The sequence below is a fragment of the Sceloporus occidentalis genome, unplaced genomic scaffold (assembly GCF_023333645.1).
Source record: "Sceloporus occidentalis isolate IW3139 unplaced genomic scaffold, rSceOcc1.0.p SCAF_24, whole genome shotgun sequence".
NCBI lineage: Eukaryota > Metazoa > Chordata > Lepidosauria > Squamata > Phrynosomatidae > Sceloporus > Sceloporus occidentalis.
This window is the reverse complement of record NW_028317004.1, coordinates 571,407-643,495: the sequence shown is the minus strand read 5'-3', so window position 1 is coordinate 643,495 and position 72,089 is coordinate 571,407. Positions and strand designations below refer to the sequence as shown.

Genomic DNA, 72,089 nt, shown 5'->3' with positions numbered 1-72,089 from the left:
TCACCCGAATCCTGACAAACACCATCGCCACCATCAAACATGGAGGTGGAAACATTATGATTTGGGGTTGTTTTTCTGCTAAGGGGACAGGACAACTTTACCGAAGCAGAGGGACCATGGATGGGGGCCATCTACCGTCAAATCTTGGGTGAGAACCTCCTTCCCTCAGCCAGGGCATTGAAAATGGGTCGTGGATAGGTATTCCAGCATGACAATGACTCAAAACACACTGCCAAGGCAACAAATGAGTGCCTCAAGAAGAAGCACATTTAGGTCTTGGAGTGGCCTAGCCAGTCTCCAGACCTTAATCCCATAGAAAATTCTTGGAGGGAGCTGAAGGTTCGAGTTGCCATACGTCAGCCTCAAAACCTTAATGACTTGGAGAGGATCTGCAAAGAGGAGTGGGACAAAATCCCTTCTGAGATGTGTGCCAAACCTGGTGGCCAACTACAAGAAACATCTGACCTCTTTTATTGCTAACAAGGTTTTTGTCACCAAGTACTTAATCATGTTTTTCAAAGGGGTAAAATGGAAAGCAATTTATAATTTATGTGAAATGCGTTATTCTGGATTTTTTTGTTACTCTGTCTCTCACTGTTCAAAAAAACAGTTCAATAAATTCAATAAAATTAAAGACTGATCATGTCTTTGTCAGTGGACAAACATACAAAATAAGCAGGGGATCTAATCATTTCACTGTATATGAGAAACATGTATTTAAAGTATATTCCAATTGATATTTTTTAGTACACCTGAATGACTAGGAACAACTACCACTTCCTGTTTCACAGGGGTGTAAATATTAGGTAACACATAAGCCAAATTATCTTTGTCATTCATGATGTGTGGCAAAAGGTTGTTGAGCTTCACTAAATGGAAAATGGCAAAAGCATTGAAGTGCCCATTGCCATCACCAGGGCAATAATTAAGAAGTCCCAGTCAACTGGAAATGTTATGAATCAACCTGGAGGAGGACATGTGTCTATATTGTCTCAATGCACTGTGAAGAGAATGGTTAGAGTGGCTAAAAAATCTCCAAAGATAAGGATTACAGATGGAGAATTGCATTAGTTAGGTGTGTCTTGGGGTCAGAAAGTCTCCAAAACAACAATCTGACATCACCTACAAAACCACAAGTTGTAAGGGTTTCAAGAAAAACACTCTACTTCTACTCTCATCCAAAAACAAACTCAACTGTCTTCAGTTTTCCAGACACTACTGGAACTTCAAATGGGATTGGGTTTTATGGGCAGATAAAACCAAAATAGAGATCCTCATCCTCAGTAATGGTGTCCAAACAAGGCTTTAAATTGCTTGAGATACTTTGTACTTTGACATAGTGGCAGCTAAGTAATATATCTCCATAAAGTGTGACAGAATCCCCAATATTTATGTATTTTCAATGGTTTAGGTGATTTTTGAATGATATTCACTGGGTATGCATTACATTCTTGCTCTGTAAATATATAACTGACAAAACATTAGTGACATCACACACCAAGTGATTCACAAAGTGCTAATACCCTTTCCTTATCAGGTAGATGCAGCTCCCTCTTAAGTATTCTTCCAATATTTTTATCAGAATCAAGTCTTCATAAATCAGGGCGCAATTTCATGCAAGTAAAATATGAACACATGATTATAATGTAATACTGTAATAAAAGTTTTTAGCGAATGGAATGTTTATCTATGCACTCACAAATTATCAAGTTCACAGCAGCTCATCAAAACCAATCTTTTTATTCCTCAGTTCTAAAAACAAATAAAAAAATCCTAATGGCCCATTATCATAATGTATGCATTATGCTGTTTGCATGAGCAAACTGCGTAAAACTAGCAGCAAACAGAAAAACTGGAGTAGATGGCAACCATCTGAAATTCCTCAATGCGTTTCCCTGGGTTGCACCCAGCTTCTTCAGGAGGTAAGTATTCAAATAATTCCAAAGATCAAAAGTGACTGCTTGAAGTCAGGAACACGTGGACAACACCAAATGCTTGGTTTCCTCCTTTGTGATGCTTTGCCATGTTTTCTGTGACATCATTGCCATCACATTGCCTCCACTGTGTTTTACAGATGATGTGGTATGCTTCGGACGGATCATAAGCCGTTCCATCATTCTGGTACAGGTTGATCATAATTTCATCTGTCCAATGAATGCTGTTCCTGGAACTGGGCTGGCTTTTTTAGATAGTCTAATCACCTTGTGGTGAACCCTCTGTATTTGCTCTTGTGAAGTCCTCTCTTCATAGTAGACTTGGATAATGATATGCTTACCTTCTGGAGAGTGTTCTTCACTTGGCTAGTTGTGAAGTGTTTTTTCTTTACCATGGAAGGGATCATACGATCATCATTTTACAGCCTAAAAATGGCCTGTTTCCCTTGCATTGAGAGCTCCTTTGACCCCATGTTGTGGGTTCACAGGTTCCAAATGTGAATGCCACACCTCAAATCAGCTCCAGACCTATTACTTGCTTAATTGATGAAGAAGCAAAGAAGGAACACTCTTAAACTGTGTCGCTGAAATGTCTCGGTAGCAAGGCTATCGAACTAAAAATAGTTTTAATAAAATAATAACATTTGGTAACATGTAAAATTAATTCCCCACTGTCAGGGGAACCTTCCAGTTCCAAAAAAGTGCAAACATATATATAAAAAAGTATATTTTTATGAGCAAGTCCTAAAATTGGTGCTATATCTTCACAAAAATTCTCGAATGGATGCCTATGAGGTGTCAGGTTTAAAAAAAAAAAAAATTATGATTTAATAGGGTAAGTCGAATTGGCCAGGTTCAAAGATGTACCAAAAAATAGGACATGGGCACAGACTGACCAGATGTCCAAATTCCAAAAAAATGCACACCTTGCAAAGGCACACCTCACAAATAACTCCAAAAATCACTCTTACTTAGGAGATGTTGCTGAACATATATTGGGGTGTTGATTGACAGTGACATATTCCAAGAGCAGAAAATTCATACCTGAAGTAAAATGTGTGTGTGGGGGGGGGATGCACCAAAATAACTACCACAAAGTTTGTCAAAGACTGGTGGTATAATTAGTGCATGGAAAGAGTTAAAATACTAACTTTTGAAATACCCTGTCTTGTTTTAAAAAATATATGGTTTGATGGGGTAAACGCCATTGGCCGGCTTAAAAGATGTCCCAAATAGCACATGGGGGCAAAATGACCAGATCTGGAAAAATATTATTTTCAAATAAAAAAACGCTACTTATTGTCCTATACCTTGCAAAAAAACATAAACATTTAGTATTTCTAAAATCAGGATAAATAGTAGAATCTATTTAGCAGGCTTTTTTCTTGAGCTTTTATAGATGAGTAAAATATTTTTCAAGTAAAAGTCAGAAAAAGTCCTTTTCAGTAAACTATATGATACAATCAAAATAATGGCATCTAAAGAAAGCCCTCCTTGTCTTGAAAAAAAACAATGCATAACTTTATTGTGGGTACAGTAAATGAGAAAAAAGAAAATTACAGCTAAACACAAGCATAGCAGAAATGTTAAAACAGTCATTGTCATGAAGGGTACAAAAAATAAAATCAGCCATTGTCACAAACTGACAAAGAGCGGTAATTCCTAAACCCTTCCTTCAATCTTGATGTTAATACCCAAAATTAAAGTTGAGAAACTGCACTTTAAGCCCATATTAACTGGAACTTAAATTCATTTTGGTAAATAGCTGAAATAACAAAACGTGTGTCTAGTGCCCAAATATTTCCAGACCTAACTGTATATAGAAAGGGCAATATAATTTTTTATTAACATATAGAATATTGTGATGGAAATTTGTCACATTAAGAAGATATTCAATTCAGAAGACATTATCTTAAGAAATAATTTGTTTTCTATTAAATGGAAAAACACAAAATGTAGAATAACACATTATTTGATGTAAAAAGACTTAAGCAGTGATATTAGAAAGGAAACCTGAATGTGCTTATTGTCGCTATAATTCAAAACAAATTATTAATGGAGATTAATCTAAAGATAAGCTTCAGTAAACTTACTAGATGGAAAGGAAAACAAGTGTTCATCAGTCACCATTCTTGTATTCCAGAAAGCAGTGTAATACTAAAATATACTAAAATTTACGACATATAAATATATTCACAGCTGGTGCACAAAGGGGAAAGTCTCTAGTGGAATACATTCAAGACAGACTATTTCAATTGTTAAGCTAAAGTGATTGGTCCCAAATCATTTGGTATTCCCAACTCATTCCATTCCTGGTTTGCCTACGTTAAAATGCAATGTTTATTCAGATCACAGCTATGTTTGAGTATATTTGGGCTGCCTGAGCTTGTTTCTCTAACACATTTGTGATTATGCACTCCTTATTTAAAGGTTTTAAAATATGTATACTTAGTGAATGTTAGTAACTGTTTTGTTTGTTTTTACACAGCAGAATGCCCATTGTACTCTTTGTGACGGAACCCTCCATCACTGGGACCACTGGAGAGGCCTAACTGCCAGCCTCCTCCCTATTGACTATGGGCCCTGGGTTTGTAAAGACTTTTGTGGCTACCCCCAGCAGTATTATCTCATCACTGGCTGAGGGGATTATCTCCAGCAGACAGCCAGGATCTGCAACCAGGGAGTGACTGCCATTGTTTCAGTTTAATGTTGTATAAATCAGTCTCCCCCCCCATAGTATTGTTAATCTCGTTACTGCCCCTCTCTTTTAGGGAGAAAGGTTTTCTAGAAAACCTAACATAAATAACTATTAACCAGCATCCTTTTTGTTGTAGAATAGTATTATAGTTAGGATAGCTTTAAATGTTCACTAAAAGCCCACCTGTTCAGAGTAGTATTCAAGCAATCATGTTAGCAATCCACAACTTGCATTCTAGAGGAATAAAAAACATCTTGTGATCTTTAGGCAACTGATTCCTTCAATTGACCTTCACTACAAACAAATCATCCTTGCACATGCACCCCCTTAACTTCTTTCTCAATCCATCTAAACAAAAAACAGGGTTGATTTTGTAAGAACCAATATGTGTTACATTTGTTTGTGTTATTGTTAATTTTGTATTTCCCCTAGTCGCTTACTTTTTGGGCGAGAAATAAAAAGCAACTTGGCAAGGTATCTTAAAAAACAAACAAACTCCCGATGTTTTGTTATTTAGATGGCATTTGGGAGGCATATTGTACGTACGGGGCATAGCATGGTGGAAGTAGGATGAGCAGTTTAGGTAGCTCCTTGAGGCGAACCCAGGGATGCGACGGTACCAGATGGACCTGCCTTTGTGGATGAAGCTAATGATGGCGCAGAAGGCTTCGCCCTTTCAGCAGGGGGGCCGGTAGGGAAACAAGTGGTTCTTCGTTGGCTGTTAACCGGAAGGGTTTCTGTTGGCTCTTTAATGAGGGCCAATGTAAGTGGAGTTTGGGATGTAAGGTGGGTGCCCACAGCCTCAGCAGGTGCTTTAGGAAGGGAAAGTCCTCCGCATCAGGAGTCCTACCCTGGAAGCCGGTGAATTTAAAGGCGATGCTACCGTGGCTAGAACGGTACGGAAATAGGGAGGATGCGCCGCTGTTACAGAGGGGTTTTGCAAGTGGGTTTTATATTCAGTTTTGTGATCATGTTAGCGAGGGTTATTATAAAAATTTGAGGTTGGTCTTAAGAGTTTCTGGAAGTGGTGAGGGAGAAGTTGTATAAGGAGGTGCAGCTTGGGAGGATGACGGGGCCGTTTGCAGAGGAGCCATTGCCTAATTTGCGCGTTTCTCCGTTAGGGGTTGTTCCTAAAAAAGAAGTGGGACAGTTTAGGATGATTCATCATCCGTCTTATCCGTATGGGTGATCAGTAAATTTTAATATTGATAAGGAATTGTGCTCAGTTTCCTATGCATCATTTGACCAGGCTGACAAGTTGGTTAGGTGGGTCGGCCCAACTGCACTGATGGCTAAAACAGATGTGGAATCAGGATTCCTGCTGTTGCCTATACATCCAGAATGTCATCATAAGACAGATGTGGAATCAGGATTCCTGCTGTTGCCTATACATCCAGAATGTCATCATTTGTTGGGGTGTTTTTTCGGAGGGTGTTCCATTTCATGTTCATATTTAGTTTGTTTTTAGAGTAGGTAGTTAAGCAGGAGGCGGGTAGCCAGTTTATTGTGCATTATTTGGATGATTTTTTGTGTGTAGGGACAGCGGGTTCCCGAGGCATGTCGCTATTTGTTGAGGACACTGGAGTGGGTGGCCCAGTCGTTCGGGGTACCCTTAGCGGCTGATAAGACTGAGAGTTTGACTACGTGCCTTAGTTTCTTGGGCCAGCAAATTGATTCTGAAAAAGGGGAATGTCAATTTTTTAAGGATTTTAACGGTACAGCTTATTTTAGGTAACCCTCAGTGTCGTCAGCGGATTTGGAGCTTTTTATGGATGCGTCTGGAAGTATGGGTTTTGGTGCTTATTAAGATAAGAGCATGGCCGAAGGCGTGAGTGGTGAGCCCATTAATTCGGAACAAGGCCTTTTTATGCTGTTTGTGGCATTGTTCTTATGGGGAGAGGAGTTACGGAATTGGAAGGTGGTGTTTAGTGTTTAATCACTTGTCGGCTTCGTCTGCTCCGGTGGTTCGGTTGTAGATTTGTTTTACTCTGTACAGTATGTCCCTTAATGTAGTCTTTTGGGAACAACATGTTCCGGGTTATCTTAATGTGGTGGCTGACTCTCTGTCTCGTTTTCAGTGGTCTTGGTTTCGGAGAGAGGCTCCTGGGGAGTGGCAAGAAGGGCAGAGCTGTCCAAAGGAGACGTGGGTGCTCGGGACTGCATGTTTGTAGGGATCATAAGAGGCTCGTTGGCACCTGGTACTTGGTCAGTCTATAATAAGGTTTGGGATGAGTGGGAACAGGAGGTAGTTTGGGTTGGGGGGTGTCATCTGAAGCAGAGAAGTTGTAGGTTTCTTTGTGGTTTGTTTTTAGGTTGTTGTCGCTGTGTTTATGGGCGGCGGTGTGAATTTGGTGGCGTTAGTCTTTTGGTTTAAATTTCAAGGGTGGAGGGATCTGACGAAGCATTTTTTGATCCGGCAAGCTATGAAAGGTTTTCGGAAAAGGAGGAGGCCATTGTCAGTAGACAGCCTCAGGAAGATTATTCAGTTGCTTCCATAAATCTGTTATTTTGAGTTTGAAGCTATTTTTTGGGGGGGTGCATTTGCGTTGCCATTTCTTGGGGCTTTTCAGATTGGGGAGCAGTGACATGGTCTATTAGGTTGTGGAAGTCTAAGAGGGATACGTTGGGAAGGGGTAGTGAGGTGGTTTTATATCCGTTGGGGGACGTCAGTTTTATTTGCAGTGCAGAGAGGCTAGGGGCATGTTTTTCTTACATGAAGATGGTTCCGCGTCTTCGCGGTCTCAATTTTTCAGATTGTTTCGGTTAGGCTTGGGTCGGTTGGATTTGGAACCGTCGCAGCTTGGAATGTATTCATTTAGGATCAGGGCGGCGATGGAGGCTGCAAGGTTGGGTTTTGGGGATGACATTGTAAAGAAGATTGGGAGGTTGGAATCGGTGAGATTCCAGTTCTATTTGCTCCATGAGCTCTTGTTATAGTGGGTGGTACTGTTTCATGTTTTATTGATTGTTAACTTTCTTCTTTTGCAGCTTTGATTTCATCGATTGTGGGACACTCTTACGTCGGGACCCTGAGTGTCGTCCCCAGGAATAGTCCGCCCGGTAGCCAAGCCAGAGTTCTATAGCCACGCCTGAGTAGACCCCGGTCCTACAGATGAGTAATAAAACCAAGATTCCCATAGCCATATAGAGTCCCCATAGCTGGCTAGTTCATGGGAGTCTGGTTAGAGACCAGACTGGGTTTTCCAGTCACCCTGTGCCCCCCAATGAGCATTGGGTGACTTAGACATAAGAGGGGACTGGGCATGCAGACAAGGAGTCTCCCCAGGAATCCATCAATGCCCGCCTCCCAAACTAATATCCCCTAGTTTATTGAATGAATCAGGATTCTGCTGGCTCTCCAAGCACAATTATAAAAAGCAAGTAGAAGGTGGAAACCCCCTGATATATTCTCGAAATCTCTTAATTTTTATAATCCATTTTTGCAGCCAACATAGTTCCAGGCTTTGGCTCAACTATATTTCTATATTTCTCACTTATGAGAATCAAACAGTCCCTCTCGGATACAGAGTATATGCGACCTGATGTCGAGGTTTTGTGTATATGCGTTTGGAGTCTGTGTGGCTGTGGTACTCAGTGCACAGAAGTACATCGCCACATCTTCTATCAGCGGTCCAATAAGAGTGAGCAGAGATGTCCTGTTTTCAGTGTGAAGGTTGATGTCAACTTTGCTTTGATATGTCTTTGCCACATTCCTAGTGCCGACATAGTCAGCTTGTGCCAAGAATTCCAGGGACTGGCCAGGTTTCTGCCTATACCACATTATGAATGGATTGAATTTTGTCTCATAGCTGCAGTGGAAAATCACCGTCTGTCCTTGAGACACTGTCTGTGCAGTAAATGTCTGAGTGACTGAATCTTGCTGACAGTGTATTCTTGTAACTGAAAATGATAAAACATAAAGCAACAAATAAACTATATCTAAGCATTAGTGTTCATCAGTACAAAAAACATAACAATATTGATGTTTATTGTTGATATTAATTTTTCCTCAAACTTAGCATATATGTTATGATCCCTGTTTACCTGAAATAGTAATGAAGACCACCAAAAAGTGTTGCATTGTTAGTGAAAGGATGTTTCCTGAGACTCAATTTTTAAGGGAAGTTGAAAACTGAGAAAAGGGGAGGAGCTTGCAAATAAATCACAAAGTTAAGAGTACATAATGTTAACTCCTAATTTACCGGGTGGCATCTTAGCCAAATGGAAAAAGATAAATCTACAGATATACAGTATATTTTAATAACAATAAGGACAAAATACATAAGCTCACCTGCCATATCGAGGCACCCCATGAAACCAGAGTTCTAACTAAAATAAAGTGTTGATAAAATTATTTGGCTTAAAAATTGATTATCACAAAATTATGTTTTAGCCAAATAAGTTTCAAACAAAAACTCTAGTACATAGAATAAATATTCTTTAAATTACTCCATCATTTTTCGTATTTTATTCATATAAACATTGATATTTATATAGTTGCTTCAGTTAACAGTAACTAGTTTAGCGTACAAAACAATTTAAATTTGGGAGAATTGCAGTAACTGTTTATGATGGTGTGTAATTAGGGAATTTAACAAATGTGATATTTACTTGTTTCATCACGTTTTTTATTTGTTTTTTATTATTTCCTTGTTTGCCTTGGCAAAGTAAACGTTCAGCATAGAATCGTGCCACTACAAGGCAAACAATGGGTTTGGCTATGACATGATGCCTTAATTCTTTTGGTTAACAGGCTTTGTCAGCCCTCTGGTGTTTGAAATGCCTTCTTACAGGCAGAATCTGATTTAGTATGCTAAATGTGAAGCTCTACATAATGTATTCAAATAAAATGCACACCAAGAGCAATAACATATGATTTTGGACTGCCCATTTACTTATCATAACCTTAAAACTGCATAAGGCAAATCTGGACCATGGAGTTGCCAACCACTTGTATTATTACTGTAGCCACTGTAGTGGCATATTCACTAAATACAGCTCATCTGTAAGTCAGCATGACTGCATAGTTCACAACTGTGAAGAAAATCTTATCGGGTAATCATGAGCCATTGAGTGTGTTATGGGAGGGAATACTTGGATGAAATGTAATTCTGCATGTAGCTTCATCACCTTTAGAGCTAGAATATTTTTGACCTAATCGGAATTGTGTTGAGGTGCAGAACACTTTGCTCTCACATTCACACAGATGAGTAAAGTCACCATTATTATTGATAATACTTCAAGTTGTAAGTAAAATGAAGGATGTTCTGGAGCTTTAAAAAGCAGAACCGCTCCCACTGCTGCAGAGACAAAGCATCACCAATCCATACATAGCCATGTGTACACCCCTCCAATACTCAAGAATCATGAAAGACAAAATTGCTTGCTATTTGTGGCAGCAAACGTTTTGCATTCCAACATACAAATAGCCTTAACCATTACGATGTCATTCTGTTCTCCTACTGAAATAAACAGTTATTTTTGTGACATTCCTCTTCTAAAAAGACTGGCCTGCATTGACACAACACTGATTGATGCAATGATAGTGGCCAAAAGGGGGCTTGTGTGTTTGCTTTCTGTCTTGCTTTCATACATAGGTATTGTTTTAACAATCTTACAAATTAAGACAATGAAAGGGAAGTGTAAGGCATTTTCCACCTTGCGTCACATCTTTTTCCCCCCACTTTAAGTCTTTAAAGTGGGGGTGCGGCCTATATTCGGGGTCTAGCGCCCAACGCCCTGAAGATGCAGTTCCGGGTGCCGGGCAGGCAGCAGGGTTAGGATACAGATCCCCCGCAGCGGTGCAGGGGACCTGCATCCTACTCTCTGATACGCTCAGACAGTCTCCCCTGCCATCACTTCCCGCAGGGGGGGTGCCGGCACGGGAGGTCGTCTAAGCGCATCGTGCAGACGTTCACCGGCAGCAGTGATGCGCGTAAACAGCCTCCGCTGCCGGCACGTCTGCACGATGTGCTTTAACAATCTCCCTTGTCGGGAATTCCCACGGGGGGAGTCCCGGCAAGGGAGATTGTTAAAGCACATCGTGCAGACTTGCCAGCAGCGGAGGTTGTTTACGCGCATTGCCGCAGCCGGTGAACGTCCGCACGATGCGTTTTACCTCTGCCCTCAAGACTTACCAGAGCAGACTCCCGGGTGTCTTGCGGGGCCGACGGGGGACATCTACGCAATACGCGTATACAACTTCCGGTGCCGGCACATCGACTGTGTGTCGGGGGGGCAGAGTGGCAGCATATCTCGGGGGGGGGGGAGGTGGAGGACAGTGGCAGCATATCTCGGGGGGGGCAGAGTGGCAGCATATCTCGGGGGGGGCAGAGTGGCAGCATATCTCGGGGGGTGGCAGAGTGGCAGCATATCTCGGGCGGGACAGAGTGGCAGCATATCTCGGGGGGGAGAGTGGTAGCATATCTCTATAAGGTTATTCAACCTTTTGGGTCCTACAATAAAAAGACGTGTTGAATATATTTTGCTTACGATCTTGAAATATGATAAATGTTACAATTTTGTATAGGATTGATGTGCATAGCTTATACTGGTTTATACTTTTCAGATGGATTCTCTACCATTGCACCTTACACTAATTTAGTTTTGTTACATGTTCTTGCAATCCTTTAACACCCATCTGCAACTAGGACTGGATGTGAGGTCTGAGGTTTGTTGCCTGTATGTCTGTGCACTGCCATACCTCCTAAATTTGAGTTGGGGTGCCAGAGAGTGAAGCTTGGGTGGTAAATGCTATTGCATATATTTTATGCCATTGTGACCTTTTGTCAGTGTAACATCATAACCAAAAACCAAATGCCACAGTCTAGTACTCCAAAGTGGGGCACAAACAATCAGAACTAAATCCCACAACGATTCAAAACACAAAAACCAACATTACAACTTAACCTTTATTATGTTAATTAAAACTAAAAAAGTAGGAAATGAGTCACTGAAAAACTCCCTATAAGGTAGCCTTACTAAAATCTAAGTATTTGATAAAAGACATGTGCAAATGGTTCAAAAATGATTCGTTTTCGGCCCATTCGTTTTCGGGTAACAAATTTCATTCCCTGCTCATTTGGTCTGGTTAAAAATTCAAGGGCATTTTTCATTTTTGAACGAAATTTGTTGCCTGGTGCCCATATTTACTCTCACTCACTCTCTCACACTCTAATTCACTCTCTTTAGCACTCTCTAAATGTTTTCCTACCTTCTCTGATGAGCACTTCTGCTTCTGTTGACCACTTCTGGTTCTGCATCTTCCTCTGCATCTTCTTTATCTTCTCTACTCTCTTCTCTTCTATCTTCAATCTGCTCTCTTCTTTCTTGGTCTTCATCTCCGCAGTCATAACCTGGCTGGAATTTCCGACAAAATGGCAGAGTTTGCAGTGATGTCCTCTCAACTATCATCCAATTGGATAGAGGATGTCACTTCAAGCTCTGTCATTTTGCCTCATGTGAACTGAAGGCAATATGGCGGCACTTGCATCTCCCCGTTCCTCCAATCAGCGGAGAAACCACCACCATAGGCGCTGCCATTTTGCCCTCACGTGATCTGGGGGCAATATGACAGCACTTGCGTTGACGTCTTCTCCACCAATTGGAGAATTGAGGAGGATGTCACCACAAGCACCACCATTTTGGCAGAAGTTCCTGCCGAGTTATGTCTGTGGAGATGCGGACAAAGAAAGAAGATACTAGATTGAAAATTGAAGATAGAATGGAGAAGAGAGAAAGGAGACAATAGAAGATAAAGCAGATTATACCAGTTACAGAAAGAGTTACAGAAATTAACTTATCTACACTGCCCCCCTCATGCCCTTTCTTGTATGAAACAATCCTCTGTACATTCTCTAGTTAGATATTACCTACCCCAGCTACAAGTCATTCAGTATCTGAAAAGCCAGTGTGTAAGACATAGTGTTAACTACGTATATCAGTAAATCTGGTGCATGTTTCACTGAAAAGAAACTCAACTTTGTCAGTGATATTAAAAATTGATCCAGGCTCCATATTTAAAGGCCTCAGTATCCATGCTGATTGGATGATCTGTTAGGGGCTCGTCGGATGTGGTTCCTATGACTTCCATTAGTCTCCTCCTTTTCTTCATCCTTTCATTGAACCGTGATTCTGTGTTTTCAGTATACCCATGGAAAACCATAATTCTTTTTTTTAGTTTAGCTTTTAATTAGTATATGACACATTTTACATAATGGGACAATATATGAAGCCTTAAGTACATATTTTTTTTTTTAACAAAATACATATTCTCGTTAATGTTTTTAAAATTACAACATTCCTTGAGTATATTTTTATTAAATATGTGTAGATTGAAGTGTGTCTTTGTAAACATGTACTGAAAATTTAACAAAACAAAACTGTCATTTATGGGGGGTTATTAAAAAAAAAGGTACAAGTGAAATAAATGTTTTTAGCATACTTTTTATTTTTAAGCAACAAATACAGCATCAGGAAATATGATTGTGTATTTCTCAAATGTTATCTGAATGAAAGAAAATATTACATAAGAATTTCCAAAGTCTCCTGAATAACACAATAACAATAACAAAATTGCCTTACGTAATGACACGACCCCAACATGCCGTTAACCCCTTAAGGACCGGGCTCATTTTTCGTTTTGTACCCTGTGGGACCGAGGCTGTTTTGACACTTTTGTGGTGCTTGTGTTCAGCTGTAATTTTCTCCACACCCATTTAGTGTACCCACATAAGTTATATATTGTTTTTTTCAGGACAAGATGGGCTTTCTTCAGATACCATTATTTTGATCATCTTATTTACTATAAAAAAAATTAAAAAAACATGGTGAAAAATTGAAAAAAAACCACATTTTATGACTTTTACTTGAAAAATCTTTTACTCACTTAAAAAAGCAAGTAAAAAAACTAGCTAAATAGATTCTACTACTTGTCCTGAGTTTAGAAATACCCAATGTTTTTATGTTTTTTTGCTGTTTTTTGTAAGTTATAGGGCAATAAGTACAAGCAGCGTTTTATGATTTCCAAATCTTTTTTAACAAATCTGGTCAGTCTGCCTCCATCTCCTCTTTGGAACATCTTTGAAGCCGGTTAACTCAATTTAACCCATTCAAACCATATATTTTTGAAAACTAGACACCCCAGGGTATTCCAAATGCTGTTATTTTAACCCTTTCCATGCACCAATTATACAACTACACTTTGTCAAACTTTGTAATAGTAATTTTTTTTATTTTTTTTCCACACAAATTGTACTTTAGTTATAGATATACAGGTGCTGGTATATGTCACTGTCAAACAACACCCCAATATGTGTTCAGCAACATCTCCTGAGTACAGCGATACCCCACATGCATGGGTTTGTCAGATTGTTTGGCTGGTAAAAGGCTACTTTTGGGGCATGCGTAATTCAGGTGGTCATTTGGTCATTGTGCCTCCCTCTCCTCTTTGGAACATCTTTGAAGCCGGTTAACTCAATTTAACCCATTCAAACCATATATTTTTGAAAACTAGACACCCCAGGGTATTCCAAATGCTGTTATTTTAACCCTTTCCATGCACCAATTATAGAACTACACTTTGTCAAACTTTGTAATAGTAATTTTTTTTATTTTTTTTTCACACAAATTGTACTTTAGTTATAGATATACAGGTCCTGGTATATGCCACTGTCAAACAACACCCCAATGTGTGTTCAGGAACATCTCCTGAGTGCAGTGATACCCGACATGCATGGGTTTGTCGGGTTGTTTCAGATTTAAAATGCCACATTTGGGAAGTGCGCTTTTTTTCTCCATTTTGGTCAGTCTGTACCTATGCCCTATCTTTGAGCTAGGCCACTCCAATTTACCCCATCAGCCATTTTTTTTATATATTAGACACCCCTTGGGTATTTGAAGTGCTTTTATTTTAACTCTTTGTTGAGATTTTTTAGAAATTTTAGCACTTGCTCAAAATAATAAACTTTATTTTTTAATTTTATTTTATTTTTTTAATACTTTTTTTATATTTTTTTTTACACATTTTGCTGGTACTGGATGGTTCATCTAGTGACATCACTGCATAATTATTTTTAAATGTTAGCACATTTTTTTTTTTTTTTTTTTCCATTTTTTATTTATTTTTATTTTTTTTTGAATATTTTACTAATCACATAGTGATTAGAAAGCTGGGCTCCATTGACTTGCATGGTTGAATGCAGTACCTGTATTCAACCAGCAAGTGGAGCCAGTTCTCTAGAGGGTCTGGAGACCCTCTAGCGAACTTTTTCGTCTTTATTGTTTTATTTCCCGGGCCGCCGCCATCTTGCTTGATGGCGAAGATCACCGGCAGCGGCGGCTGTGACCGCTCTCCGGAGCGGTCACAGCCCACCCAGAGGTAAGTGTTTGGTGTCGCTGGATGCCTCCTGATCGAGGCATTCCAGCGACACCATTTAAGTTTAGGAGGCGATCGTTGATCGCCTCCTAAACGCTTTTAAAACGGGCATCCGCCGCCATACAATGTATGGCGGCTGTTGACGCCCCGGGGAGGGGCCAGACATGGCCCCCGATGCCGATCTCGGCCTTGCTGAATGCCTCGACATCGAGGCATTGCAGCAAGGCTGTTTAAGCGAAGAAAGTGATCCTTGATCACTTTCTAAGCTTATTTAATTTTTTGACGGTTCAGGACCGTCAAAGGTCATTTAGTGACCTTCTTGTTATGACGGTCCTGAACCGGCAAAGGTCGCGAAGGGGTTAAATGATGGGTGCCCAAAGTAGTTTGAAGCCAAGAATGTTTATATGGCTGAACCAGAATCACACACCTTGTGATTTAGGAGGGATGACTCCCCCTAAACACCCCAAATAACCCTACAAACTACATATTCCCTAAAAGCATATCCCACTTTGAGGTCACCCACAGGAACCACAGATCATCCAAAAACAGGATTTCTGTTCTTTCTCCCCATTTTTTTCATACAGGCAGGGGGGGGCTGGCAGCCTAAGGCCTGGGGAGCAAGTCAAGTGAAGTGGCCCATTGTGCCACGAATCAGCCCACCATACATGCCCATCTTTTCCTGAATGCATATTCATTATAAAAATACAAATTCAAATGTGGTTCAACATAAGTAAATTTAATAGCAACAAAGGATGGTAAAAAAAAAAAAAAAAAAAAACTAATGTCCCCCTGATGCTCAGCCAGTTGGGGACAGAGATGATACTGGGAGGAGCTGATTGGGGACAGAGGTGGCACTGTAGAGCTGAATGGGGACAGCAATGACAAGGGGGCTGAAGGGGGACAGAGGTGACACTGGGAGGGTCTGATTGGGGACAGAGATGACACTGGGAGGGGCTGATTGGGAACAGAGGTGACACTGGGGAGCTGAATGGGGACAGCAATGACATGGGGAGCTGAATGAGGACAGCAATGACATGGGGGGGCTGATTGGGGACACACTTACCGTATTGGCTCGGATATAGGCCGCCCCCGTATATAGGCCGCACCCTAAAAGTTTGGTGCTTTTTTAAAGAAAAAGTTTTTTTCTTTAAAAAAGCTCCAAAAAAACATGCTGCCACTCTGTCCCCCCCCGAGATATGCTGCCACTCTGTCCCCCCCCGAGATATGCTGTCACTGTCCTCCCTCCCCGAGATATGCTGCCACTGTCCGTCCGCCCCCCCCCGAGATATGCTGCCACTGTCCTCCTCCCTCCCCGAGATATGCTGCCACTGTCCTCCTCTGCCCCCCGACTTACCGGAGCAGACTCCCGGGTGTCTTGCGAGGCCGGCGGGGGACATCTACGCAATACGCGTATACAACTTCCGGTGCCGGATGTGCCGGCACCGGAAGTTGTATACGCGTATTGTGTAGATGTCCCCCGCCGGCCCCGCAAGACACCCGGGAGTCTGCTCCGGTAAGTCAGGCGGGGGGCCAGAGGTAAAACGCATCGTGCGGTTAGACAACCGCACGATGCGCTTAGACAACCTCCCGTGCCGGCACCCCCCCCCCGTGGGAAGTGCTGGCAGGGTAGGCTGTCTGAGCGTATCGGGGAGTAGGATGCAGGTCCCCTGGACCGCTGCGGGGGATCTGTATCCTAACCCCGCTGCCTGCCCGGCGCCCGGGACGTGCAGGCGCTAGACCCCGAATATAGGCCGCACCCCCACTTTAAAGACTTAAAGTGGGGGGAAAAAGTGCGGCCTATATTCGAGCCAATACGGTACATACACACACACACCTATTTTTTGTTTTTAACGAATACAAAAAAAATATTATATAGCTTGTACAAAAATAAATTGGTTTACTAACCTTCTACTTCCACTTTTGGGGGGTTTCGTCTAGACCTCCATCCCCTGGTAGCAACAGACTGTTTTCTATGTATACAGGATGTCAGTGACACGACATCCGCTGCTCCAGCAGTCTGAGTGCGAGGGGGCCGAGCTTTCACCCCTCACGCTGCTTCCATCACTATGCGGCCATCAGATTGCTGGAAAACTGATCTAAACGGCCGCTGGGTGCTGATGCCGCCGGCCGGAGCTACTTTAATACTTAAAAAAAAAAAATTAATATGGCAAGCCGGATCGGCTATTAAATGAAAAAAAAAAGTATTAAAGTAGCTCCGGCTGGCGGCATCAGCACGCAGCGGCCGTTTAGATTTGTTTTCCAGCAGTCTGATGGCCGCCTAGTGATGGGAGCAGCGTGAGGGGTTAAAGCTCCGCCCCCTCGCACTCACCTTTCACCCCTCACGCTGCTCCCATCACTTGGCGACCATCGCATACGGCTGCTGGGTGCGGATGCCGGCGGCCGGCGCTACATTAATACTTTTTTTTTATTTAATAGCCGATCCGGCTTGCCATATTAAATTGTAAAAAAAAAAAAGTATTAAAGTAGCGCCGGCCGGCGGCATCAGCACCCAGCGGCCGTTTAGATTTGATTTTGGGCGGCCTGCCCCCCGGCCCAGCCCGCCCCTGCATACAGGCATATTTGAGACTGGATGCTGTACCTACCTGGAACACGAAAAAGAAAACACAAAAAGATAATCTCCCATGTTTTCTGAACACATGAGTTTCTTTTTGATGAAACATGCATCAGGTTTACTGCTATAGCTAGCTCAAACTTGACTTTTCAGATAACTGAATTACTTGTAGCCGTGATACTTAATGTGTAGAGAACTACTGTAGATAGCCATACAGAGTATTGTTTCATACACTAAATGATAAGCAGGGGTCGGTATAGATCACTTAGCTTCTTTAGGGGTTCTGTCACGGGGTCAGGGAGAGAGGAAGGATCCTACTATGCAGATAAGCACTGTAGAGAAGTCCAGTATACAGTCCGTAATCAAAAGGGCAAAGGCAGGCAGCGGTGTCAAACGTATCCGAGGTCGAGGCAGGCAGGATAGGAGCAAAACAGTTAAACAGGTCCGAGGTCGTGGGCAGGCAGCAGGAATCGTAGTCAAAAAACAGGCAATGGTCGGTACACAAGGAAATCGAGATAATATAGAGTAATCAGCACACCCAGAAAGCATAACACTTTGAACGGGTGACTACAGGAGAGAAAAGTGGTGTTTAAATAGGTGAGTGATTACAAATAGCTGTGCAGCGTATTCTACGCACGTTGCGTACGTTGCGTACGCCGCGTACGCTGCACAGGCTGCATAGGCTGCGTACGCTGTGTAGATTGCGTACACTGCGGTACGCCAGATGCGGACCTACGCCGCGTCATACCCGCGTCCCCTTCGGCACGCGCGGGGGACGCGCCGGCGCGTCCACGGACAGCAGACGCGACCCTAGCCGAAGAGGAGGAGGTGGGACCGCGACACCGCCGTGTGCGCCCGGCGGGGACCGCCGCGGAGTAGTCGGGACCAGGTGTGGCAGCCCTGGCGTCAGAGGTAGGGACGGCGGCGCGCGTGACAGGTTCCTTAACTTTAGCCCACAGCCCTTAGATCCTTAGGGTTCCTTATAAGGAGTCTTTTTGTTACTCATTTCCCATTTTAGTGTAGTCTTTTTGTGTCAGATATGATGCATTTTTCATTTAATGAAGACCACAGTAATGATATAACTTAATGGTAGATAACAGTTTGTGTCACATCATCCACTGAGGGACATAAACATGTATACATAGAATAGATGTCTTTCTCTATAGCAGCTAACAAGTTAACACAGAGCAGGTGTAACCATCGATAGTTTGTTAGTCCCAATGGATACTCTTCCATATAAAGCATATGCTAGCTATGCATTTGGTGTATAGTCAAGTTATATGTTATACTAGAGGTTCTATTGTTTAGAATCAGAGCAACGTGGGATATAAAAGGCACAAGTTGGACATAGAGTAATATGGCATATATATGCATAATACTAGACTGAGAAAAATAAGGATCTTCAGCTTCACCTGCATCTAAGGTATGGGGACATAAATGGTTAATTGCACCTTAATTTCATAAACAAACAGTATCATTCAGATATATGTGTACCTTGAAACATATTTTATTCATGTTTATTTTTTAACAATCTTAACATTCCCTACCATTAACAATTGAAACTTAGGAAAATCTGAATGGAAATGCATAGAGGAATAACTATGATAGTATAGTATGTCAAGCTTAGTCTTTATATGAAAAATGGTGTATATGCACTCACAATCTGAATGAGATGATCAGGCCTTGTATATAAACCCACCACGATCCGTATGTGGAGTATATATGGAGAAAAACGACAACATAAAGAACACAATGGTGTGGTAACTCAAAAAAGTTCTGGCTCACCAGAACAGATGTACACTTACAGTTATAACTGATGTGTCAGGCGCATAGAAGTTAGGTTTCCTCAGTTCTTCCCGGTCACGTGCTTGTATGTGAAGGTTTATGTATGAACTGATCCACCACGAACATATATTGATATGTAAAATAGAAATGTACTCTGGGCACATGCCCAGCTTGGTAAGATACACTATGTGATTAAAAACTGAATCAAATAAAATATGAAAAGTCCAAAGTATGAGGACGGGAGCTCTATCCGTCCTTCTCTATAGGTGGTGGGTTTATATACAAGGCCTGATCATCTCATTCAGATTGTGAGTGCATATACACCATTTTTCATATAAAGACTAAGCTTGACATACTATACTATCATAGTTATTTCTCTGTTTATTTTTCTAATTGAAAAACCGACCAAAAACACGAGCGCCCCTAGTGGATTAAAATTATCTTTCTAACACCAGGAGAGTGTTATTACGGGTTTGCAGCTGTGTATCCGGTTTAAAAGAGAAAGGAAAGTATCTTTTTATTATTTCTTCTTGTACACACTTTTTTGACACTGGTTTTTCACATTCTTTAGTACTGGAAATGCATAGAGGTAAGTTTCCTTATTTTAGTGTGCAACTTCACAAACAGTATGGAGTTCACATAGTTGATAGTTTACAAACTAGCCATTATATTGCTCATGGTGGTCAATTTACTGGGGGTCAATTTACTGATGTTTTATGGACCTTCACAAACCTTACCACAGACATGAGTGTCCTTTTAAGGACAGTTTGTCTATCCCTGTTAGAAGACCACATATGCAGGATATTATTTTGTATTTCTGTGGACTATGCCTTTATTACTAAACTAAAACACATGACAAAACAACTTGACTTGTCTGCCAGGCATATGTCATCCAACATAACTATTCATTTTATGAACTAACAAGAAGTATCTGTGTGTGTTTTGTATAATTTATGCTTTAAGATATTCAAAGGGATATACATAAAAATGGCTAATGCATGGTTCATATATTCATGTCTCTTTATTCAGTATATCTTTCTGTGTCCCTACGGACATCAATCATGTAAAGACAACCTTAACATTCTTTAATTATATTTTAGACTCATGGACCTCAATGACAATGTATCTCTTGATTTCCATGTGATTCCCAAAGATAATTGCATTTTATCATCTTTAATGGAAAACTCAACAGAAGTGATAGAATTTGTTTTTGTGGCATTCACATTCTCCCAAAGTCTACAACAAATTGTATTTTTGATCTTCCTTCTCATCTATAGTTTACTTTTGAGCGGAAACATTCTGATCATGATGACCATCAGAGCAGATCCTCGCCTGCACACTCCTATGTATTTTTTCTTAGGTAAGCTGTCTTTTATTGACCTCTGCTACTCCTCAGTGACTGTGCCCAAGATGTTAGTTGACTTCCTTTCTGAGAGAAAGGTTATCTCCTATAATGCTTGCATAACCCAGCTATACTTTTTCCATTTTTTTGCATGTGCTGAATGTTTTATTTTCACAGCCATGGCATATGATCGTTATGTGGCCATTTGTAAACCATTGAACTATTCCACAATCATGAACAAACATCTGTGTTTGTTTTTAGTGGCAGCAACTTGGATGATTGGCTTTGTCCACTCCAACATTCAAACAGCCTTAACCATGCAGTTGCCATTCTGTGGTCCTAATGAAATAAAGAGTTTCTTTTGTGACATTCCTCCACTAATACGACTGGCATGCACTGACACAACCATTATTGATGCCATGATAGTGGCCAACAGTGGATTTGTTTCATTGGGTTGTTTTCTCACTGTCTTGATTTCATACATTGGTATTGTTTCTGCAATGTTAAAAATTAAGACGGTGGAGGGGAGACGTAAGGCCTTTTCTACATGTGCCTCACATCTCACTGTAGTGACTTTTTTCTTTGGTCCGTGTGTTTTCATTTACATGAGGCCATCCACCACTCTACAAGCTGACCAAGTGATAATAGTATTTTACACAGTCATAGCACCCATGTTAAACCCAGTCATCTATACTTTAAGGAATAAGGAGGTTAAAACATCTATGAAAAAACTTTGGGGGAGGAAAGTTCAGTACAATAAATAGCAAATATGATTTTCATGAAGCTTATTTTATTTTGTCACCTTGCTGAGGACATCTTGTGACATATGGGTGGGCCATCTACGCTGAAAAATGAATGGCTTCATGGAACAGTTTTGTGATGGTGTTTATTTCTTTTATTAATATCAGTGCATAAAAATCATTTCTAGCTATAACGTCTGTTGCATCATTATAAAAATGAATTATGAAGGCGCAAAAAAGCACATTGTTTCCTTTAATCATTGTTAAGACACCTTGCACATTTATGATCAAGAACTTAAACAAAAAATGTTTTTGCCAGTTTTTCTGTCTCCTAAGTCCGTGCAATAAGATGGTCTAAACTTACGGAGGTAGGTGTAAGGGAAACATTTATAGAATCTAACACAAAAATAAAAAAAACATTCAGGAACTTCAATGATTTTTGAGTATTTCAATGAATAACCTAAAATTCAATCCAATGATTTTTAAAGACATGTCTCAATGGTTTAACCTATACTTGCATTATTGCATATACTAATTTATTTGAACTAAATTCTATTTAAAACAGTTATTTCATCTGTAAATCATCACTGTTTAACAATAATCTATGATCACCGAAACTTTAATAAAGCAGTAAATTTACCAATATAACCAAGGAAGATGTAGAAAGGACGCCTCTCTAGAATTTTCTGAATGCAAGTTTGTGATTTATGAACTTGGCAAGTACCTTGGTTATGAAAGTATGAAAGGAACAAGCATGCAGTATAATAATACTTTATAGGGAGTTTTGAAAGCTAAAATGATGTCAAGTAACTTTAATTTGTATATTTATCTTTGAAGTGGTGGTGTTCCCCATAACGAGTGACACCTACAACACAATGTATATCACAACTGATAACATCTATTATGGAGTTACTGGTAATATTTTACAGAACTTATGTATAAAAAATATATTCCTTGTAATTTTTTCAAAAAATAGATGAATAAACAATTATAGTCCATCCACAATCTTCCAATATTTTAAGGTATCTGTGCTTTATGGTATGTCCTCTTCCCCCATGGAAAAAAAGAGGCATAAATGATTTTAAAAAACACGACTTCTGCGCACACTTTAATGACTTACAAAATTGTAAGTTAACAATTTAATTAATCATGTTTTAACCTAATTTTATACTAATTTTTACTACAATATAAGTTGAAAACAGTCAATGTTTTTTTTTTGTTTTTTTTTTGCGGTTTGCACACATGCATTAAAACAGTAGAGGCCAATAGCCTACAAAGGTTTTGAGTACCAAGTGAAAATAAACAAATTATATAAATTGGGTACTTTCTCTTTAGAACATTAGATGAGGGAACTGTTGCTACCCAGTACTTTAGGGGATAATCTTCGACCCTGTATGCAAAAAAAAGAAAGAGAAATGCAATGCTGATTAGATGTGTATGAAGGTAAAATGAAAAAGAAATAGACAGACTCTTGCCTTATAAAGAATTGTTTCCCTTATAAATCCATTCCCGGATAATGTTGTAGAGACGCGCAAGCAGGTATATTTAAAAAATAGAGAGAGGGTGAATGGTTACAAATAGAACTTAATAGTATCAAATAAAAGCAACAATCTCAGTTTACTAAATATATAATCTCTGAGTCAGTTTGTGTCACAATGTGTGAAAAAAAGGAATCTGTTTGTTGTGAAGCCATTTGTTCGTGTCTGCGATGATAGTAATTGTTGGCTTCCAGGTTCTCCCACTTCTCTGCTCACACCTTATTACTCCACGCTTGCGCACTACACATTTCACCACTGACGGGCTCCCTCAAGGTGCTATAACGTTGCCTTGCTCTTCCCCTCGTATACAAACCTAGTCCTTATTTGAATATGCCCATTGCAGGGCTCATTCTTCATATATATATCAGTGCCCCTTCAATGAATGGAAAACGCCTTACATGTACACATTTTCACAATTTCTGAATCCAATATATGGAATTATTATAATTATATTATAAATTGAATTGCAAAATGAAATGTATGACTGATTTTAAAACACTTTAAATTACCGTATTTGCTCGATTATAAGACAAGGTTTTTCCAGAGCAAATGCACTAAAAAATGCCCCTCGTCTTATAATCGGGGTCGTCTTATAATCAGACCTCAAATAGGTCTGACTGTGAAACTAAGATCCAGATCCCCCGCAGCGATGCAGGGGACCTGGATCCTCCTGTGTTATGCCCCCCCCCACCCAACTTACCGGTGCATCTGAGCCCCGGTGCTTGGTCCGGGCAGCGTGTAGAGCTCTACCCGATTCGGGTAGAGTTCTACACGCTGCCCGGACTAAACACCGGGGACTCAGATGCAGGGGACCTAGATCCTTCCCCCCAACTGGAGGCAGAGTGGCATTAAGGGGGTTAAAAGGCATTTCACAGAGCACTCTGCCTCCAGAAATGCCTTATGCCCCCCGTTTAACACTCCCTCCCCCTCCCTCCTCCAAACCTACCTGTGCTTCTGAGTCCACAGTGCTAAGTCCGGGCAGCGTGTAGAGCTCTACGCGATTCGCCTAGACAACTTCCACTGCAGCGGAACTTGTCTACGTAAATCGCGTAGAGCTCTATGCGCTGCCCAGACTAAGCACCGGGGACTCAGAAGCACAGGTAGGTTTGGAGGAGGGAGGGGGAGGGAGTGTTGAACGGGGGGCATAAGGCATTTCTGGAGGCAGAGTGCTCTGTGAAATGCCTTTTAACCCCCTTAATGCCACTCTGCCTCCAGAAATGCCTTTTAACCCTCTATACGCCACTCTGCCTCCTGGAGGCAGAGTGGCACATATGGGGTCAAAAGGCATATCATGGGGCACAGTGGCATAAAGAGGATTAAAAAGCGTATCATGGGGCACAGTGGCATTTAGAGGGTTAAAAGGCATATCCTGGGGCACAGTGGCATATAGGGGGTATAAGGCATTTCTGGGGCAGAGTGGCAAGCCTGGGGGCAGATGTGCATAACTGGGCGGGTAGGTTGTAAAAAAAGGAAATAAAAACAAAATGTTTTTCTCAATCATAGCTTTTATTAACAAACAATTGTTCACATAGTTTACATGAATTAACATTTACTGGTAAAACTTTTTTCCTATAGGGTCTTCTTATATTCAGGCTTTTTCTTTTTTTCCTAAATTAATATTCAGATTTTGGGGCGTCGTCTTATAATCAGGGTCGTCTTATAATCGAGCAAATACGGTAACTGTCCGAAACTTATAAGAATTTAAAAAGATCAAATGGGCCAAATGGTTTTCATTTGGCGTCAAATTCTATGTTTCTTATGATTCATTTTATACAAAAAAAAGAAACGAAAAAGCCTTTAATGTTGCAGAGTTGGAATTGAATCCACTAATAGATACATACATTATAACAAATGCAATGAAATATAACTTTTAATAGGTTACTAAAAGGAGGGAACACCGAAAACAGAATAATATCAAAGAAGTGTACCACTCATATAGTACTTCATCTCACACTAGGACAAACTAGTTTTCACTAGGTGAAACTACCCAATGCGCGTTTCACCAGTTACATGCCATCTTTGTCAGGGGAACCCATATTTCCAGGTTCCGGAAATTTACAACGAAGGATAAAAATATTTGATCCCCTGCTGATTTTGTACGTTTGCCCACTGACAAAGACATGATCAGTCTATCATTTTAATGGTTTATTTGAACAGTGAGAGACAGAATAACAACAAAAAATCCAGAATAACGCATTTCAAATAAGTTGTAAACTGATTTGCGTATTTGACCCCTTTGCAAAACATGACTTAGTACTTGGTGGCAAAACGTTTGTTGGTAATCACTAGACTTGGGCACCAGGGGGCTCTTCGTGTTCTTCTTCGTGCTTGTCTTCGTCAAAAAAAAAATCTTCGTATTCCGCGAATATTCGCCCGTTCCTGTCTTCTCTTCGGGCGAATATTCGTTTTTTTCTTCGTTTTTTCCGGTTAAGGGGTTAATACGGGGTTAACGCGTACCGCAGCAGCTCTGGCGCCAGTAGTTTAAATGTGCGTATCAGCAATTCTATTGGTCGCCAGCAGGGGGCCTCCTGCTGGGGACCAATGAGCTCACTACCATATATATAGCTACTATATTCTCGGGCAGAATATTATGCTACTCAGTGTAAAACCAACAGAGGGCAGCATTCTGTCTGAAGATATATTAGCCATATGTGGCAGTGTGTTCATTTTCATTTATTAATTATTTAAATAAAATATATCCCCATGATCCGCTGGTCTCCCCGCTGCAACAGTTAAATGTCCGCACTGGCAGACATTAATTCTGTCGAACTTGCAAACTCTTTTTTTCTATTTATTTTGGGTTTTTTTTGTATTAAACCATTACACGAAAGGATCATGGGAATATATTTTATTTGAATAAATGCAAATGAGCACACTGCCACATATGGCTAATATATGTTCAGACAGAATGCTGCCCTCTGTTGGTTTTACATTAAGTAGCATAATAACTGGATTTCTTTCAAGCATATGGAACAATGCTACTTAATGTAAAACCAACAGAGGGCAGCATTCTGTCCGAACATATATTAGCCATATGTCTACGGACAGAATGCTGCCCTCTGTTGGTTTTACATTAAGTAGCATAATAAATAACTGGATTTCAAGCATATGGAACAATGCTACTTAATGTAAAACCAACAGAGGGCAGCATTCTGTCCGAACATATATTTCAAATGCATTTATTCAAATAAAATACATTCCCATGATCCTTTCGTCTAACAGTTTAATACAAAAACCCCCCAAAATAAATAGAAAAAAAGAGTTTGCAAGTTCGACAGAATTAATGTCCGCGAGTGCGGACATTTAACTCTTGCAGCGGGGAGACCAGCGGATCAAGGGGATATATTTTATTTAAATAATTAATAGATGAAAATGAACACACTGCCACATATGGCTAATATATCTTCGGACAGAATGCTATTTGTTGGTCGCTGGCACTGACATTTAACTGACACAGCGGGGAGACCACTGGTGTCCCTGCTATGTCAGTTAAATGTCCGTACCAGCGACTTTGTTGGTCGCTGGCACGGACTTTTAACTGTTGCAGCGGGGTCCCAGGTTGCTTTATATTTTTTTCCTGCCTAGCAACTAGTGGTAAGGGGCCGTGCGAGTGAGCCTATTGGTCGCTTGCACAGCCCTTTACTCTATGGATTTCTGCTCCTGTTATCCAACGCAGCATCGCAGGGGTTAACGGGAGCGGAAATCAGGAGTTAAAAAGGCCGTGCGAGTGAGCCCTATTGGTCACCTGCAGGGTCTTCCTATGGCATCAACCAATTGGTTGATGCCAGAGGAAGACCCTGCAGGTGACCAATAGGCTCACTCACACTGCCCTGTAACCCCTGACGACGAACCTGCGGATTTCCACTTCAGTCAACTCCCACGATACTGTGAAGATAAGGTAAGTTAGATGGGGAAGGGACCGGGGAGAATAGTAGACGAAGGCGAAGATTCTTCGTGTGTGAGTCTTCGTCTTCGCCTACGTTTTACCGGCACTGTCTTCTCTTCTTCATGTCTTCGGAACGAACACGAAAACGCACTCTTCGTGTTCGTTTTCATGTTCGCCCGAAGACGAATGCACAAGTCTAGTAATCACAGAGGTCAGACGTTTCTTGAAGTTGGCCACCAGGTTTGCACACTTCTCAGGAGGGATTTTGTCCCATTCCTCTTTGCAGATCCTCTCCAAGTCATTAAAGTTTCGAGGCTGACATTTGGCAACTTGAACCTTCAGCTCCCTCCATGGATTTTCTATGGGATTAAGGTCTGCAGACTGGCTAGAACACTCCTGGACCTTAATGTGCTTCTTCTTGAGCCACTCCTTTGTTGTCTTGGCCGTGTGTTTTGGGTCATTGTCATGCTGGAATACCTAACCATGACTTATTTTTAATGCCTTGGCTGTTGGAGGTTCTCACCCAAAATTTGATGGTGCATGGCTCCATACATCGTCCCTTTGATGCGGTGAAGTTGTCCTGTCCCCATAGTAGAAAAATACCCCAAAGCATAATGTTTCTTCCTCCATGTTTAACTGTGGGGATGGTGTTCTTGGGGTCATAGGCAGCATTCCTCCTCCTCCAAACACGGCAAGTTTAGTTGATGCCAAATAGCTCAATTTTGGTCTCATCTGACCACAACACTTTCACCCAGTTCTTCTTGGAATCATTTAGATGTTCATTGGCAAACTTCAGACAGGCCTGTACATGTGCTTTCTTGAGCAGGGGGACCTTGCAGGTGCTGCAGGATTTCAGTCCTTCACAACGTAGAGTGTTTTTTGGGTGAATGTGATCCCAGCTGCCTTGAGATCATTAAAAAGATCTCGTGTAGTTCTGGGCTGATTCCTCACCGTTCTCATGATCATTGAAACTCCATGAGTTGAGATCTTGCATGGAACCCCAGACCGAGGGAGATTGACAGTTACCGTATTTGCTCGATTATAAGACAAGGTTTTTTTCAGATCAAATGCTCTGAAAAATAGCCCTCGTCTTATAATCGGGGTCGTCTTATAATCAGATTTCAAATAGGTCTGACTATGAGACCAAGATCCAGACCCCCCCACAGCGGTGCTTCTGACCCCCTGGACAGTCTACACGATTCGCGTTGCCGGAAGGAAGTGCGGTTAGCAGAGGGGTTGTCTGAGTCCATCTGTGTTCAGCTGTGTTATACCTATATCTATGCCATTACCATCAGGCTTTATTACCTTGCCTCCCTCACCTGAAGCCTATGTCATTCACACCTGACCTAATGACCAGGCCTATAACTGTTTGTTAGGTGCCTTTGCATTGAAGTTATAGGACTTTTTTGCTCTGGCCCTGTACCAGGTCCTGACTTGTTCCTGGCTTCCTATGTACCTGATCCTGTATTGTTCCTGTCTTCAGTTCTGCCAAGTGGGCTTCCTACCTTGTGCCCTTCCAAGTGGGCTTCCTACCTTGTGCCCTTCCAAGTGGGCTTCCTACCTTGTGCCCTTGCAAGTGGGCTTCCTACCTTCAGCCCTGTCCAGTGGGCTTCCTGCCTTCAGCCCTGTCCAGTGGACTTTCTGCCGTGAGCCCCTCTGGAGGGCTTCCTGCCATCTACCCTGCCAGTGGGCTTCCTGCCATACATACGTTTTCTTGCTAAGAGACTGTTTAACCTGAATTTGTTTGTCCTGCCATAATATACAATACATAGCATTACCTGGAATTCTGCCTGTGGTGTATTCCTTTGTGCCTGTCTGTATTATCCTTTGGTTACTATGCATCGCCATATGCAGACAGAACCCCAGGTATCCCCTGCGATGAGGCTCCTACCCAACCTGATTACCCGAGCCCTGACACAGCCATTAATGGCTAAACCTTGGCAACAAAAGTTAGTACACCCCTAAGTGGAAATGTCCAAATTGGGCCCAATTAGCCATTTACCCTCCCCGGTGTCATGTGACTCATTAGTGTTACAAGGTCTCAGGTGTGAATGGGGTGTTATCGCTCACACACTCTCTCATACTGGTCACTGGAAGTTCAACATAGCACCTTATGGCAATGAACTCTCTGATGATCTGAAAAAAAGAATTGTTAAAAAGAACCTTTTTATCACTGAAGTCTGTATTTAATACTATCCCCTGTAAATGACTCAAAAATTCTGTTAGACTTTCTCTATTCCCCTTCCATATAAAAAATAAATCATCAGTATACCTTTATTAGGTAACCAGATTCTTCCTCCAACCATGTGATGACCAGATAAACATATTCTTCCACTCTGCCATGAGAGAACTTTCACATTTAAGGATATTGGTTCTTCTTTTTTCTATATATTTAAAAAAAGAAATAAATATATCTGTTATTTCTTATCCTTTCTCTGCCTCCATTAAATACACATCCATCTTAAGGAATTGGATCCATGAAAGGAAGAGCAAACATTCACTCATAAAGGTTTAAATGCTGAATTTGAGTTGGAATTGGTTCCCTTCCATGAGTCTATACATCCCACATACTGCATGGCAGCATTTTATCTTGGCTGGTCAGATGGAAAACATAGCCGATCCTGAGACAGACATTGACGGTGGTATATAGTGATAGGAGTTATGCTGTACCACCATCAACTACATTGTAAGCTTGCAAGAGCAGGGCCCACTTCTCCTTTTGTGTTGGTTTATGTGATTTTTAATTTTTCTCACTGAATGTCATATACAGAATCTGCTGGCGCTATATATATTCATATAATGTAATGTCCGGGTCAGTATAAAGTGATGGGAGTTATGATCTACTTCAAGGAAGGCTCCCCCCTCTCTCTCTCTGCTTCCCTCTCTCTTTCTTTTCCTCTCTCTCTCTCTCTCTCTCTCTCTCTCTCCCTCCCTCTCTCTCCTTCTCTCTCTCTCACTCCCTCCTTCTCTTTCCCTCTCTATCTCTTCCTTTCTTTCCCTCCCTCTCTCTCTCCCTCCCTCTCTCTCCTTCTCTCTCACTCCCTCCCTCTCTTTCCCTCTCTATCTCTTCCTTTCTTTCCCTCCCTCTCTATGTCTCTCTCTGTATGTCTCTTTTTTCCTCCCTCTCTCACCCTCTCTCTCTCTTAATGTCTTCCTACCTTTTCCTCTGTCACTGTCACTTTTCCTCTTTGTTCTTCCTCTTGGCTCTTCTTCTGCGTCCTCTTGGTGCAGTAAATGCAGAAGGTGGTGGGTGCAGCTTTAGTTTTGTACGCCAGGATATGACATCAAATCCAGATACACAGCAACAGTTGCAGCGCGCATTAACAGACCTCCCCCTCCATCGACTGATTTTAAGCCAGCTGCAAGGAGATCTTTGATCTCCCCAACCGAGCCTGTTCCTCTAGAGGCGGACATTATAGCCCGTCTCTGGAGGGGTGCCAGCCAGGTGGCATCCCCCTGATGAATGGCACCATCAGGCCCATCCCCCCCCAGGTACCATACTGTCTAGAGCTCTATGAGAGAACTTTGCATTTAAGGAAACAATTTTTTTATATATATATTTTAAAAATATATATATCTGTTATTTATTAACCCTTGTCTGCCTCAATTGAATATACATCCATCTAGAGGAATGGGATCCAGGAAAGAGCTAAGCTACCCTAAGGGCCTCATTTTCACACAAACCATATGAGCAGTAGACTGCTCAACAAAGAGTGAGTTGCCATTGCACACATTTAATTTAAATTATTATTTTTTACCTATATTACACTATATTGTGTTTTATTTTTTTCTCTTGGGTGCATGAAGCTCACTATCCTAAACTGACTGAATAAACTACTGCCTGGCTTCAATTAACCTTGCAAATGATTAACTTTAAACTGTTTTCTTGTTTGGTTTCGTTTTTCAGTATTTATATAGTAACATTAATTCCTATGTGAGTTAATAGTCTTTAATCTAGTACTCTTCTAACAAGGCTACCGGAAGGAGTTCCCATGATACCAAAGGACAAGGGATTATATGTTTGATTCAATGTACTATAGTCAACAACTTAACAAATGACCATATTACACAAACAACGCTTTACTTCTAAATGACAGAAAAATAATTTAGGCTTTACATAATACATACGTAAAATACAGTTTAGAGGTGAACAAGTTACATCAGTTATGAAAACACTTATAAATCTACAAAAGCCCAAGAGGCCTGTTAGTAAAGGACAATAGAAAAAAAAAGAAAAACAAAACATTCAAATATTAGAAAGGCTTAATTGGGTCCACCTGGGATTTTTTTCAGGAGTGGATAAATACAATGTTTACAATAGCTAGCTACCTATCTTTCCATATGTTCTTCCACATCAGTCAGGAGATTAATTAGCAGGGTAGATTTGTTGTACTAGGATGAAGAAACAGTTGGACAAACTGCAAGACCTTGTTCCCATCACTATCTATCAGACTGGGACATGCACTTTGTTGCACAAGATAAACTAATAGAAAATATGTGTAACAATAGTGGAGGTGGTCCACTACCAGAGTTTTGAAATCATATAGTCAAAAAAGATGTTAAAGGTAACAATAATGGAAGAATAAATGTTATTAATATTATTATTATATTATTATTTTAACATGGAAGCATAAAAATAGATATAGCTACAAGACGTTGACTACATGATTGACATAATGACAGCTATTATTTTGCTGTCTGGCTCTACCAATGAAGTTAAAGTAACTATTGCTTAAAATGTGCAGAAGGCAAGTCACCTGTCCATAATACTGGCATGGTTGCTTATGATTCAGCCTCTAAATGAGCATATGTGTGGTATGTGAAGTACTATAAAAAGGAAATCTCCCTCAGCTTTAATTGACTCTAAAGTACATTTTTTATAGATTTCGCACAATTTGAGGTTAAGCAGTATCTCAAACCATGTCTTATAGACCTTGCTTTGTCCATATGGGTACAGTCATGTTGGAACAGGAAAGGGCCTTCTTCAAACAAAGTTGTAAGAATACAATTGTCTAAAGTGTCTTTTGTATGTGTTATAACATTACCCTTCCCTGAAATTAAGAGGCCTAAAACAACCCCTGAAAAACAGCCTCAAACTATCATCCCTCCTCCACCAAACTTTACAGTAGGCACTATGCATTCCTGTGGGTAGCGTTCTCCTGACATTCTCCCAGATTCATCCATCAAACTTCCATATAGTGAAGCACGATACGTCTCTTCCTTACACAACTATCCTTACACAACTCCCTCTGACGCTTGGAAATATCCATAGTGATCCTCAGCTTGTGTGCAGCTGCTTGGCCACGGAAGCCTGTTTCATGAAGCTACCATTGCGCAATGCTTGTCCCGATGTTGCTTCCAGAGGCAGCAAACAAGATAACAGCTTTCCTATACATAGAGAGTACTTTTTCCTCAGCATTTTGTTTATTTTTAACCAATAAAAACTTAATTTTCTCTTTGCAAGGATGGAAACTCCTTGCATTCAACAAACTGATTTTCATCAGTGAGGTTAACACACATATCCATTTTTAACATACTATTTTCTTTGAAGACTGAGACACTGTGGAAGATAACATCTTGAGGATAGAAACTGACCCCCTGTATCTACACACAGAAGTCTTTACGAGGCCTGGGCCAATAGTCGGTAGGGAGGAGGCTGGCTCTCAGGCCTCTCCAGGGGCCCCAGTGATGGAGGGTTCCATCACATAAACATATTGGGGAATTTACAAATAAAGAAATTCAATAAAGCATCCCAGTCATATTATGGAATCCAAAGTAGCAAAACATAGTTTGAGAGGAGATTTCATTTAAAGGCTCATTTGGTTAATTAATTATTGCATTATATAATATGACTGTATAAAAGTATATTATCTATATAATTAGAACAAGTATTAGTTGTCCTAATGTTCTCTCAAAACTCACAATGAACATTATGTTAATAGATCTAGTCACTCATGATGTGTTTGTAAACACGCCAATTGAGAACAGAAAGACTAAATAATTAGAAATATGAACTGAAAGAATACATGCATGTGAATATCTGAACCTAAACGTTAAGGTTTATGCATAAGTTATTCCAACTTAATTTACACTATAAATTTAAATGAACCGTATATCTTTACCTCCTTATTTCATTCTCAAAGTGTATTTCAGAAATGCGTGCTATTAATATACAATATGCAATCATTAAAGCTAAATCGAAGAATGTCCTATTAATAGCTATGGGAATTTTCTCCCCAAGGAATCCCAGCCATATAAATACACAGTCATAGACTGATTCCGTAGTATGCCCTGACTAGTTAACTAGGAAGAAGGATGCTATTCTAATTGATAGTATTCATTCACGCACCCTGTTTGTTTGTCGTTTTTTTTAAGAGGGCATTCAATTTTTTAGGAAAAGCTGTTTGTAGATTATGCTAATTAGATGGGTAGAGGTAACATTTAGTATAATTTATTTTGGTTGGAATTTATAGGAGGTTTCTGTGATGACTGGTTTGAAAGCAGTGAAACTGAGAAGATTGTATATGTGCATTGAAAACAGTATTTATAAACATTTTCAATAAATTCACTTTAACCAATGAAGATGGCATGAAATAGGAAGGAATGATGGATGAACTTTTGAGAAAACAGAATAGAATCATAGTGTTCATGCTACATGGTTGATAATATCTGCAGAGAACAGAGTAAGTTTTGTACCCAGTGTTGTATATCTGGTTAAGTATGACAGATGGAATAACATTAATGGTAAAGTATGTTTCATAGGTGGTAGAGCTTTCTTGGTGATGTCCAATAGATATCAGTGATGCACAATATCGCAGATGAGCGCATATAATGGATACAGTAGTACTTAATAGATGGCTATCATTTAATGACCTAGTTAGTAGTGTACAACTAAATAGTTAGAGTTTTTGGAAATGTATAAGAAGACATGTGTGGGAATTATAGAAGATGGTTGCGTATGACCAGTAGTATAACTAATTTAGATGGCATAGGTGGTGCAGTAAGATTAGCAAGTGCAATAGGTAACCATTTGTACTTAAAGATTATGTTCATTAATGTGTCACACTTTTTGTCATAAGTTTAGGTGGTATTTCAATTATTTACCTACAAAACCAAAGCTAGTAAAATGTCCATTATAAAAGTCAAAACCCAATGAGCTTCTCCTTAAAGAAGCATGTAGCTTGACCTGTATAATGCATAGTGACATGACTTCAAAATGTTTGTATTGTGCTTCTTAGTCACACTTTTGAATATTTCTAACACACTGACTTTTAATGATCAACTGAACATGTAACTAAAACATGGCTTATTTGGAGAATACAACTAAAAGTTGGAACACTGTAATATTATATAACTTGGTTTGGCACTTCCTCTGCATAGTGCCAATATAGTTTTATTTGGACCATTATTATTAATTATTATTGACCATTTTAGATGTAAAGTCATAAAAGAAATGTGGGTATATGTAACTTGAAAATCGTTTACCACTATTCACCATATAAATATGACTTACTTACTTTATATCTTCAGCTTTAATTTTTGAATATATATTTTTGCAACAATTTTCTTTTCCCTGAAACTAAAGTTGCCTGTTTTTTTCCTATAGCAACATTCTATTATGGATAGAAAAAATTATTCAGCTGTCAATGAATTTGTCTTGCTGGGTCTTCCACACACTGAGGTGATGAAAATTCCATTTTTCTTCTTGTTCCTCTGTATTTATATTTTCACCCTGCTAGGTAACATTACCTTAATACTGGCTGTGAGAGGGGATCCAAACCTCCACATACCCATGTACATCTTCCTTTTGAACCTTTCATTTCTGGACATTTGGTTGTCTACAGTTACCTTACCCAAAATGCTGACCAACTTTGTCAAAGAAACTAACGTTATTTCCTTCAATGGTTGTATTGCCCAGTTTTACTTCTTCCATTTTTTTGGAAGTACTGAGTGCTTTCTGTACACAGTCATGGCCTATGACCGATATCTGGCCATCTGTCACCCCTTACACTACTCTAAGTTTATGAGCATGAAGCTTTGTACACAATTTACAACTGGGATCTGGTTGGCAGGTTCCATTCACTCAATGATCCATACAACATTAACATTCCGACTACCTTTCTGTGGGCCAAATAAAATTGACTATTTCTTCTGTGATGTTATTCCACTTTTAAAACTTGCATGTTCAGACACTACAGTAAATAAAGCCATAATAATTACCAACATTGGAGCAGTTGCCTTGATCTGCTTTATTATGATTCTAATATCATATGCTCACATTGTAAGAACCATCCTCAAAATTAGCAGTTCTGAAGGAAGACGGAAAACCTTTTCAACCTGTGCATCACACTTGACTTCTGTAATTTTCTTTTATGGACCGCCTGTCTTTATTTATCTAAGTCCCAATTCTATGGACTATATTGTAGAAGAGACAATTGCTGTTTTCTACACTCTAATGACTCCAATGTTGAATCCTATGATTTATTCTTTAAGAAACAAGGATGTCAAGAAGGCCTTGAAAATTATTAAAAGTGACATTTTTGGTGTGTTGCTGGGCTTAAATATGTAGTGATCATTAAAGGGCAATGATTTCAAGAGCCATGTACAGAAATACATTAGAATGACGTTTTCTTATTCCATGCTATATTAACTATCAGAGGCTATATATACTTTAATTTGTATTATTATTTAATGCAAACAATTATACAATGCATTATACAGTATGCGTATTACAATCTGAAATCAGGCTGACATGATCCTTCCTGCATTGCTCAAGTAATCTGAAGCTAAGTTAATGTTTTTTTCTTGTTTTTTATATATTAAAATTGCATTTGTTCTTTAAGAGTGTGTGTTGGTGTTATGTTATTTTGAGATATAAACTAGTTTGCTGATGCATGGTTTTGTCAGTCAAGTTATATTTGGTACCAGAATTGGGCCCCCGAAATAGCCTAATTACCAATTATGTTTACCAAGTTTCAGAAATGTTTTGAAAGGTGGGAGAGAGTACTGGGAAGTCCTGGCTATTCCCAAGGTGAGTGTATACTTCTGGACACCCATAGATCTGGAATGTAATAAGTATGTTGACAGACAGCAAGCTGCTGTCCATTTGGGTTTCTCCAGGTACTCTCCAGCAGAGTATAAGACTTTGCAAATGTGGGGTGGATATTGCAGTAGGTGTTCCAGGTGCTGCAGGAGAAGGTGGATGGCCTTCAGCTTGAACAATAATCAGATGCAGAGAAGTGTGCCAACTGTGTCTGCGGAGACTACATCATGTCCAGTTATTGTATGCATCCATGGGCATCGGCTGAAGCTGACATGAGCTTTCCCTGCCTTTTTCAAGTAATCCTAACCAAAGTCAATGCTTATTTCTTTTCTTTGATATAATAAAATTGCATTTGTTTTTGAGTGTATATTTGTGTTATTTTATTTCGGGATCTGAACTAGTTTGCTGACACAAGGTATTTTCTGTCAGATACATCATTTTATATTTTAAAGCATATCTACATATGTATTTGTTATACACTGACTTCACAATTCCATACTGAAGGTGTGACAAGTTGCTTTTTTTATTTGTATAGTAATGGAACCAAGTATCTGTTGTTGGGTTTTTTGCACTGTATACTTACACTTTGTAGTACAATGTTGTGAAATACAAACTGAAGAGCATTGCATAATTTCAAGCATAAAAGTCACAAGTAAGAACGTGTTAGACTTAACCATGCGATTCTGCGATTCGTTTCTCACTTCTCCCAGAAAGTTTTTCTCCCAGAAAGTTTTTCTGCCATACAAAGGTACTTTGATGGGATTTATATGTTTGTAGGGCTATGTTTAACTTTAATGGGGCTTTGGGCACGCTTCTGCACATATTTCTAACTCACTTTGACAGGCAATACATTTTAACTTGTTCTAAGAAGATAGTTTGACCAAAATTAACTAAACACTGATGTTCCAGAGCTAGATGCCACCCTACATTCATGTAAGTATTTGTGTATTTATACAGGATATATATAGTTACCCTGCAACTTCCCTGTCTCTAATAACAAGGGTCTGCCAAGGCATTGAAAGTCAGCTAGTGTGAAAAGAACAGTTGTAAATGGGCCTCAGAGGATGCTTGGACTCTGGGCAGCTGCGCTTTGGTCCTGCAATAAAGAATGTATAACATATCTTAAGGTATGAAAAAAACAGAATTACAGGCTTTAATAATTGTGAAATTTTTCATATACATATTTTTATAAACATATTAATGGGCTCATGTTTGTTAATTAAATATTTGTTATAATCTGGAATTATTTTATGAAATGAAATACAAGGAGATATAAACTTCATACATTTAATTCATCTCCATGTGAGTAACTTATGTTTGTCCCTACTATAACCTAGGCTTAAATAGCTATTTACGTTAAATAAAATGTTGCTTTACGTTTATCTGTACGTTTATCCGCCGCCATACTCGTTTATTCGATATTCGGCTTGAACAACAAAATGCAACATTCATGTTCATTTTCATGTTTTCACAAATACAAATGCACAAGTGTACTGATAAAATAGTGTATAAATACTTTAAATTAGAAAATCAATTTGAACATAAATGTATACTATTCTGTCTGAGACAAGCCATTGTTTCTTTACAGCAATATGCAGCTAATATATTATAAATATTCCCATACTGACATTTGTTATTTGGGAATTGTCCCATTGGCTCTGGTGTGTATACAAATCCTTACTAATTGATCAGGCGACAAGAAGTGAAGGCAGATATAAAAAGACAATTCTATTGACTGTTTTAGGTGAGTTCACTGATTTTTTAAGCAATTTGTTTCATGTTTCAGATACTTAATGATTTGAACAAGCAGAAATGCAAGCTTCCAAGATATATCATAAACCCAATTCATCACCTATAAAGTTTAACCACGGTGTATGTGCTATGCTATTTTAAAAATGCTCACTGACTTACGATTTACCTCAATTGGTTTCTTTTGTTTTTAGTTTTTATTATAAAATCTCTTTGAAACTATTTAAGAATGCTGTACACATATTAAATTAATTTAGAGTTCTGTCGAGAGAAGGCTTTAAAATGCCTAAGTGTCTCCCACTGATTCAGCTCCTTGGATATGGCCTTGAAAAATTAGATAGGACCCACCAATCTTGGGGTACTTTGATGTAGTAATGGGCAAAGCAATATATGGCCATATAATGTGACAAAATCCCCAATATTTATGCCTTAGATGGTGGGGCATTTTTAATAATATTTGCTGCATATGTGCTGAATTCTTGCTTTATTTAGTATATTTTTTGGTCATCATTAATCAAGCAGCAACCTGAGAATCTGAATGTGTATTTTGTTATGCTTTTTAGGATGTGGGCTGCCTTTCTGTATTTTTTTTTTGAGGTACATATTAAATTAATGCATGGAATAATGTCAATGTTATTAAACATTTTATAATAAGTAATTTTGCGTATCTTACTGAGAAATGAAAAAGCACTTCCAGGCTCATTACAAATTAAAATAATTTTTTTTGTGATTTTCATTTACTTTTTGGAATAACAGAATTCAATGAAATGACGCATTTCATCATATGTTTGACTGTAAAGGAAAATTCAGTTTCTAGAGATATTCAATTCATCCAACATTAAGTAATTTTCTTTACAGAATTAAAGGATATGATGAACAAATGGAAAAAGGAAATTATTCTTCACAAATCAGATTTTTCCTTCGTGGACTTCCTCATGTGAAAGACCTCACAATTCCCTTTGTTCTGCTTTTTTCTCTTATTTACATCTGCACTCTTCTCTGGAACGTTCTCCTGTATGTAATAGTAAAAAGAACACCTTCACTTCATACTCCTATGTATTTCTTCCTTACAAACCTCTCCTTCCTAGATATCTGTCTTTCTTCAGTCACATTACCCAAGCTGCTGGACAATTTCCTATCAACTAAGGCCATTAGCTTTATTGGCTGTGTTTCTCAGTTGTATTTCTTCCACTTTTTGGCAAGCTCAGAGTGTTTTTTATATACTGTCATGGCATATGATAGGTATGTGGCCATATGTCAGCCCTTGCATTACAGCACTATTATGAACTGGAAAATGTCCACATGTTTAGCTTTCGGTTGTTGGTTGACTGGCTCTCTCCACTCAATTACTCACACGGTACTAACTTTTCACCTTTCATTTTGCGAGTCTACTGAGATTGACTATTTCTTTTGTGACATTATCCCAGTACTAAAGTTGGCATGTTCTGATACAACACTTAACAAAACAATGATATTAGCCAATATTGCAGCTATTTCACTAAGCTGCTTCCTCCTAATCCTGATCTCATATGTACATATTGTTTGGGCTATAATGAAGATAAGGACAGCTGGTGGGAGGAAAAGGGCCTTCTCCACCTGTGTCTCTCATGTCATATTGGTTGCATTATTCTATGTTCCATGTATCTTCACCTACATGCGTCCTGACTCAGAATCCTCAAAGAGTGGAGCAGTAGCTGTTTTTTACACAATGGTTACTCCTTTGTTGAACCCAATTATCTATAGTTTCAGAAATAAAGATGTAAAGGAAGCAGTAAGAAAACTGCTATACCGAAGCGCTAAAGGAATAACTGAGACAGATAAGCCATTTTGAAATTTTACGAAAGTTGTAATAAAAGTGATGTTATCTTACATAAAAATAGTAGGTTCATGCCACTGAAGTGTCAGAGATAAAAATGTATAATGTGTTCATACATTACTGTTATTATTATAATAATATCATTATAGTATTTTAGATGTGTTTTATGAAGAAAGTAGCATATAATATAAAAAGAGAGATCAACCATGTCTAAATTAATTTTCCAAACATCAAATAAACATTTAAATTATGATTATGCTGTAATTGCTGATTTTAACCTGAATTTAACAGGTTACCAAAATTCCAAAAATACATACAGGGACAGTCTAGTCTTAGTAGGCAGTAGTTTTTTCAGTTATTTGAAGCATCAGTATCTGACCCAGCCTGCTACTTGTTTGTAGAAAATGTACATTTGCAGAAAAAGTTTAGTTGGCCTTTTAAATGAGCGACTCCAAGGTAACACTACTCTGCTGGTGTCTTAGGAAGTGTGAAACCCTAAAATAATGCATACCATTTATATGCCACTCTCTAGTGTGATTCCTTGCAGAATGTGACATATTCATCCAGAATTCTTTGCCTCATTTAAAACACTGAATAAAAAGACAGCATAAAGCAGTTATTGTAATAGGAAGAGATGGCTTGCAATAAGGGGGATTGAAGAAACACTTTGAGAGCATGATGGAATGAGAAAATTGAGCTAGACCTTTTACAGAATACCAATATGTTTATTACTCATATATAATTATGTGCTGATGTTAAATACACCTTGGTATGGAATATGTCTCTCTAATGGACCGCCCAAGCCATCAAAGTCATTGGTCTGAGACAACCGCTCTATGTAGCTTGGCCTGGGAGGAATGAGGATTTTAGTCCCCCTGGCAAAAGGGGGGGGGCAAGATACACCTCGGAGCAACTTGGCCTGAGGAGACTAATTTCTTCGGATCTTACAGACCTTTAATTCCTGGTACGATACTACAGATTCCCGTTAAACCCTGCTATACTATGAAGACTAAGGTACAGTAGGTTAGCTTCTTCGTCTTCATTTCAGTTTATCCTCCACCACATTAGTTTATTTGGTAATTGGTTTCAACAACAAAACGCACAAGTCTATCAGTTAATAGAAAAAGTTATATGACCATGGTAGTAGTAGCTAACAGGCTAGCATGAACCTGCACAACATGAGATCTTTTAGTAAATTAGGCACAACTACCCAAGCCTACATTGTAAGCTTGCAAGAACAGGCCCTTTTTGTACAAGTTTGTTATAGTGTGTGTGATTGAAAATAATTTTATTGACTTTTCATAATGTCCAGCCAACTAAGTAGATGGCTGAGAATCATGACATGATATAAAAACTAACCTTTGCGGCACTACCTTTCTACCTTACCACGGGGGGACCTTCTTCACCGGCCCTTAACGAGCTTCGAGGTCTTGTGCACGAGGGCTCACCCACCGGTGAGGGCCATCTCCCTGCTCTACTCTTTTCTTTTGACTGCGACTTCCACGACACGACCGCCCTTCTGCGCGACCTGGGAGGCCGCCTGTGACACTCAACTCTCCGACAGGGACTGGGACAAGATTTTCATTTTTACCCATAAGAGCTCTAAAGCGACTAAGACGCAGGAGACTACTTATAAGCTTTTGACGAACTGGTACAGGACGCCGCAGAGGCTCCATCGAATGTTCCCGGGTACCTCTGATATGTGTTGGAGGTGCGGTGGGGACGTGGGCACGATGTTGCACATATGGTGGTCATGCCCTTTGTTACAGCCCTACTGGGAGGAGGTCCACCGGGTGATCTCGGAGCTCTCGGATTCCCCCCCTCCGTTCCGGCCGCTGCCCATGCTTCTGCACCACACTCCCCACTCGATCTCACATTACAAGCGGTCGGTGGTCCGACATCTCCTTGACGCTGCTAAAAGTCTCATCCCACTTCATTGGAAACAACCTCGCCCTCCCTCTCGCCGCGACTGGGTGGCGAAGGTGGAGGAGATCAGGCGGATTGAGGATCTCTCCGCCTCGACCCCGAAACTTAGGGAGGCTTATACGGCCACATGGTTCTACTGGTTGTCCTCTGTTGTGGGGCGGGATGCGTAGTTGCCCTGCTCTGCCCCTTTTGATCTGTGTATTCCATTTTTGCCACTGGTCTTGTTTTTTTTTTTTTTTTTGTTTTTTTTGTTTTCATACCGCAAATTGCCGCCTGCTGTTGGTCGGCTTATATACTGGTTTAGTGTATGGATCTGTGTTTCTGTACATCATTGTCTCATGCCGGGGTGCCCTGTTTCCCCCGTCTCCCTTCCCTCCCTCTTTCTCCTTTCTGTATCCCTGCCCCCTCCCTAATATATGTTTGGAAAATTGAATAAAGCTTGATTTTGAAAAAAAAAAAAAAAAAAAAAAAAAAACTAACCTTTGACACTCCAGTTTTACTCTCTTTCCCTTGATGCTTTACCCCTTCGAGACCGGGACGTACCTGGTACGCCATGGTTACATGGTAGCTGCAGACCGGGACATACCAGGTACGTCATCCCAAAACAATTCTCCCACATCAGTACAATCGTGGTGATCGCGGGGGCACTGCTGCTGCTGTCTGCCCAGGCCGCCCCTCAGCCTTTGATCACTCCCACGGAGCGATTTTGTCGGCTCAAAACCGGTAACCGCGTTTTCAGCTGCCGCAGGCAGCTTCAGGGAAGGGGGTTGTTTGTTGATTGGCACAACATTCCCCTGCTGCCTGATCGCTCCTTGAGAGTGTCAGTGCAGCATTAACCCCTTCAATGCCACGACATTTTAGGGGTTAATACTCGTTTTGTACGGGGTTCTGCTGCTGTGGTCAGACTAGCAACAGCAAAAAAGAGCCCCCACAAGCCCTTTGATCACTCCTACAAAAAAAGATCATGTGAATATATTTTATTTGAATAAATGAAAATGAGCACACTGCCACATATGGCTAATATAGCTTCAGGCAGAATGCTGACCTCTATTGGTAAGATACATTGAGTAGCATAATAACTTTGGACTTCAAGCATATGGAACAATGCTACTCAATGTATCTAACCAATAGATGGCAGCATTCTGCTCGAAGTTATAATAAGTTATTATTCTAAGTTTTAACTGTTGCAGCAGGGTCCCAGGTTGTTTTTTTTTTCTGCATAGCAACCAGTGGTAAGGGGCCGTGCGAGTGAGCCTATTGGCCGCTTGCACGGTCCTTTAACCTACGGATTTCTGCTCCCGTTATCCAACGCAGCATTGCAGGGGTTAACGGGAGCGGAAATCAGGAGTTAAAAAGGCCGTGCGAGTGAGCCTATTGGTTGATGCCAGAGGAAGACCCTGCAGATGACCAATAGGCTCACTCGCACTGCCCTGTAGCCCCTGACGGCGAACCTGCGGATTTCCGCTTCCATCAACTCCTGCGATGCCGTGAAGATAAGGTAGGCTAGATGGGGAAGGAACCGGGGAGATTAGTAGACGAAGACGATCACGAAGATTCTTTGTGTGTGTGTCTTCGTCTACGTTTTACCGCCACTGTCTTCTCTTCTTCGTGTCTTGGGAACGAACATGAAAACGCACTCTTCGAGTTCGTTTTCATGTTCGCCCGAAGACGAATGCACAAGTCTAGTTTTTATAGGTGGAACTGTGAAAATATTTCCTTTTTTCCTAATTTCCCCTGATTTTTAGATATTTTTCATACTTAATGATGATTTATATATATATAATTATTATTCCAAAAGAAAGCCCTACTTGTGCTGAAAAAAACAATATAGGATTTGTGTGGGTGCACTAATTGAGAAGAGAGAATTTACAGAAAAACACAAAACTGCTCTGGTCTTTTAGCGCAAATGTGGTAAAAAAAAAAAAAGGTCCTGAAGGGGTTAATATACCAGACTGGCTGAGAGTCATGGGGGCTGGGGTATTAACTAACCCTACAATACATGTTTGAAATAAAACTACCTTGGTTTGCAACCTGCAAATTGTGCCTCTGTCCTTCGGACACCCATGTATAACGTTTATTTTTTGTCACTTAGCTAGAAACAAGGAAATCTCTAGCTATGTAATATTAATGTAAAATGTTTTTCTAATGATCAATTAGCCTTTTAAACTTAAACTTGGATTAACCAGCACAACATGCCTCTGGAGCAGAGAAGTGATGGTTGCTGATAAAAGGCCTCTGTACTCCTATGAAGATATTTAATTAATAATCAGCTGTTTTCAGCTACAATATGCTTTTTTCTACATTAACAATGACTACACTGTATTTCTGATCCATATGATGTGAATGGTAGCGTATGTAAACTCTTATGTGCCATCATTGCCCCTAAACATCATTGCCTCATCATTGCCCCCCTTCCAACATATATACAGACACGCTTAAACAAATTACACACACTGATACATTCCATGCTCACACACACAATTAGACATCCATGCGCACACACACAACTAGACACCCATGCTCAAACACACACACACACAATTAGACATCCATGCTCACACACACAATTAGACACCCATGCTCACACACACACAAACATCCATGTTCACACACACGCAATTGGACATCCATGCTCACACACACCCAATTTGACATCCATGCTCACACCTACACACAATTAGACATCCATGCTCACACACACAGGCATCCGCATGTTCACACACAAAATTAGACATCCATGCTCTCACACACAATTAGACATGCTCTAATTCTCATGCTCTCTCTCTCACACAAACACACACACAATTAGACATCCATCCTCAAACACACACACACAATTTAAAATCAATGCTCAAACACACACATACAATTAGACACCCATGCTCACACACACACAGAGACATTCATGTTTACACACACACAATTGGACATCCATGCTCACACACATGCTCAAATCCATGCTCACACACACAATTAGACAGCCATGCTCTCTCTCGCACGCACACACACACACACACACAATTAGACATCCTTGCTCATACGCACACATAATTAGACATCCATGCTCACACACACAACTAGACATCCATGCTAGCTAGCTAGCTAACAAACAAACATTCATGTTCCCTGCTTACCTCTCACTGCTCTTGTAACTTTCTGTCCTGTTACTCGCAGTTACTACAGTTTCACCGCTGGGTCACATGAAATCATGTTACCCTGATACGCTTCTGTCTCCCTGTCCCTATTCAAAAAGGGCCTTTTCTAATCAGTTTTGAAAAGGCATGGGGAGACAGGAAGAAGGGGTCGTAGGGGTCGCCCCTGTAGTTATGCCAGTACACACGATACTTCCACCCATACAAGGGAAGGCTCAGAGTTGCCGGCAAAAAGAGAGTGCTGACTATAAATACACAGCTTTGCTTTACTGCGGACAGGGAGACAGAAGCGTTTTCATACAAACACATCATGTGCAGACTTTTTGAATGACACTAGGTGGCAGGTGAGCACTGTTACTACAACTTATTCTTTTTTTAATGCACTTGCCTGTGAGTTCCTCAATAGTTACAGGAGGGTAGAGCTCTGATAACATATGTAAACTTTTACAGCACTCGTTAAAGCAAACATCTCTTTGCAAATTTGCCACTGCAATTCTCTGAAACTCACCATTGTTCTCCTTAATCCAGAATCCTATAGGCATGTTGGAAAGCAAAACATCAGTGCCAATTAAGCAGTATATGTGGACAAATAATCCCTGACACTTTGGCCTCTTATGTATCTGTGGAAACTATTTAAAATCTTTTGCAGCCTCAGTTTCATTTCTATTTGCTCAGAGGCAAGCCCAAAGTAGAGGCTCAGCAATATAGTGTCCTAAAATATTTGACAATTGATACCAAAGCCAGCAATGCTCAATACATACCATCTGATCCTGTACAATACATGTTTGCCAAAAATGACTGCATAAAACTCATAAAAGACACCCTACTGGTTATATGTAGAATTTTATGGGAAAACACCAGGGGTAGGCACCAACATTGCTTGTGGTGGACATTTACTGGGGTCTGTGATGGACAATTAAATGATGCTGTATGGACCTTCACAAATATTGCCATGGACACTGGTATCCTTGTATGGACAATTTGCCTACTCCTGAAAAACAGTGAAAAGGCTTCTGGTAGTAGCCCAAAATCTTTGGGTAAAAGTTGAGTCATCTCCCAAGTTTTGATAATACCGGTATATTCAATTATGTTCATTATATATTTGCTGGAAGCTAAACTAATTCTGAATGGTCCCCTCTCAAGATGTGTGCTGCTTTCTGGACGTTTTTGGAGATAGGCAATTTTTTTTTATCCAGATACACTAAGAACTTTTAATCTCTGTAACAGCAAAGTATTTGACAAGGTATAAAACTATATTTTAAAAGCAGTTAGAGTGAATCTATCACATAGTCAAAAAACATCATGATAATACAAATGTGGCTTATTTCCATATTCTAACCACCTGGCTCCGCTCATTTTATCTGCACACTGATAGGTTAGAGTGTTAAACAGCAGTTCTTGACATCTATAGACATATTGAATTTATAATGTATTTTACAACACAGAATGCTAATTGCTCAATTAAACATTGAGCAGGTACCAGAGCAGGTACTGACATGCAGGAGCATAACTAGAGACCATAGGACCCTGGTGCAAAAATGTCCCGGGCCCCCCAACTGTGCGCGAGCAGCATTGTTTCACCTCGGGGTCACGTGACCCTCATACGCTTCTGTCTCCCTGTGCCCATTCAAAATAGTTTAGGATGGGCCCTTCCGACCTGGCTTGGTGCAGTCCAGACAGGGAAAAGAAAAAATGTCGGTGCGCTAAGCTAGTCTCAGGCTCGAATAATACAAATGTATAATATGAGGCCTACCAAACATTGTGAGCATGCTGCAAATACAGTGTGTTGGCTGTACAATGTATACAAAAAAAATCTGGTTGCAGCTTGCTGTCCAGGGGTTAAATGGGAGGAGGTTTAATTGCACCTCCTCCAACACATTAATCTGGTTTTGGTAGCAGTATAAACTGCTTTGTGTGCCCACTATGTAGAAGGTGAGAGTAGGTTCTCACCCTATTGAGAGTGTGCCTTGACGTGGCGGGTGAGCTTAATTATGCTTTGGCCAATTCATATAACCAAAACCTCTCATTTATATTATGTTTATATATTTGTTGCCAACTTTATTAGGGTGAGAAGCGCAGACAGTATTTTGTTTTTTGGTGCAGTCCAGGTCAGAAGGGCCCTTTCTAAACTATTTTGAGTCAGTACGAAGACACAGAAAGAAGGGAGTGCAGGGGTCGCATCAGCCCCGCTAGAGGCACTGGCCCTGTCGCAGCCGCGACTGCTATAACCACTGTAGTTACGCCAGTGCTGACGTTCCCCCATGATCAAAGTACAAACCTTACCCTACGCCTCTATACCAGGTTTTACCGAGTTGCCCTATGCAGGAAATTACTGACCTGCTCTGGCACCACAATAAAATCTGAATCGTAAATAAATATTGGGGCTAGCAGCCTGTTCACACAAAAGTAAACCTTTTTTTGATATCATAGTGACATAGTTGAGGACTATATGATCATGCTAAATTTGATATATATATATATATATATATATATATATACACACCGGTATATAAATGCTATAATATCTTGACAACTATCAACTATGATAGTTGTTACATTTGTTAAGTTAATTTTGTGATAATGTCCTGTAGACACTGTGGCCCTGCATTTAACAAATGCCTAGCAATATGCCTTCTTTGTAATGGAAATGTCTTACAGTTCATGCACAGTATTTAATCGGTAGAAGCCATGCATACGCATGAGATGCACCATTTTTGTATCTCAAATGGTAGCTGTAACAATCGGTAATTAAAGCTACACATATGGAGTTTTATTATTATAACTAAATTCAAATGCTTTATCTTGGCTGTTCTGTATACCTTTGATAGTCCAGATATGTGGGACACAGATATATAAATTGATTCATAAAGATTTCCTCATTCCATGTTAAAAGAAAGAAGAAAATGATGGGAAACAAAAAGCAAAAACGAGAACACCACGATGGTTTAATGTCATGTTTACTGTATAGGAACTCTTATGTACAATATCTAATATTACAATAGCAATCATTGTATTCTGTTCTCATATATATGTATACTTTATTAATTTGTGTCTGTCTATAAGGTAACAACTTATCCACACCAGCTTAGCTAACCTTTTGGTTTACAAAGTAATTTTACAGTGTATTATCATTCTCCATACACATAGATACATAATGTGTTTGCAGAACACATACAACATATTAAAAAAAAGATCTGGAACAATCAGCTGAGTTATATCTGTATATTCATGTAAAAAATGTTGGCATTGGAAGAATTGCAGTCAGTTAGTGTTAGTGTGAAAAGCACCAAGGTTGGGCGTGTACATGCAAATAATAGAGGATGGCAGCAGATGTTACGAGGCAAAGCAAAAATCACTATCAGACACCTGGAGAATAGGCAAGGCAACTTCAGGAGGCCAGCTGTGTGATCAAGATACCAAAATGAATTTACTACTGATTGCAGTGACCATCATTACAAGTATACAATAATACATGTCATTAGTTATCTGCATGGTGTAAACCAACTTCAGTCTCATCACACAATAAAATAACGCAATAGATTAACAACAAATATTTTGATCTTTTCATTTACAGGTTGTGCGATGGGAGGAGAGGTCACTCAAAGTGTCCAGGAAAAAAGAGTCCAAGAAGGAGATGACGTAACTTTAGAATGCAGTTATACTAGGGAAAAGCATGTGCTGATCTGGTATAAGCAGAATCCTCAGGGGACTCTTCATCTTATTCTCAATGATGAATCTAAAAACCAGGGTGAAGATGTTGGGGGACATTTTTCTGTGTATCACCATCCAGAACAGAAAACCTTCAATTTGTCAATCAGTAAGAGCCAGCAGTCAGATACAGGGATCTACTACTGTACCCTGGAGTATGGCACTGTATGCTGAACTGAGTCTCAGCTGTGCAATTACTAAACTAGATTTTGGAGACTCAATGAAAGGCTCAATGTAAATTATACTTGCAGTTTATATTGGAAGCAAAGGAAACCCGTAATGACCTATAATGTGTGATAAACTATATAGCATATTTTTATATTATTATCTTGTATTTATATAGCGCAAACCATTTACGCAGTGCTTTGTATGATGTATATATTTTCAAGAGTTATGGCAAAACTAGAACTTATAGACTAAGACAAACCTATACATTAGGTAACGAGGACCCTACTCAAAGCTTATGAATAATAATATATGTATATCTAAATTACATTCTGCAATAGTATACTACATATGGCTCATAAACATGAAGTCATAATGTTTTGTATAGACTAATCCGGTACATATTGTGAATATCCAAACACAGTGAGCATCTGTCCATGATGGGTAGACCTAGCCATGCATGATATATAGTTCAATTGGGAAGGTGGTTCTTAGGAAGTCCCCTCATATTAACTATACATAATACAGGGCCAGCTAAACCTTTCTTGTAGAAAAAAAATAATTGATGTTTGTTCTTCATTATGCTTAGTGAAGTCAAAGAAAATAAATGGTTCTAAGAGTGAAACACTATTGTGAGATTTTTTGCATTATCAGTGCAACCAATTTACAAACTTTGGAGCTAACTAAAGCTCTAAGCTACTGGAGACACTGGATACATAATTGGGCATGACAACATAAAAAAATATTCAGGAGATTTTATTATCGTTTATCTTAAGAAAGCAAAACCCTATATTGCCTAGACCTTTTCCGGTTCGTCTATATTTGTGAATTTGTGACTCAGTAACTGAATATGCTAGCAATTAAATAGAAAGATACATTTCTTGAGCACAGTACAGTAATTATTATCAAAACAAAGAGTCATCTTTTGATTATAGGTGTTAATGGATGATCACAGATGGCTCAATAAATGTGGCTAACAGAGAATGAGGCCAATACAAACCTGAAAGGACAACTCAGTTTATTATTCTGCTTTAGTACCCAAGGCCATTCTTTCCAATGCATGAAAGTATCATAAATGCTTCCATAATTTTGTTACTAATCAGAAATGTCTAATTGCTCCTTAACCCCAGCTGCTGGATGCTCCTGTTTTTTTGCCACTTGCATTCTCAGATTTAATCATCTAAGATTTTGATCTAATTAACATATGTTTATCTGCCCCACTTCTATCCTTAAATATAAAATTTAGATCAATAACTGAATATGTTATATAGCGCCAGTAGATTCCATAGCTCTGTTACAACAGAGTCAGTAAAATAATTTGAAATCACAAACAATAACAAACTGGTACATATGTATATTTTGTTACTTTTATATAGAATGTATGTGTTTTGCTATACAAGTTTAACCCCAAGGTATTTCAAATGCTGTTATTCTAGCCCTGGCCATGCACTAATTCTACTACCACCTTTTGTAAAAGTAATTTATTTTGTGTTTTTTTATCACAAAAATTGTATTTCAGGTATGAATTTATAGCTCCTGGTATATGCCAAACAAAACCTCAATATGTGTTCAGCAATATCTCCCAAGTACAGAATGCATGGGTTTGTTGGATTGCTTGGGAGGTAAAACACCACATTTGGGAAGTGTGCATTTTTCAACTTGGAACTGTCCTACTGCCCCAATCTCCTAATTGGGCTATCTTTGAAGCCAGCTAATTTTATTTACCCCATCAAACCATATTTTTTAAAAAAACTAAAAACCCCAAGGCATCTCAAATGCTAGTATTTTAACCCTTTCCATGCACGAAATTCTACCACAAGCCTTTTCCAAAGTTTGTGGTAGTAATTTTTGTTGTATTTTTTTTACACAAATTGTACTTTAGGTATGAACTCATAGCTCATAGCTCATATGCCACTGCCAAACAACACTCCAATATGTTCTCAGCAACATCATGAGTACAGTGATACCCTCCATGCATGGGTTTGTCGGGTTGCTTGGGAAGTAAAACACCACATTTTTTTAACTTGGAACTTTGGCATCTGGTCCTTCTGCAACCATGTGCTTTTGGGACATCTTTGAAACTGGCTAATTCAATTTACCCCATCAAATCATATAGTTTTGAAAACTAGACACCCCAGGCAGGGTATTTAAAATGGTGGTATTTTAACTCTTTACATGCACTAATTCGACCACCAGCCTTTGTCAGAGTTTATGTAGAAATTTTTTGTGTGTTCTTTTTCACATCACATTTTGAAAGTGTGCTATTTTTTTCATTTTGGTCAGTCTGTGCCTATGACCTATTTAGGACATCTTTGAACCCAGCCACTCCAATTTACCCCATCAAACCATTCATTTTTTCTTAAAGTAGACACTGTTTGGGTATTTGAAATGCTAGTATTTTAACTCTTTTAACTCTAAGGATTTTTGAGACGATACAGGACTAATTTTAGCACTTGCTCATAAAAATAAACTTTATTTTTTTATATTTTTGGACTTTTTTTACATTTTGTTGGAACTGGATGGTTCCCTTGATGGTGACATCACTGCATGATTATTTTTAAATATTACCACATTTTAATTATTTTTTTAGCTATTTTTTCAATTTTTTATTGTTTTTTTAAATATTTTACATTTTACATTGTGATTAGAAAACTCAGAAGGGTCTGGAGTGTATGGCGGAAGTTGACACCCTGGGGAGTTGACGCCCCAGGGCTCCTGCTGCCTATCTCAGTGTTGCTCAGTGAGGCATTACAGCAACATCGTTTAAGCGAAGAAAGCAATCTTAGATCATTTTCTAAGCTTGTTTAATGCTTGATGTGGCAAGCATCAAGATGACCCTATCATAGTCACACCCTATCATAACCACTCCTCTTTTTAAATGGGCACAGTGAGACAAATAGTCCCTTGAGTGACAGTGCCCCCAACCCTCCAAGGTCCTTGGCCCAGGCTTGAGTGCTCAATGGGTCAGTCCACCCCTGACTATTATCATTCATTTAAGTAGGATTTACCATTATAAAATAGAGGTGGAAAAATATATCTACAATGAAAATTTATTCATTTCATAGCCTATGCCCCGTGCAAATTGCCAGTACATGATTAAGAGTTTGAATCTTTGCAATGTATGCAATTTCATTTAATGTAGCAATTTTAATGTGTCCCTCAGGGGCGTAACTAGACGCCTCAGGGCCCGGGTGCGAGAATCTGTTAAGGGCCCCCCCACCCCCCCAAAAAAACATGATTTTTACCCAACAATTTTTTTTCAACTAATTCAACAAATTCAATTTACATATTGAATCATAATCAAAGAAAAAGGGGCGCATGTACAAAGGGCATAATCCAGGGGTGTCCAAGTTTTTTCTGCAGTGGGCCACTTCATCAGAATTGTATACGTGGGAGGGCTGCACTCATTTTTCACTGTGACAAAAAATATGGCCTTTAATAAAATATGCAGATTAAAATAAAGTAAAATGACACAAAACCTTTACTCTTCCTCTCACTGATTTCTGGGCCTTGAAAGTTTTGCGACTACAAATTCAGGATTCCCTAGATTTATTCTAGGGATGAACTAAAATGAAAATTCTGGACCAAAACATTCAGGGTTCACTTAGCCAAAACCGAAAATGACCCCCACCTTTAAAAATAATAATAAAAACTCACATATTTAATAAAAGTAGGTAACACACAATAGGACAAAATTAGCAATATGACTTGGCATGATAGGAGTGTGATTGCTGTTAGCCTAGGCAACCAGTAAATGCTGGTACCTAGGCATGATGGGACTGTGCTCGCTGTGATCAATCACACTCCTATCATGCCAAGTCAGCCAGTACATGCTGGTACAGGGTGGCTGTAAGTGATGTGCAGACCCCATACTGCTGGCAGCATCACTACACAAGGGGGGCAGCTAGCTAGGTTTCAGCATGTACTGGCTGACTTGGCATGATAGGAGTGTGATTGCTAACAGTAGTCACAGTCCCATCATGCCTAGGTTCCAGCACTTACACATCCATCCAGTAAATGCTGGAACCTAGGCATGATGGGACTCTGATTGCTGTTAGCAATCACACTCCTATCATGCCAAGTCAGCCAATACACGCTGGTACAGGATGGCTGTAAGTGATGTGCAGACCCCATACTGCTGGCAGCATCAATACACAAGGGGGGCAGCTAGCCAGGTTTCAGCATGTACTGGCTGACTTGGCATGATAGGAGTGTGATTGCTAACAGCAATCACAGTCCCATCATCCCTAGGTTCCAGCACTTACACATCCATCCAGTAAATGCTGGAACCTAGGCATTATGGGACTGTGATTGCTGTTAGCAATCACACTCCTATCATGCCAAGTCAGCCAGTACATGCTGGTACAGGGTGGCTGTAAGTGCAGACCCCATACTGCTGGCATTATCACTACACAAGGGGGGCAGCTGGCCAGGTTTCAGCATGTACTGGCTGACTTGGCATGATAGGAGTGTGATTGCTAACAGCAATCACAGTCCCATCATGCCTAGGTTCCAGCACTTACACATCCATGCTATCACACACACACACACACACACACACACACACTCATTTATTCATATAATCATTAATTCACAGATTCATTCCCTCAATCACACACACTCATTCAAACACCCTCCCCACCCCCTTACCTGTACTGCAGCTCCCTCGATGCCGCTCACAGACTTCAGCAGGGGGCACGGCCTCCCTCTGCCTTCTCTGCTAAAGCACAGAGGAAGTAGGAAGTCACGTGAACTCCGCTTCCTCCGTGCTGTCCATAAGACCCTCCCACAAGTAAGTAGCAGGGCTTGAGGTGCGGCTCGTGTAAGATCGGTTGCCCTGGCCGAAGTAAAAAAAAAAGATTTCGGGCGGCCCCTTGGCTTGGGCCCCCCTGCCGCCGGGGCCCGGTCGCAGTCGCGACCCCTGCGACCCCTGTAGATCCGCCACTGGTGTCCCTATTTTCTTGCATTGACAGTCTTGATTATGCTCATCTTCATGACTGCATTATTTTAACCTCATCAAAATGTGTGAGTTTAAGTTCAGGTTTAGCCTGTTTTTGCTGACATCCATATGTAGCTATCATGTAGCTATTTTGAATTAACAGTCAAGAAAGTAAATTTTAACAAATGTTTTTTAATATCCCTATAAATGTAAGCATCATAAAGAAAAATGTTCTGGGTACAGTTAAATGTCTATGGTCTTAATTAGAAGTACAAACGTGTTTTAGTAAGGAAAGTCCCCTGTTTTGTGCATTCGAAAAAAAAAATTCTCCAAAAAGGAGGGTGATCCCCAACGAAACTGCCGAAAATGAATTGCAAAAATGCTGAAATTTCTTTAGGATTCGTCCACTTGTTGTCACGTGTAGATGCCATTACAAGCCGTTGTGGCACTCCTTGATGATGTAAAGTGAGAAGCCACTGTGTATATTATGATGGCAATCATATAATTGATTAGTCTAACAACCTGCCAATCAGCATTGAAAATGTTTCGCCCCTCCTCTTATTCCATATGTACAAGCATTTACAAGGGGAATGAACAAGCAATAGATATACAAATGTGCTGAAGCCACACAGACTGATGGGAGTTGGCGTGTGAGACGTGACAGTTAGCTTAGCGGATGCTGATATTGATGCTCATCGCTCATATACAAAACTGCAAGTTAATTAATAAAGTAATAATAGTTTATTTTAGTGCAGAACATTTACTGGTGTGGGGTGGATTGGAAAAGCTGTAGTGTACTGCTGTAGTATATCAATATAATGTATAGATACTATTAACATGCACTGCATCAGACATTTTTACCATTTTATTGGGACAAAATAAGGCACACAGAGTGTTTTAGTTATGTATTAAATTCTGTTGCCTATTTACGCTACTAGCAAACCTCTTATTTGTGGACAACACAAAATATATTTCTATCTTATTATTTGTAATACTATAAATAAATATTGATGACAAAACCAGGTATCCTACTGGGCTTGTGCACAATGTGACTGTCTTTCAGTTATTTACATTTTAAAACCTGTTGCTGTGAAGTTCAAGCTGCCCATTTATCCTTATAATTTGTGGACAAGTTAACTTTTTATTATTTTTCTATCATATTGTCACATACCTGGAATCCTCCGTTCGGCAACCGCAGCCGCCGCGAGGCAGGGGGAGACACCCCGCTTCGGTCCGGCAGCTGCAGCCGCCGCGAGGAAGGGGGAGACCCCCTGCTTCGGACCAGCAGCCGCCGCAGCCGCGAAGAACGGGGAGACCCCCCCGCCTCTGCACGAAAACCACAGCCACCACGAGGGAGAGGAGGACCTCCCGTGTCCACACAGCAGCCGCAGCAGCCGCGAAGAATGGGGAGACCGCCCACCTCTACTCAGCAGCCGCAACTACCGCGAAGAAGGGGGAGACCCCCCGTCTCTGCACAACAGCAGCAGCTGCCGCAACGGCGAGGGAGACCTCCCTCCTCCATGTTGCATTCCCGGGAGACAGGTCCTGCTCCGGTGTCCGGACTCGCTCCTCTTCACGCCACCTAGTGGCCCCGGCAGGAACTACATCGGTTTATACTGGGAGATTACGCATACGTCACACGCAAGATGGCCGCAGAGGAAGTGACGTAATGGCACTTTTAATATTTGGTGGGAAATCTCTAATCAGTGCCTAAACTCAGTGCCTTCTGATGGTCGTGCCTATCTCAGTACGCGTTCCAGTTGTTTCTCTGTTATTGACCTTGGCTATCCCACGACGTTCCTGCTCTCCGGTATCCTGACCTCGGCTATTCCCACGACATTCCTGCTCTCCGGTATCCTGACCTCGGCTATTCCCACGACATTCCTACTCTCCGGTATCCTGACCTCGGCTCTCTGGACCATCCTTTACCAGTCCTACCTGACTTCGGTGTCTCCTTCCTACGCTGTGTCTTGACACATATCATATATTTTTCTTCATTGATAAATGCATATTGGTCACAAAGCCAGGCATTACAATATGTATTATGTATAATATTAGGGAAATTAAATCCTGCTACTGGGGGCTGCATGTGTCTATCATGTGCCAGTGTCTTCTTGCCTGCCCAGTGCTCTACTACTACTACTACTGCTGCTGCTGCTCCTCTTTCACTGTCATTACTCTGGTGGGAACCTTTTTTTAAAAAAAAATGTTTATAATATTTGGAAAATTCAGTCCTGCTCCAAGGGTCTGCATGTGCCTATGATCTCCCTGTGCCTTCTGCCCAGTCCCAGTGCCCTACTCCTTCTGCTGCTACTATGGGGGATCAATTCTTTTTTTTTCTAATATGGGAGAAGTCGGCCTTGTGGCTGAATGTGTCTGTCTGCTGGAGCCTGGCCTGTGCTGCCGTGTCCCATGCTCCTGCTCCTCAATGCCCTTACTTAGTCTAGGGAATTAATTTTAATTTTTTCTAATATGTGTGGGAGATGTCTGAATGTGTCTTTCTGCCAGTGCCTGGCCCAATTCCCTTCCTTACTCTGGAGGATCACTTTTTTTTGTAATATTCATGGAGTATCTGTCTTGCGGCTGGATGTGACTGCCAGTGCCTGGCCTGTCCTGCCCTGTGCCCTGTGCCCTGTGCTCTGTGCCTCAGTGTCCTTCCTTACTCTGGTGGATCAATTATTGTTCTTGTCTCTAATATGAGGGAGGATTTAGTCTGTCTGTCATCTGCCCCTGCAGATCAGGATAATTATTTTTCTAATTCTAAGGGAAATTTAGTATACGGTGGGGCTGGATATGTGCCAGTGTCAATCTATTCCCAGTGCCCAGCTACTACTTCTGCTGCTGTCACCTTCCATACTTCCTTCATGCAGTGCAAAACCAATTGTGTATCTCTTCCTTAACATTGAGATAGTGCTGCTGCAGATGAAAGGTGATCACATAAACATATCTTTATAAGATAAGTACACCTAATATTAATCTATGAATTTGGTACAATAGTTTATAAGAAATAAAATAGGTATGAAAATATCTTTAATAAGTAGCTCTGTGGGAACACGTACAAATAGTTTAGAAACTTTACTAAGCATAACGAATGTTAGGTTAGTATGGGATATCTGAAGTAGATTGAATGATAAAATGTAGTCCAAAACAATCATACATCTGCATCATGCTAGTCTATTGTGGCTATGGACGTTCCCTTTTTAAAAGGAAATTCAACAATAACACGAGTGATTAGTTTACCACAGATACAATTTATGTGAATATGCAGATGACCAAACCTTCTTCCACCTTAATAGCTTGCTCACGGATCCCTTCTAATAACTATTTTAACTAGACATAGCTAGTATATTCTTATATTCATTATTGTCTAGTAACTACTATCTAACTGCCAACCTGCACCAAAAATGAGGGGTAACCATTTGTTATTTGGATTAATGGTCAGTCTCTTAGGTAAGAACCTTATCAGTCCTCTCTTTCAAAAAAGAGTTAGTGGCAGTATATATTGCTGTATTATCCTACGTATTATATTTATACTATTTATACTTGTTTAAAAGTTAGCAGTAGACATATTTGTTTTTATAAAGATACATTATTTTGTCCATAAAAAGCAAATAACAGTTTTTTACAGTAAATCATAAGATACATGGAAAACTGGCCTCTAAAACATTCTAATATATATATTGATTTTACTAAATAAGCGTAGTGGTTTTTCTTCAAATGTACATCAAACATTCTAAAATTCATCCATTTAGCCTGAGTGACATCTTTTCAGTTCTTAACTCATAAATGTCCTTTGTTCTTGTCCCCAAAGAGCAAGAATCAGGGCAATACTCATAACATCTCTTTGCTTTGTTTTCAGGTGTTTACTCTGAGCTCTGGGTATGGCAAAAAGATGACATTAGATTGGTTAGGGTTGGGGAGAGAATAACTTTCCAATGCAGCATACTAGAGGAGAGAATGGAGGATCACTGGATGTACTGGTACAAAAAGGACAGTAATGGCCACCTGGTATGGGTTTACCAAGAAGAAGATGTGTATGGACCTGGATTTCAAGGAGCTGTTATTGGGAAGACAGATGCCTCCAGAAATCTGTGCACTCTTCAGATCATAAGCTCAAACCTGACAGATAGTGGGGTTTACTACTGTGCTGCTGGCAATGCACAGTGCTTAAAATTGTATGTGTTTGTTGCAAAAAAAATCTCTGCTCTAACTTCCTGCACGTCTGGCAAAGCACCTAGCTGCTATGATCTGTTTATCTCCAGCTGCTCTAATTAAAGGTTAGATACCTGCCATCAGACTATCTGCCTTACACACCCCATATCATTTGTGATAAACCGCACCTATTAATTATGTATTCTTAATGTATGTATGTATGTATGTATACTGATTTCCATGTTCACTTTGTGGATGCAAGTCTAGCTTAAGGAACAAGGTTTTCTTCTTACTAAGCAACAATAAATGAGTAATCAATAGACTTGTGCATTCGTATTCGGGCAAACATGAAAATGAACATGAATGGTGCGTTTTCACTATTCAGCCCGAATACCAAAGAAACAAACATGGCGGCAGCAAAATGTACACGAAGAGGAAGATTCACTCGTTAATATCTAGTAACTAATCTCCTTGGTCCCTTCCCCCCTATAAGTCACTCCCTCTATCTTACCTTGTCTATGCAGCATTAACGAGAGCAGAATCTGTAGGATCGCACAAGGAGTTAAAGGTCCAGAAGAGCGACTCTATTGGTCACTGACATGGGCCTGCTCTGGCATCAACCAATGAAGAGCAGCTGTTCTTCGTTGGTTGATGCTTGAGGAGGCCCCTGCCAGCGACCAAATTAATCTCTCTTATGGACCTTTAACTCCTGTTCCGTCCCCAGGTCACGTTTTGCCATCAGGAGCTAAAGGTCGGTGCACACAACTCTATTGGTCGCTCGTACAGGCTTTAACTCCTGGACCAGGGAGAACAATGGTCTCCCCAGGCTGAGTTTCGCTGTCAGGAGTTCAAGGTCTGTATGCGCAACTCTACTGGTTGTCGGCAGGGGGCTCCTCTGCCATCAGCCAATGAAGGGCAGCTTCTCTTTATTGATTAATGCCAGAGGAGGCCCCTGCCAGTGACCAATACAGTCGTTCGTACGGACGTTTAACTCCTGGAGCAGGGAGACGAGATGAGATGCACAGATTAGAGCAGTGGATCATCAGATAACATGAAGGACTGGGTCAATGAATATTTGGAGATAACAGGAACAAAATAAACCCTAACACCCTTTTCCTCATACCGTGAGTAATAAAGGAAACCTGGGGGGATATGTTTAGTTATTATGGCTTAAATGCTATAGAAACATAGATAAGGACAATGATAAGAACCCTAAGATAAGATAATAAACATAGATAAGGCCCATCTAGTCTGCCCATTTTTCTGATGTAAAGACTTAGATCTTAATCGGTCCTTGGTCTCATCATACTGTACTTTGTTAAATTTAGTTAGGAATTTAAATGTTTCTGTCATGGATCCGGCTCCCGGCGTTGGCGGGCGAACGGCCGTTCGCAGATGTCCGGCACCCGGCACCGGCGGGCGGATCACCGCTCGCGGACGCCGGGTTCCCGATCCCTCGGTTCCCGGTACCGGAGGACGGACTGCCATCCACGGTAGCCAGAAGCCCGAGACCCCTTCCCGGAGCTCCGTTGCCGGCAGTCAAAGAATCTGCTGCCGGCACGGGACTCAAGGGGTTGAGTCTGAGGATTCCCCTGCCGGCATACTTACCTCCTCTTCTGATGGCGACTGCAGGAACTCTGGGGGCGCGGCTTTGCCGCGCGGCTGGTATGACGGTCGTGGTGGACGGCTGAGGGCTCGGTTGTGACGTCACCTTGGAGGCGGGGTTTCTGATTGGCGCCGGCTTTAAAAAGCCGGAAATCCGTTTCTCCTGCACCCTGTTGTGGTCCTTTACTTCATTTGTTGCTGTGCTCCTGATCTTTGTTATTATTGACCCCTTGCCTGCCTGACTACTCTTTGGATTTTGATTCTGTACCTCTGCCCGGTGATTCGTGTACCAGTTTGGCTTGTCTGACTACCTGCTCCGTGTCTCGACCCTCTGGCTTGTACGACTACCTGATCCGTGTACCAGTTTGGCTTGTCTGACTACCCTCTCCGTGTCTCGACCCTCTGCCTTGTTCTACTACCCTCGGTCCCATTCTTCCTGTGGGGTTCGTCTGGAGATTTCTTCACCTTATCTACTCAGTACCTGCCCTCACTTGGCCTCCTTACTGTTGGGATCCTCTAAGTCCTGGTTCTCTGTTACTAAGGGCCCCTCCCTTGGTATCAGGGGATTGGGCAGAATAACTCCTGCGGTGAATGCCATTGTGCGGGTAGTCCTGACAGTTTCTATCACATATCCTCTGAACTCACTCCGAAATGCCAAGATCGTACCTGTGGGGGGGGTAGGGTGGTCATACCTTGGTACCACTCATCAAGAGGATGCCACACTGGCAAACAGCGGTCCCAAGTCTCCTGGAAATTCCCTCTCTCTTAATGTTTCCATACCTTCTCTGTCAATTGCTTCCATGTTGCACTAACTTCTTACCTTTAAGTACTCAGAAAAGTAATGTGGACACCTGACCAACAGACCTATATGAGCTTGTTGCAAATCTTATTCCAAAACCATGGACATTAAGATATACTTTGTGGATATAATAGCCTCCACTCTTCTGTAAAAGCTTTTCACAAGATTTGTGGCTCTGGGAATTTCTGCCTAAACGAGAATTTGTGAGGTCAGGCACTGATGTTGGACAAGAATGCCTGCCTTGCTATTGGTATTCCAATTCATCCCAAAGGTGTTCAATGAGGTTAAGTTAGGGCTCTGTGCGGGTCATTCGAGTTTCTCCATACCAAACCATGTGTTTATGGATCTTGATTTGGGCACAGGGACAAAGTCCTGATAGAACAGGATCAGATCTTCCCCAAACTGGTGACACAAAGTTGGAAGCACACACTTGTCTAAATTGTTTGCAGTAGCATTAACATTACCCTTCACTGGAACTAAGGGGCTAGTCCAAACCCTGTAAAACAGCCCCTCGCCATTATCCCTCCTTTACAGTAGGCACTGTGCATTCCAGTAGGTAGCATTCGGTAGGCATCCCCCAATCCCAGATTCTTCCATCAGACTTTAAGAGTTTCATCTACTCCAGAGTCCACTCCAGCAAACACTTGGAATTGTGCATAGTGATCTTCAGCCATGGTAACCAATTTCATGAAGGTCTTGATGTGCAGTGCTTATACTGATGTTGCTTCTGGAGACAGTTTAGAACTCTGTAGTAAGTGATGCTGCAGAGGACAGATGATTTTTATGCACTATGCGATTGTGCTATAGGTGACCCCACTCTATGAGCGTGTGAGATCTACTAATTCACAGCTGAGCTGTTGTTACTCCTAAACACTTCCACTTCACGATAATAGCCTTTACAGGCAGTCATTGGAAACTGTCAATTACTACCCCAACACCAGAAGTCTCAGATTGCTTTCTTTAAAAATAGACACCCCAAAGTATTTCTGATGCTGGCATTTTAACCCATTCCATGCACTAATTGTGGTAGTAATTTATTTTGTGTTTTTTTATCACAAAAATTGCATTTCAGGAATGGATTCACAACTCCTGGTATATGTCATTGTCAAACAACACCCCAATATGTCTTCGACAACATCTCCCTAGTACAGTGATACTCCACATGCATTGGTTGTTTGGGAGGTAAAATGCCATATTTGGGAAGTGCGCATTTTTTAACTTAAAACTTTGACATTCTAGTTCTACTGACCCATGTCTGAATTGTGCCCTCTTTGAAGTCGGCTAATTCAATTTACCCCATCAAACCATGTATTTTTGAAAACTAGACACCCCAATATATTTAAAATGCTAGTATTTTAACCCTTTCCATGCATGAGATTCTATCGCCAGACTTTGCCAAAGTTTGTGGTAGTCATTTCTTTTCTATTTTTTTCACACAAATTGTACTTCAGGTATAAATGTATAGTTCCTGGTATGCGTCACTATCAAATAACACCCCAATATGTATTCACCAACATCTTACGAGTACAGTAATACCACCCATGCATGGGTTTGTTGGGTTGTTTAGGAGGTAAATTGCCACATTTGGGAAGTGTGCATTTTTCAACTTTAACATCTGGTCCTACTGCCTCTATGTCCTAAGTGGGCCATTTAAAGCCGGCTAATTTAATTTACCCCATCAAACCATATATTTTTGAAAACTAGACACCTCAGGGTATTACAAATGGTGGTATTTTAACCCTTTCTGTGCACTAATTTGCCCACCAGCCTTTGACAAAATTCGAGGTAGTATTTTTTTTGTATTTTTTATCACACAAATTGTAATTCAGGTGTGAATACACAGCTCCTGGTACATGTCACTGTCAAACAGCACTCCAATATGTGTTCAGCATCATCTTTTGATTATAGTGATACCACCCATGCATGTGTTTGTTTGAGGGCTAAAAGGCTACATTTGGGAAGTGCACTTTTTCCCATTTTGGTCAGTCTGTGCCTATGCCCTATCTTTGAACCCGGCCACTCCAATTTACCCGATCACACAATTCATTTTTTTTAAAGTAGAGACCCTTTGGGTATTTCAAATGCTTTTATTTTAACTCTTTCCATGCCAGGATTTTTGGGAAGATACAACGCTAATTTTAGCACTTACTCATAATAATAAACTTTCTTTTTTATTTTATTTGTTTTATTATTTTTTTTACTTTTTTTACATTTTGCTGGAACTGGACGGTTCCCCTGATGGTGACATCACTGCATAATTATTCTTAAATGTTACCACATTTTTATTTTTGCTATTTTTATTTTTTTCCATAGTTTTTTCACATTGTGATTAGAAAGCTGGGCTCCAATGACTTGCATGGCTGAATGCAGTAGCTGTATTCAACCTGCAAAGGAAGCCAGAGTTCTGAAGAGAGTTTGAAGAGACCCTCTTGGAAACTTTGGCAACTTGTTTTTTTTTTAAGGGGTCATGAGGTGGGTGTTTGGTGTTGCTGAATGCCTCACTATTGAGGCATTTCAGCGACACCATTGAAGTTTAGGAGGTGATAGTTGATCGCTTCCTAAACTCTTTTAAAATGGGCATCCACCGCCATACAGTGTATGGTGGCCGTTGAGTGCATTACTGAATGCCTCGACATCGGGGTATTACGGCAACACTGTTTAAGCAAAGAAAGTGATCATAGTGATCACTTTCTAAACTTGTTTAATGCCATGACATGCCAGGCACGTCAATGGTTGTTAACTGACCATTTTTGCGTGATGTGTCTGTACCGGCATTGGTCGTTAGGGGCTTAAACCTTATGGTGATGATGGTGACATCAGATTGTAGTTTTGAAGACTTTCTGACCCCAAGATGCAACTAATTTTTGCAAATCTCCAGCTGTGATCCTTGGAGATTTTTTGGCCATTCAAACTATCCTCTTCACAATACATTGAGACAACATAGACACAGGTCCTGTTTCAGGTTCATTCATAACATTTCCAGTAGACTGGAAGTTCTTAATTATTGCCCTTATGGTGGAAATGGGCAGTTTGAAGAAATGTTTATAGGGTTTTTTGCTCATATTTACCAAAGATGCCCATATTAGTGAGGGGCACTGTAACTGTGTCTCCAACATGTCACTCCATTCTATGTGCATACACACATACAGTGCATATTTTTGTATATATATATATATATATATATATATATATATATATATATATATATATATATATTCCTTTTAAACACATACTAAGTATTTGCATTTGCACCAGAGATAGAATTAAATATGCTCCTCCTTGTACAGTAACACCAGCTTCCTGGAATATAACGGTGTAACCTACAGGCAGGAATATAATGAAACCACATAAAAGCTTCACGTGATGTACAGTATGTATGAGTATACAGAATTCATAACTTTACTGCCAGTAACTCATCTTCTGCTGCACTGACAATGATTATTTTACAATCATGTCTGAAAACATTAGTAATGTTTTTTTAAGCATTTAACTGTAATGTTGTGCAATTCAATTATATCTGATGATGCTTCCAAATGTTTCTTTATATTATTATTACTGTTAAAACAAAATGAAAAAAAAAACTAGAAATGTAAAAAGATCAAAGAAACTGCAAGCAGTCCTGCTATTGGGTATGCTACTAATAGTAAGAGATGAGAAAGTCCTTTTTTACAAGGCAGTGAATCACTGTGATGTTGGCGCAAAACACACAAGATCACTGGTGTTTGGATCTGGCACTAAACTCATAGTGGAACCAGGTGAGCAACGGACATATAATCCATTTTACTGACTCCAGAGAAACCAGGGCAAAATACTACATAAAGTGTAGACCCAGAAAGGATAATAATGAGCCGTAGCTCAGTGTAAAGAAAGCTTAAAATAATTGGTAGATCATTATATATTGTATTGTAAGTTCTATGTAAGGATGTTGAGGGGTAGTATTATTGTAATATTGGTATGGTTCCTTGTAAATGGATTTTCTATATAAATAATTAGGAACTAAAGGGATCTTTGTTATAGAAGGGTTTGGGCAATGGTGTGAATGCCATTTGTCTGTAAGGACCGTTCCCACTGCCCAACCAAGGCTGGGTACATTTTCATTGCACCCTCTGCAGTGGTGAATTAGTTAGCATTTAGAACACCTGTCATCAGCTTTCCAGGGCCAAAAAACTGTTGCTGTGAAATTAGAAGGAGACCCAAAGCTCCGATGATTCGTCTCTCTGATCTTTACTTATACATCTACCTTCTCTGTATTATCCACATAATATAACTCATTGTTATTGTATATCCATTCTAGCTGCTCTTACTACTACGGAGAGCTGCTGTATTCAACCTTCCCCCCTGTTATCCCTATGTAACATCCATCTTTGTCTAAAGCTTCTCAATATAGAAATATTGTATCCAGCCTACTTGTAACTCATTTCTGTACCCATCCTACAAGCAGCTTTATTCTGATATAATTATGCAATATTCATCAGTAAAGCAGCTCCCTGCAATTATATTTCATGTAATATTAGATCTTTTTTCTCATACGCCAGTATTATAAGACAGCATCCACTAACATCGATCCTAACGTCAACCTCCTAATCTCTGATCTCTCCATTTTCTAGAAATAAATATTGAATCCCTTCTTTTGATATCCACGTGAATGCCTTTTCCTCTGAATTTTCTGTTCTATGTCAATTATGTGTACAGTGCTTATAAACAAATCAGTGATTTCTCTTGAATATTCTGTTATAGGTATTATTTTGATATAGATGTGGCCATGCAATCAAACAGGGCTCACAACTGTTGCTTATAATTTATATTTTATTGACAATTTAAAGATCGAGGAGTAATATGGAAAAAAAATGCTGAAACCTTCAGTTTATTTGTGGTGAGTGTGATTCATTTTAGGCAATCTTCTCCTTATCTTTCTTCTGCAGGTGTGAAGCACCCTTCTCTACCATCTGTCTTTGTGTTAAAGCCTGTGACTGCAGGATCCACCACTGCCTGCCTAGTGAAAGATTTCTACCCTGATGGTGTAGAGATCTACATGAATTCTACCAAGCAAAGTTCTGGTCCAGTAAGAGGGAATTCGATCCTATCTCCCAAAGGGAAGTATAGTGCAGTCCACTTGCACAGGCTTGGGACAGATAATGTACACTGTCAGGTCAAGCACCAGGACACATGGGTGACAGACAAGGACACTATCTACAACCCCAAAGGTATCTCAACCAAGCAAATTCTAGAGAAAACAGTTCAGCTATATGATTACATTACAGTGTGTTACTCCATTTTAGTTATTTCAATGCAAACAAACCTGATTATATTTTAGTTTTTAGAGTGACGGTAGATTTTGTAGCACTGTGGTCCGTTAAGCCACGGTTTACATGGTGGTAATTGCGATGAACTAACCATGCCAACCATGTTCTATTTGTGGCACAGATTCTGATATTGGGACTGAAGAAAGGACAGAACTAAAAAGGAAACAATGCGATCAAAAAAGTGTAGCACCTCCAGGTGAGTGATGAAAACGTTGTAATTGTCACATGTGTTAAATAGCAGTGTTAGACACACGTCTATTATCCTTTCACTTGTACATCTGCATAATGAAAACAAACCTGTAAATGAAAAAAAAAATAAAGTGTAGATTTCTTTCAGTACTCCATGAGAGAGCGAACATGCTTTCCATCTCTGTTCTGGGAATGAGACTGCTTTTGGCCAAAACTCTGGCTTTCAACCTGCTCCTTAGTGCAAAGTTCTTCGTTCTGTAAGGTGAGAACCTTCATACATATCCAATGTTCAATTTTTCAAAATAATGAAATGGAAATGAAATTAAGATAGGTGAAGGAAGGGCGGAAAAAACATAAATACATACATATTTAGTTGTTTTTGAATATATCATTTCCACCAACAAGAAAGGGAAAAAATGGTTACATAAGTAACATTCTGGTTGTTTTGGTTGTAAAGTTATGCGGTACATCTAGTGAAGACCTTAATGATGACGACATAACCTTAGATATTTTCCATCAGGAACCGGTTTTAAAAGGTGATTGGCAGCATATTGTGTAAAGTTGCTTATCTCACACCTCATACCTTAGCAAAATGGTTTATAACGTATTGATTATATGGTTTCTTATCGCAGGTATTGAAGCTGGTCCACTGGATCTATAACCGATTGGCAATCGGCACCACCTCTGCTGGTATTATATTACGATGCATCTATAACTTTTTTTTTAACTTTCACAAAGCTCTGAAGTTCAAAATATACATATGTTAAAATGTAACTCTGTATACACATTTAATTCTAAAAATAGTACCATGTCTTTAATATGAAAAGTACAAAGAATATTCTGAATAGATTTGTTTTAAATATATCACCTACCAAGTTGTGTGACAAGCGTTAATTCTTTAAAATTGTTACATTTTTTTTGCTTCTTTGTGTGAAGGTTTATTTGATTTCATCCTACTAATTAAATATATATATATATTTTCTGTAAACATTTATCTTCTTTTACATGTTTACATGTAACATTTTAACTTTAAATACTCTTTATTTGTTGTAATTAATAAAAATCATGCATATGTTGTGTAACTTTTCGAATGCTGATAAAACAAACAAAAAAAGTCAGCTAGTTTCTATTACATTTCATGAAAAACAATTTCATTCTTATATTACTATATAAATATATATATAGCACAGCAGATATACCATAGCACTTTTACAATAGGGGGATAGTGAAAATAATTAAAAAAATACATTTTGAAATGGAATTGACAATATTAACAATAACATTAAAAAACATTAAAACTGATTGGTACAGAAGGAGAAGAGAGCCCTGCTCTTGCAAGCTTACAATCTATTTGGTGGTAAACAATGTTCTATTCAGCCAATGCATAACATCTGGTGCACCTGCAGCATTTAGGGGTTAATATGAATTTCAGAGCATGATGAACATATCGGAAATCAGAAACAGGAAGCAGAAAACCATACCTCAGTGGTAGAAAGGATGGTGTTACCATAGAAACCCACCTTAACTATTTCATTTTGTAGAGATGTTATACTGAGGTTTTCCGTTGAAGGCTTCACTGTGGTTCAACTGTGCAGTTTGTGCATAAAGAAACTCATATCAAAAACAGGTTGTGGATTTAAATGATGGTTTCAATTTTAAGTGCATATTGAGAAAAATATTTAAACTATTTGCTAGGTAGCCAAATAGCTAACACTAATAGTATACATTAACCCCTTCGAGACAAAGGCTGATTTTACTTTTTGTACCCTTTGTGACAATGGCCTTTTTAACATTTCTGCGCTGCTTGTGTTTAGCTGTAATTTTCTTCTTTCCCGTTTACTGAACCCACACACATTAGATATTGTTTTTTTCAGGACAAGAAGGGCTTTCTTTAGATGACATTGTTTTGATTGTATCATATTATTTACTATTAAAAAAATTATAAAATATGGTGAAAAATTTAGAAAAAAATGACTGTTTCTAACTTTTAGTTGAAAAATCTTTTACTCATCTATAAAAGGTAATGAAAAAACCTGCTAAATAGATTCTACTATTTGTCCTGAGTTTAGAAATACCCAATGTTTTTATGTTTTTTTGCTTTTTTCTACCCATTATGGGGCAATAAGTACAGGTAGCGTTTTGCTATTTCAAAGCCATTTTTTCCAAATCTGGTAATTCTTCCCCCCATGTGCCATTTCGGGTATCTTTGAACCCGGCCAATGCAATTTACCCCATCAAGTCATATATTTTTGAAAACTAGACAGCCCAGGGTATTCCAAATGCTAGTATTTTAACTCTTTCCATGCACCATATCTACCACCAGTCTTTGTCAAACTTTATGGTAGTCATTTTTTTGCATTTGTTTTGTCATACACATTTTACTTCAGGTATGAATTAAAATGTTCTAGTTTATGTCACTATCACAAAACATTCAGCAACATCTCCTGAGCGCAGCGATACCCCACATGAATGATTTTGCCTGGCTGTTTGGGGGCAAAAGGGCCACATTTGGGGCATGCGCATTTTTCAATGTTGAACTTTGGCATTTGGGGATCCACTGCCCATGCCCTATTTGGTACATCTTTGAGCCGGGCCATTTCAGTGTGCCCAACAAAACCATATATTTTTCAAAACTAGACACCACAGGGTATTTTAAATGCTGGTATTTTAACTCTTTGCATGCACATATTTTACCACCAGCATTTTTTCAAAGTTTGCAGTAATATTTTTGTGTGTGTATTTTTCCCACACACACCTACTTTATGTATGAATTTACAGCTCCTGGTATATGCCGCTGTCACACGACACCCCATAATGTGTTCAGCAACATCTCCTGAGTGCAGTGATACCCCACATGCATGGGTGTGTAATTTTTTGGGGGAACTAAAAGGCCACATTTGGTACGTGTGCATTTTTCTAATTGGAAATTAGATGTGTGGCCATCCTTCCCCCCGTGTTAATTGGGACGTTGTTGAACCTGGCCCATTCAATTTACCCCATCAAATCATACATTTTTTAAAAGTAGACACCCCACGGGCATTTAATATGCCAGTATTTTAACTCTTTCCATGTGAGAATTGTTTTAAGCTAATATGCTAATTTTAGGACTTGCTCACAAAAATATATTTTTTATATATATATATTTTTTTTTTTTATTATTTTTTTAAAAAAAAAATTTAACTTTTTTTTCAACTTGGAGGTTCCCCTGATAGTGACATCAGTGGGAAATTATTTTTACATTTTACTGTTTTTTTTACTATTTTTTTCTAATTATTATTAATTTTATTTTATTTTTTAATTTATTTTTACTAATCACACTGTGATTAGAAAGCTGGCTTCCATTGACTTGCATGGTGAATGCAGTACCTGTATTCAACCTGCAAGTGGAGCCAAAGTTCTCTAGATGGTCTGGACCATCTAGCGAACTTTTAAAATTTGTGGTTCCTGTTACAGGACGGCGGCCATCTTCCTTGATGGCGAAGATTGCCGGCAGCTGCGGCTGTGACCGCTCTCCGGAGCGGTCACAGCCCATCAAAAGGTTAGTGTTTGGTGTCGCTGGATGCCTCCTGATCGAGGCATTCCAGCGACACCATTTAAGTTTAGGAGGCGATCGTCGATCGCCTCCTAAACGCTTTTAAAACGGGCGTCCGCCGCCATACAAAGTATGGCGGATGTTGACGCCCCGTGGAGGGGCCAGAGATGGCCCCTTCGTGCCGATCGCGGCGTTGCTGAATGCCTCGAGGTCGAGGCATTCAGCAATGCTTTTTGGGTGCAGAAAGCGATAGTAGATCGCTTTCTGCACCCGTTTAAAGACGTGCCGGTCCTGGCACGTCAATTGTCGTAAAGCACATGCTTTGCCGTGCCGTGCCAGGACCGGCAATTGTCATTAAGGGGTTAAGGACAAGTGCACAAGTTTAAACAAATGTGAAAAAATGCCATAACGTAAGAATGCTTCCAAAACTAGACATGGCAATAGTTTATTTTTACCATTTAACAAAATGCAAAGTGAACAGACGGAAAATCTAAACCAAATCAATATTTGGTGTGACCACCCTTTGCCTTCAAAAGAGCATGTGTATGTAATGTAAAATATTTATTAGTTGCATTTTTCATCCACACGATCTGCTCGAGTTTGTTGTTCACTGATTACAGGCTCAGTCACACAACCCCAGTTGCAGAGAAGATGGCTGTGTGTCTAGTTAACTGTCAAGCATGACAAGTACATAAGTGGATTTAACAAAATGCAGGAGGGAAGCTTATTTCAAAGAAGGAGATATGTAAGAAAGTTTAACTTTACCAAGAGGGTGGTAGGTTTCAGCCTCCCAGCAGAAATGGTAGAGGTTATTTAGACATGCATGAGACAGACATACAGGTATACTGAATCTAAGACAAAACCAAGGACTGATTAAGATTTGAGTCTTTGCATTAGGGAACATTAGCTGGGCAGAATAGTTTGCTGTTATATACTAGGTTTATATGCTAGTAAATGTAGAAGCATTGAAACAACTAACTGCAACTAATACACATACAGTATATAAATGTACTCCCCTCACACTGACACACATGACACACACATGACTGTCACACATGTACAAAGACAAACACACAGTGACATATTCTGGCCACTGGACTGTTAACGAGGCTCCACTTTCTAGAAAACAAAAATAAAAGGTAAGAAATATCAGATGCTAATAGAAATAGAGATTTCTAGTTTAGTGGAAAAATAAGTCCAATATTACAAGAAAAATAAAACAGATTTTTGCCACCATTAAGCCATCGGTACCTAGCAATAAGCTTATTGATTCACTAAAGGGGCCAGAATCCTTTCTTCCTAAAAAAAAATCTCGAGTAGGGTATAACGATATGCTTTTCCCTAAGACGGATACGATATTGTACATCTTGTCACCACCCACACTGACTAATAAAGGAAAATTCAATCAAATTTGTTTCCTACACAACAATTCCATTTTCCAGAACATCAGCCCCTCTTTCCTCTACCTTCCCTGAAAAGTGAATGTGAATCTCTTTACATGGAACCCTCCCTTTAAGACTTTAATTACTTTTTAGTCCTCTTAGAAGACTAGTGTATCATTATACTGGAGTGTTGCCATAAGAGTGCAATCCCGAACCCTGCCACTATGGAAGAAGTATTGAGAGTATGTCTGAGTTTGCAGCAGCATTCTCGCATGGGTATGACTCATAAGAGGCCTGACACCTTCTGGCTTGGGGAGGAGGTGAAGCTAAGTGCCCCCCAGGTCTCTTGCCCCAACTAACATATACACTAGCATAGACGAACACAGTCACTTTAACACCACACATACATGTATACTCATAGTAACACATGCACTCTAACACACACTCACACTAACACACACTTACACATACACACTCACACTAAGACATACTTTATAACACCTCAAATCCATACATTGCCCAGAGTTTTTCTTTACAGCTGCTTGCACACAGTGTGAGAGGCTGTGCTATATCCACTGGCTCATATAACACTGAGTTACACTTCCCTAAATTGGACTGGCCCTGTTTTAGGAATTTGGACCAGCATTCTTCTGTTGCCTGAAATTTTCAAGATTTTCAGACACATGTAGTTGGAAACAATATATATACTTGTGACTATGGAAGTTTTTTTGCAAATGTTAGCATGTAGGAGCAGGCAACATCAGTAGCGTCAGATAGCCAAGTTAATCTACTAACCATGCAACATGAATGTTCTAAATTATTCTGCCATAATTTAATCAGAAGCATGTAATATAATTTAACAGAATAATCAAATTATTTGAGGGTAATTCAGGATCATAGTTGGCACTACTGAACTTGTATGAATAAATAACATCCAACAATACAGAGTATCCTTCCCTGCATTGTTACATAATAAAAGTAAAAGATCAACAGTGATCTCTGGTGGACACCATGTGAAAAAACTTTAGGCTTAAAAACCAGTTGTCAATGTCAGAGAACTTCCATTTTCCCCACTCTTAAACCATTTTTTCCTTTTTTTTCAATTTGAGATTATCTAGCTGCCACCAAGACCACTACCAGACCTCTCTGTCTGTCTCTGGTCTTCAACCATCATGCTGCAGTCCAGTGCAGGGAGACACTGTAGCAAATGTCTTGATAGCAGCTAGATAATCCCCTAAAATAATTATTTTAAAACAAAAAAATTCCATAGGGCTTCTATGACGCCATGGACCACCTGAGAGCCCCATACTGATATCCATATCAAGAGACTGAAATATTCCACTTGGTGACTACAGCTTCTAAGTTATTGAGAGTTTTTATTTTTTCATAGAAGCATTTTTTTAGCACTGTACCGTATATCTTTTATTAACCTCTTATTTGGTTTATTATAGACATTTTTCACAATGGAAGACAAATGTTCAATCAAAATCCCCCTTTTCTTATTTACCGTACCACACAATTTATATGTTGTTTCCTCAGCGAGCGCTGAAATTTCTTTGTTTTAAAAACATATTCATACAATTAACCCAGTATTCCTTAGGACTAAAAAAAAATGTGAGCGTATTAAGGAAAACAAATGTTTCAGTCTGGCCTTCTCACAACAGCAAAAGCATTAAACCGTTTAAGTAAACTATGGTTAACTATTAACCATATAAGTAAACTATTATTATTATTATACTTTATAAATAAAGTATAATAA

General features: G+C 39.8%; 3 protein-coding genes and 1 gene segment (V, D, J or C); all 4 read left to right on the top strand.

The window, feature by feature from the left end:
- The first annotated feature begins 20,534 nt into the window (after positions 1-20,534).
- On the top strand, positions 20,535-21,470 carry LOC149300457 (olfactory receptor 4S2-like). The gene has a single exon (XM_089485052.1). It carries the CDS (start codon positions 20,541-20,543, stop codon positions 21,468-21,470), a length of 930 nt encoding a protein of 309 aa, XP_089341178.1. The 5' UTR covers positions 20,535-20,540.
- A 13,018-nt stretch (positions 21,471-34,488) lies between these two features.
- On the top strand, positions 34,489-35,439 carry LOC149300456 (olfactory receptor 10G7-like). The gene has a single exon (XM_089484979.1). It carries the CDS (start codon positions 34,489-34,491, stop codon positions 35,437-35,439), a length of 951 nt encoding a protein of 316 aa, XP_089341105.1.
- Positions 35,440-38,542: 3,103 nt separating this feature from the next.
- LOC149300455 (olfactory receptor 10G4-like) lies at positions 38,543-39,493 on the top strand. The gene has a single exon (XM_089484978.1). It carries the CDS (start codon positions 38,543-38,545, stop codon positions 39,491-39,493), a length of 951 nt encoding a protein of 316 aa, XP_089341104.1.
- Positions 39,494-41,965: 2,472 nt separating this feature from the next.
- Positions 41,966-48,438, top strand: LOC149300454 (T cell receptor alpha variable 38-1-like). The segment is given in 2 exon segments: positions 41,966-41,993; positions 48,131-48,438. Coding segments are annotated over 2 exon segments (336 nt in total).
- The last annotated feature ends 23,651 nt before the right edge of the window (positions 48,439-72,089 follow it).

What these genes read in the sequence shown, in the direction of transcription:
- LOC149300455 (XM_089484978.1), top strand. Translation starts at nt 38,543, where the DNA reads ATGGAAAAAGGAAATTATTCTTCACAAATCAGATTTTTCCTTCGTGGA.
- LOC149300456 (XM_089484979.1), top strand. Translation starts at nt 34,489, where the DNA reads ATGGATAGAAAAAATTATTCAGCTGTCAATGAATTTGTCTTGCTGGGT.
- LOC149300457 (XM_089485052.1), top strand. Translation starts at nt 20,541, where the DNA reads ATGGAAAACTCAACAGAAGTGATAGAATTTGTTTTTGTGGCATTCACA.